Genomic DNA, 72,089 nt, shown 5'->3' with positions numbered 1-72,089 from the left:
CCGCCTCGGTGAATGTAAGTGCAAACATGTGGCACCAATACGGAAGAGTCCAACCACTGACTCCTCCAACGGCTTCGAATCTTAACAGATGATCACTAGGATTAGTCATTCCATTATATGTTCAAACGGATGTTGGAATCTTTGCATTAATCGAGAATGGAGCTGTCGCGTTGCTTGAAATAAATTTTGATTTTTCTGCGAAAGATTCCGGGCGATATGGTTTGGAAAAATCATACTCAGCATTAGTGTGATACTCCGCATGGCAGACAGCTGGTCGCGGATAGCTAGTCCCTCCGTATAAAGGGAGGTGACTATCTCCGTTGTAGTAACTACCTTCCGGATGATAAGTTGAGTCATATCCGTCCAATTCATCCTCATAAGATGGTACCCGCATATCTATGCGAGGACGAGGACGTAACCTCCGGATCTCACCTACGTTCTGTTCCGGTGGTTGACTGTATTCGATGTGGCTTCCCCTTATGGGAGGAGAGATAGGTCTCCTGGGAGGCTGATCGTACGTCAGGGTACGGCCATGGAAACGCTCATTCCGGACTCGACGCTCGTATTATGCTTTCAAACTGTCTTGTTGAACACGAAGCCATTCGTCCGGAGACAAAAGTCCTTCGGTTCTGAAGATATGACGATCAGCACTTCTTTGATTAGAATCACCAGAATCTTCTTCCAAACCTAACTCCGACTGAGTTCGGTGGATTTCTCTTGTAACTCGTTCTATATTCCTCAAGGTAGAACCTCCTGGGGCTGTGACATGCCCCAGGTTAGTAGTTGGTGTAACAACATTCCCAGCATCTACAGGAGTAGTATCTGCTAATGGAGTGAAATGTCCCCGAGCCGCTAAACCACATATGGTAAAACCTCCAGGGTTCACGACATCAGTTCATGGAGTAGAGTTTGTGATTCTAGCAAAAATGGATGTTGCTCCTTCACGTGATTCAATATTGAGATCTCGTGGAGGTTGCGATTGATTCTCCGTCGGCCCTTTAGGTAATTGATTCATATCGTAAAGAGGATGGAAAATTTTTTTTGTTGTTCTAACAAAGACACGGATGGCACCAATGAAGAAATACGGATCTACTCCCCACTAATGGGTCCTAGATCCAATGAGTCAACAGGGTCGGATACGGTTAACTGCCGTTACGATATGAACACAATTGCCCAAAGTCCAAGGACGTGAACCTGCAAAACAAACATCGTGAGCTCGTTACGGGAAAGACAAGAGGGGGGATCTTCCCGTAACCACCCTCCGGCGTGAGAATAAGTACAGTTCTTACGAGAGTAAAGTACTTAAGTAAATTGAGAGAGTACAGTGGGAGTGAATGAATACCTCATGATGATTGAGAAGGTATTTATAGCCGAAGGGTGTAGGGAAGCGATTGGGCCAGCTGTCCCTTTAGAAGTGTAGGTTCCCAGCCGGATCTTCACAGGAGTATCTCGTAATACGTAGGTGCGGAATCCCTACGTAACACGATACGAGCGTAAGATGTATAATACGTTAAAACCAAACACGAACACACGTTACAATACTAATAAGACACGTTGTATTGCAACACTTCAACACGTGATATTCAATCACAAAAACACGTTCTGGAATCCTTTTTCAACACAAGCCGTAAGTTGAGGTTAAATACACCTCGACAACTTCGCCTAACATGTTAGGCGAAGTTTTCCTAACTTCGCTTGTCCAAAAGTTCGCCTACATCCCAGGCGAACTTGTGTGACACAATATCTAAAACCAAATCAAACAATCTAACTCGATTACAGACACATACAAAACACTAGATACTGAACTACTGACATCATGCACCAACAGACTCCCCCTTGGCAGTAGCTTCATATCTCTATCTTCATTCACGTGTCTAGTAATCCCAAAATCTCGTGTCACCAGTCTTCAAGCATGAACGCCTTCTCTAACACAAACAGAAACCACTCTCTGATATTTCTTGGCCTCATCTTTCCATGCAGGAATATAGAATATCTTTTTCTCGTTTAGCACCTGCAGGTCAGCTTGAGACAAATTCACCAAGTGCATCGGATCATAGACTCTCAGGACTTTTTGTTCATCTTCATCTTCCATAACCGCTTCAGCTGTTTTGCTATCAACATACCACCACTTTAGATTCTTTAAAACATCCTTGGGCATTGTCTTCATCGGCACTTCTTTCAAGCACCGGATCGGCTTATATTTCATTACCATCCAAGGTTTGCCATCAGCTCGCATTCCTCTCTCCTTATCTTCAACAAGCTTCCCTTTCTGCGGCTTTAACAACTCAAACTTTTTCTCTTTTATACTTTCTTTCCACACAATCTTCCCAATAATTCTGGACATATTATCATCACTTCTATTAATCAACCCCAATTTAGCCAAATCATTCACCTCACACTCAGGCAAGGTATTCAAAGATCTCAACAATCTCTTAAAGTACTGAATCCCATCAAAACGTTTAATCACAAATAATCTCAACTGCTCATCATACAACCAGCAAATAATACCCTTCTTCGATTCAGCATACCCTTTGATATTATAACTCTTCTTGAACATGGTTGGAACCGCTGGCTTCTTTGTCTTTACAAACCACTGAGCGTAGCCTTCTTTCCATCTCGGCTGCTTTTCCCTGTTCAGACTCATCACTTTCCATATCTTGACTCACATTTGCCTTATCAACGTCTGGGATATCGTGTTCAACACTGTCATCAACAATCTCTCCCTCTTCAATCTCCCTATCAATCACAATCTCAGCTCCTATCTTTTCAATCTCCTCAACTGGTAACACATCGTCATCACCCACAACATCATCATCCACCATTTCCTCATCATCCACTACCACAACATCTTCACCCCCTTGGCCACCTGCTGTACCAGTTGACTCCCCCTAAGATGTGGAAGTCCCAAGAGTTTGTTCAGTTCTTGGCAACTCACCACCTGCACCTTTCGATGCATTGGGATCATCGTCTCTATCATGACTTTTCTTCGTTCTCAACTCATCGCCATTGCAGCTCGTCTCCCCCTGAGATGCTAAGAACTGTTTTAAAGCATCAAAAAGTTTATCGTGCTCAACCAGGAGGGACGATTGGATCTGATTTTCTGCAACGAGGCGCTGGATAGCTTGAGTCTGGATAAGATTGATTCTTGACTGTTCTGCCACCACCCTCACAAGAGCTGCTATCATTTCAGAATCAGATAATGTAGCATCAAAATCAAACCTCATATGAGAAACGTCTTGAGCATAAGGTGGAGTGATTTCCAAACTAGCCGGAATATCAGAAGCAGGCTGAAAAGTAACCGCGGGTGGTAGTGTGACAGATAACCCCGCAGTAGCCACTAATGTCGACTCAACAAATCTTGCAACAACCTCCGATGGAGTAAGAGTAGGAGGTGGCAAGGAGACTATCTCTGGAGCCGAAAACTGAAATGTGGTAGGTGGAATGTCAAATGATGAGGATGTAGTTATCACAGGAGCACTTGAGATGATTGGTCCTGTCACAGTCTTTGACGTAGGAACCATAGTCATACCAGATAGAGCGGGTGGGGAGAAACGAACCACCCTTGAGCTTTCACCAGCTCCCGAACCTTCACCAGTTCTAACCCTTTTCGAACGACGTATCAACCGGTCTAACTCCTCCTCAAAATCAGATTCACTGTCATCCGAGTCTTTCTTTCGTTTTCCATGTATTCTTTCCTGGCTGACCAGAATCTGTTGTGCTTCAGCAATATCATCATCGGAGGAGTCAGAGTCGGTTCTCTCAGAATCAGCTACAGTCGTAGCTACCATCGACACATTTACACCAGAAACCTCTGCTACTGAGACTTGAATCTCTGCAGCAGGATCAACTCGCTCCATATCAAAGAACCCTTGGCCACCGAAAGCATCTTCAAGATCTACCTGTTCCTCCGGTGCCACAACATGATCAGCAGGCAATGCTTGCTGTACCACAGGTGGTGGTTGAGGAACATCAGCCTGTTGTGGTGCCGGGTCCCGAAATTCATCTCCAAGAGGAGCAACATAAGCAGGGTTTATCAAGTAACCAAATAATGGAGTATGCCTTGGACGAAGCTCTGGCTTACTACGAGCACTCGACGACCTGCGTTGCGCAAATATCCTCTTGCTTACACTCTCTACATATCGAATGGGACGGCGTTGAGGTAGCGTAGGAGCTACATGATTCAAGATCATCTGTAAGAAACTGGGATACATCAAAAATCTTTCACGAGCGACCGCGCCTCTCTGACGATCGATTTCATAGAACACCATCTGACCGAAGCTGTAGGGCTTGTTGTAAGTCAGTGCTGTCATTGCTGATTGCATCGTTGCACCCATACCGTCAGTACCAGCTTTACGACCCGACATGCACACAATCATCACGTGCATCAGAAAACGCCATTGATCCAATAAAAATCCCTTTCGCCTCTGAGTATCACCCAATGGACCCGAATAGCCCATTCGTAAAAATGCACCATCTCTGAATGGAGCCGGAAAGTCGGTTGGATCATCTGTGGTTTCAGCCCCGAACTGCAAGGCAACTCTGATCTGATTTGCTGAGAATTGCACCGCCTGATTGTTCACTGTGGCGCGCATAACCGGAGGCTCAACTCTACAATCATATTCTACCGTTCGCAAGAAATCTTCAATGTTCGGTAGAGAAATGGGTAGAGTTGTAGTAATAGCGTGGAAAATACGTGAGCGAACTAAGAAGGAGATGATCTCGCGATAATCATCAACACCACTTGCATCCGGATCCAACGTGATGTACATGTTGTGACCCGGAAAGAACTGTCTGTTGTTGTCACCGCCTTCGTCACCACCAGCACTAGCAGCTCCCGCTACAGCAGTCATATCTGCACAACAAACGGTCTAAGTTAGAATATCGACAAAGCAGATCGTAACTTTTCCTGTTACCATGAGCGAAGTTATGATAACAACTTGTGTGCAGGCGAAGTTAGACAAAGGGCGAAGTTGAGTACAACTTCGCCTTTACTATAACTTCGCCTGATAACAGTTTAAAACCCTTAAATTAACAAGAAAAGCCCTAGGCGAAGTTAACTATAAGGCGAAGTTGAGGATAACTTCGCCTAATCCTAACTTCGCCCATGAACACTGTGAATAATTAATTAATTTAAGATTGAACAGGCGAAGTTATGCCTAAGGCGAAGTTGAGAACAACTTCGCCTAAAGATAACTTCGCGTGAATATGAAACGGCATAAAACAGAAGGCTGATCATGGTTTGAATGGTGAATTGGTGATTGATAACATAAAAGGATGTTACTATAGAGATCAGGACGATCAAATGAGTTACGAACACATTAGAAAGAGATTAGTTATCGGGTGTTTAAAGGTTTGCATGAACGAGATCACAACTCGGACCAAAACGACATCAGATTAACATCATTGACAAGAATTATAAGTTATACCGAGCCTACACACCTTTAATACGGATTGAAAACAAAAATAACAAGGTTCGATTCGTGTTTTAAGTTCGCCGAGGGTGTAAGTAGATAAGTTCGCTGGGTTTTGAAAAGTGTAAAGTGTTCGACCAGAAAGTCACTTTATATAGGGTTTAAATTACACAGGCGAAGTTAAGGTTAACTTCGCTTACCCTTAACTTCGCCCCTTAACAAGTTCGCCCCTTCACAACTTTGCTTAGTGTTAAACTTACAAAACAGGCCCTTATAAATTTGAACAAAATGCAACTGTCTTTTAACAACTTCCGTTAAAGATTTAAACGTTACGATCAAAGAACCAAGTAACCAAGTTTTAAAACATAAAAAAAAAGATGCAAAGAAAATTTTAGAAAATAAGTAAACGGGATCAAATTTCAGTCTTGACGGGGACCAGCATGTTTTAGAAAAGATCCGAACAGGAATCATACTAATTAAGTGGCTGTCACATAGATCCATGTTCAGCGGTATTATGACATAAAGAAACAGGTTGTAAGCAGGTATACAACTTAGTATGGTTTTCATCGCTTCTGTGATACGGTTTAGGTTCAATTAAGCTCAAAATTTAGATGGACATCACACCAGAGATTGTGATGCCTCCTATTTTTTCTCAAAGCGTATTTGACTTTCCCCAAGTCACCCCGAGTTGACCTTGACCTGTAGTGTCTGATTAAACAGTAAGTACATATCGATCTTTAGAGTCTTCATCCCGTTCTCTCTCTTGCCTCTTGATTGATAAGTGTAATATCATAAGCTTCAAAAGGCTTAACAACACACACATTTTTATTTTTTTTTTATTTTTAAGATTAACACAGCTTCAAACAGTAGACGACTGCAAGTCCCGAATCTGGATCACTGCAGGTGCTTGACACACTATCTTCTCGTGTATGACTGGGTAATCACTTTTCTGCCTATCATTCGGAAAGATGTATATGGAGACATGCACAACTCTGAATGAGTCTCCACTTTAAATCGAGGAGATTTAGTTAGTATCACTTCTACTTTTATGCACCATAAAAAGCTACCATAACATACAATGGCTGTTCTAGAGTCTTTTAGGCCTAATAACTTCACTAGTTAAGCACACAGAGTTAGTTTTTCTATCACTTTCCAAGGTTGGATCAATTTTATATTAAACATTGTATTGAAACTTCCTATGAAGTTATAGACTTGAAAAATTATATCACTCCCATAAAAAATTTTAAATTCTATCGCCCCGATCAAGTCAAAGTCTTCAGGTAAACGGCTATCCTGAAGATCCAATGGATTAGCTGGACCGACCACATACGAATATGTGTCCTTCTAACTAAGTATGAACGACTATTTTTCAGCGAAAGAATAAAAATCCATCAAAAACCGCCCCTGTCACTTTCAGTCATCTGGTTAATGGCTATCCTTATAATCTACTGGTAGAAGTGAGGACCAAACACATCCGAAGATATGTCCTTCAAACTGAAGCAATCGACATAATTTTAAGCGATAGTGACGTTTTTTTTTTTAAATAAAAACGAAAAACACGGTTACTCGGGATTGATCATCCCATTAAGTTCAACAAGATTTTGAAAACGAGTTCGGTCAAACGCTTCAGTAAAATGATCGGCGAAATTAACCAGTGAATCAATCTTTTCTAGCACTATTAATTTCTTCTCAGCACAATCCCATATAAAATGATGACGAATGTCAATGAGTTTAGTTTTGCTGTGTTTGACGGGATTGTTAGTTACTGAGATTGCAGCAGTGTTATCAATGCAAATAGGAGTTTGAGTGAAATTCAGACCGTAATCGCGCAATTGTTGTTGTATCCAAAGAACCTGGGAGCAGCAGTTTGATGCTGCCATGTACTCTGCGTCACAGGTGGAAATGGCTACTGAGGTCTACTTCTTACACTGCCATGACACCAATCATCCTCCCAGAAACTGACATCCACCGGTTGTCGACTTCCTGTTCTGATTGCAACCTCCATAGTCAGAATCTGTGTAAGCTACCAGATCCAGTTCTCCCCCTTTCGTGTACCACAATCCCAACTTAGACTTGCCTTTGAGATACCGCAATATTCTCTTCACTCCCTTCATGTGAGATTCCTTTGGGCTTGCCTGAAAACGAGCACAAAGACAAACTACAAACATAATATCAGGTCTAGATACAGTTAAATACATTAAAGAACCTATGACTGCTCGATATTGGGTAGGGTCCACGTCTTCATCACTGTCTGATTCAGCACCCAGTTTGTGGTTGACGCAAACTGGAGTATCAAATGGGGTGCTATCTTCCATCTTGAAGCGTTTGAGCACATCATGGACATATTTTGTTTGATGAATAAACATCCCATATTTCTTCTGATCTACCTGCAAACCCAAAAAGAAATTTAATTCGCCCATTGCGCTCATTTCAAACCTCTTTTTCATGACTTCTTCAAATTCCTGACACATGGCGACTTTTGATGCAGCAAAAATGATGTCGTCCACATAGACTTGCACTAGTAGAAAATCTCCCCCTTTTCTCTTGACAAACAGCGTGCTTTGATACCACTTGTAGGTCCCTCCGGGGCGTCGCTGATCGATACTTTCCTTATTCGAACCCATTCTCAAGCAAGTAATCAGACAAGGTTGCGTACCAGGCACGAGGGGCCTGATGTAGCCCATATAACGCTTTACTCAGTTTGTACACATGATCAGGAAAATCAGGGTCAGGGAAACCTGGAGGTTGTTCAACGTGCACCACCTCACGACTTTTCCATTAAGGAAGGAACTCTTCACATATAACTGGAATACTTTCATTTCTTTGTGTGCAGCAAATGCCAAAAATAGACGAATTGCTTCCAATCTTGCTACAGGAGCAAACACTTCGTTGTAGTCGATTCCTTCGTGCTGATTAAACCCTTTTACCACTAACCTTGCCTTGTTCCGTATGATTATCCCTTTCTCATCTCTCTTACATTTAAAAACCCACTTTGTACCAATAGCTTGTACATTCTTTGGTTTCTCAACTAATTTCCATACCTCCTTGAACAGGTTTCCATTCATGTAACAAATTATTGTTACCAGTCATGTGCCGGGAACAGCCACTGTCCACAACCCACAGATTGTTCACAGCCCTGTTCAACTGTTCCTGCACAATTAAAGCAAAAGATTAAAATCTGGGGACCCAAGACCTACTGGTCTTGGGTCGATTAAATCTGTTAAACAGCATCTCGTACTTTGGATGCCCAAAGTCAGTTTGAGGATGATTTCTGTGAGTTCTGAAAGGAAACTTTCTTGAGGATTGACTATGAGGCCATCCAAACCTTAGTGAATTAACTGAATTATAATTGTAAGTTTGGTTGTTAACTGGGAAAAACTGAGATCGATTTCTTTAAAATCTTGGATTTGTCCAATGTCTGATGTTTGGTGAGTTCGCATTCTTACCAGTATAATAATTACCATTCGTTTTATTCTCAGTTTTCGGAGGCCTCATTCCTCTAAATTTTCTCTGGTTTAGAGGTAAATCAGCAATAAGGTGTCCTACTTGATTGCATCTAAAACAACTCCTGTGTTCAACTTTCGTCTCAACTGTTGTTTCAGATGTTGAGGTTACATTACTACCCGTTTGTCTCACATACGGTGGGACGAACGGGTTTAGGGAAGAACTCTTTTCATCAGGCTTATATTCGTCCCCCCGTTTTAGTAATGCTACCTCTTCCTTTATCTCACCCGATTCGGATGACTTGTCCGAATTTGATGAGACAGAACTATGAACAGAAATCTTAACATTAGGAATTGACTTAGTCGTTTCGCTTTTACTAACTTCAGGTTCTTTAGTCGAAATTTTGACTGGAACTGTCTGATTAATCTCAACATCAGCAGATTTCTGATTACTAGGATTATAAGTATAGTTATGGTTATACGGTGGTGGAACTTCAGAAAATCCAATTCCCCCTTTGTTAACTGGGGAACGTTGAACACTTACAATGTAATCAAGCATTGCTGAGGAATTTCTAAATTGTTCAATTTTTCTGTTTAGTTCCACCACTTTTACCTGGTAATCAGCAATCTGTTTATCTCTTTCAGCAATTAGTTTGGTTTTCTCTTCTAACACTTCATAACTAAGATCAATTACTTGTATTTTTTCGGCTAGACTGGCCTTAAGACTTCTGATGTCCTTTTCACTAGCTTTTATTTTTACCGAGTGACTATTTTCTCTAGTTTTAGTATAGTGATGATCTTCTTTTAACGTTTTAAATTGTGCGTCCAAACTAACAAACTGATCAGTTATTGTTTTTCAATTGTTCAGACAGATTTTCACATTGTATGCAATGAAGTTCAGAGCTTACCTCAGAGAGCTGATCGTTGACTTCTGCCATATAGGCTTGATTTTCTCCCGTCTCCCTCTCACTTCCTTCAGTTTCTATGTTTACCAAATTAGCCTGTTCGAACACTTCCTCAACTTGCAGGTTCCAGTTGTATCCACCATTCTGTCTAGATACCATAGCCCTGTTCTCACTACCTCCCCCATTCTGTTGTGCAGATCTGTTCTGACTACGTTCGACTCTCTCATTTGTACATTCCTTGGCAAAGTGACCATTTTGTTGACAGTTGTAACATCTAACTTTTAATTTGTCAAACCCTGGTCTTTCTCCAACAAACTTTCTACCTGTTTTCCTCATGAATCTTTTAACCCTTCTTACAATCATAGCCATCTGCCACTGCAGATCCATCTCTTCTAAATCATCAGCATCGATCTGATCATAGTCTTCATCCAAAGTTGCAGAGTCGACTATTTTACCTTTGATATAGTTCTCATAAGATGCAATGAAGGATGCATAGAGAGCAAACTGCTGTTCAGCTGATTTAACACTCATGGGCATCTGTGAGTAGTTGTTGGTTGGAACATTTGATGAGAAATTACCAGTTGTTGCTTGAGGTTTTGAAGAACTACTACCTCCAGCTACAAAACATACGTCGCCATCCATATTAAGAATCACATGACCATCTCGAGTTGAGTTGTAGTTTGATTCTCCCTTTGAGTAATAGGCAGACGATTCTGATTTTGAACTTGAACTTGAAGAGACTTTCGCACCATACATTCCCAGATCCTGAACCTGATCAGTTGGTGTCTCCTTTCGAACCATGTTGAGCTCAAAATTTCGTAACTTATTGACTGCTATTTCAAGATCAATATTGGCAAATTCTTTATCTTCTCTCATCAAAACCGTATACATTTCCCATTTCGGTGGAAGAGCATCAAGAAGTTTCTCTACTATCTCCTATTCTTTGTATACAATGGAGTAATTGCTGAGTTCGGTCATCAAGTGATAATATCTGGTGATGATATCGTCAAGTGATTCATTTTTCAGATACTTGAATACAAAGAATTGGGTTTTTAGTAGTTTTGTTTTGGAAGCACGTATCCCCACATTACCTTCATATCGATTTTCAAGTGCTTCTCATAGCTCCCTAGCAGTTTTGTACTTCTTGAATGTATGAAGAATCTCTTGTGGAAGAGCCATTGTGATTGCTGCATGAGCTTTACTTTCTGCCTCATACATCTTTTTTTCTTCCTCTTCCATCTTATTGTACTTCTTAATTTGTTCACGATTCTCAAACAAGGCTGTTGGTGGAATGTATCCATCTTGTATGCACACTCACATCTTAGCATCTTGATATTTCACATACTGTTTAAATCGAACTTTCCAAGCAACGAAATCGGTACCCTTAAGCATTTTTGGAGCTTTAGTTGCTGAACCGGCTTCTACCTCCATTTTTACCAGTTCCGTAAAGTTTATTGAAGTCATCGTTGAAAGAAACACGACTCGAAATACGAAGAATAAGTATTAAATTTTAAACAGAAATCAGAAGGCGAAGTTGAGCTTAACTTCGCTTGAGCTTAACTTCGCTTGATTCCTAACTTCGCCTGCTTCCTTAACTTCGCTTGATTGATAACTTCGCTTGATTGATAACTTCGCCTGCTTCCTAACTTCGCTTGATTGATAACTTTGCTTGATTGATAACTTCGCTTAACCTTATAAGTTCGCTTAAACCCTACGAACAGTGACGGCAACTTCGCCTGATAAACACAAGGTTTTTGCAGGTTTTAATTTGACGTATTGCGAGGTATGCGAAGGTGTAATGGGTTATATTTGATGGTGGGAGATGGGTAAAACACAAAAACTAGGTATTTCAACGTAAACTCATTCCGCGAATAGTCGAACGGAACGATCTTTACACTCGTGTGATAATCCCGAACCACACAATCACGAGCAAAAGCTCTGATACCAATTGTAGGTTCCCAGCCGGATCTTCACAGGAATATCTCGTAATACGTAGGTGCGGATTCCCTACGTAACACGATACGAGCGTAAGATGTATAATACGTTAAAACCAAACACGAACACACGTTACAATACTAATAAGACACGTTGTATTGCAACACTTCAACACGTGATATTCAATCACAAAAACACGTTCTGGAATCCTTTTTCAACACAAGCCGTAAGTTCAGGTTAAATACACCTCGACAACTTCGCCTAACATGTTAGGCGAAGTTGTCCTAACTTCGCTTGTCCACAAGTTCGCCTACATCCCAGGCGAACTTGTGTGACACAATATCTAAAACCAAATCAAACAATCTAACTAGATTACAGACACATATACAAAACACTAGATACTGAACTACTGACATCATGCACCAACAAGAAAAGATGCCTTCATAACCGTCTGGACACGTGTCCTCATATGATAGGTTCAACCTATACGTTGCATGTGCATGTATAACAACCTGGACACGTGTCTCTCTAACATTGGTTAACGGGGTAATATTGGCCATGTGCACGGTTATAACAACCTTGTCAGGTGTCATCAGTTGATTGGCCATGTGATCACGTATTGCCAAGAAAGCATCTTGGATAATCTTCTAGAAGGTAATTAGTTATTGACAGCTGTCCAAGGGCATTACCTCGTGGTCATTTACGCGGGAGAGTATTCTTTCTTGAGGATGACTTTTGACGGTGCCAGGATGCTTCCGCATGTGTCATGAGGGTGTTTCTTCCTCAGACGATCTATGCGGGTGGTTCATATGTCCCGCGGGTGACTTGTGACGTGCTTTTGGTTGACCCGCGGGTGTTACTTAAGGGTATTTGGGTCTTTTTAGTACCCTACCTCTATAGATAAAGTTAAAATTACAACAAAAAAGAGAAGGGTGAAAAGAAACTAAATCCATTTTGGATGATGGAGATAAATTTAAAAAATAAAAATTGATGAAAAAGGAAAGAATGTAATAACCCACTTATGATGATTTTCTCTCTTCACATGCAATGCACATATCAATTCCTCCATCATTTTAAAACGTCTATAACTTTTTCATACGACATTTTTTTAGAATTTTTTTTACCATAATAACAAACGTTTTTTTATCTTTAATATGAATATCATATTGTTATATAAAAATTAAAAAAAAAGTTAATGGTTTTTTGTATATTGTGTTATTTGATTGTTCTTTGTGTTTTTTAATTGAGTTTTTCTATGAATTGTGTTATAAATTTTGGTCATTGTGTTTTTCAATTGGTACTCATATTAAAGATAAAAATTAAAACAAAGATTACATCATTGTGTCTTTATGCTCAACATTTGTCTTTCTACTTATCATTGTGTTTTAGTCATTGTGATCAACATTCACTTAAGTTGAGACGAATAGTATTATGTTCATTGTGTATTACGTTCAAGTCATTGTGTAATATGTAGATTTCATTGTGTTTTACGTTTCAGGTCATTGTGTAATATGTATTTACCATTGTGTTTTACGTTTTATGCCATTGTGTTATATGTATTCATTATTGTGTTTTACGTTTTCAGGTTATCGTGTAATATGTATTCCACATTGTATTTTATGTATTACATAATTCGTTGATATTTTTTATTATATTTACATATTATTACACAATGGTGTTATTAGTATTTAAAAAAACACAATGGTCAGTTGAAAGACACAATGACGAAAAAAACACATTAACAAATTGAAAGACACAATGACGAAAAAAATAAATAATTACGTAATTTTTTTATTTTTGTATAACAAAATCCTACTCATATTAAAGATAAAAAAAATGCTTGTTATTATGATGAATTTTAATTTAAAAAAAATATCATATGAAAAAGTTATGAGCGTTTAAAAATGATGAGAGGGATTAACTTGTGAATTGCATGAGACGAGAGAAAATGTGTACAATTACTTTTATAATCTTTTTCCTTTGGTCCATACTTGACACATGTTAATTAGTTATGTCTTCTCACACTTCTCATTTTTGTTACAATTTTTAAAATAACTCAACCCATATATATATATATATATATATATATATAGAGGATGAGTTATTATACAATAATAGCTTATCGTACATTTCGTGTGTGACCTTCTAGAGCGTTAGATAACAAAACTCGCGGTGACAATTTCGTAAATAACTTAAACTAGTTTGTGATCAAATTCATTGATAACAAATTGATTCTGATCCAAATTCTGAACTCCTCGCTCTATCTCATCCAATTTCTAAACCATAATCAGAGCTTAAAGTATGAAATCTCAAAAATCAAAATAGAACGTCGTTGAACATCAAGCATCTTCAAATTAATCAAAAATTAATTATTTAATCAATCGTGTTTATGTGTAGGAGACTCTAAAATCATCAATCAGCTATAAAATTGCAGAATAATACACTCAGTTGGGCTCTGATTAGGGTTTAAAATATTATGTTTAAACGTTCTGAACAAAACTGACATGTTCGGTTCAAAACTTAAAACGCTCTGAACAAAAAGCTAAGAAGTCAGTACAAAAATTTAAGAAGTTTAAAAAAAAAAAAGTTTAGAAGAAAAGCTAAAAAATTCAAAACAAAATTAGTTTAAGAAGTTTAGAACAAAAAAATGTTCATAAGAAAAAGCTTAAAAATTCAGATCAAAAGTCTAAGAAGACCATGCTTAAATCCTATACATTCAAGGTTAACCTAAAATGTTCAGGCTTAGAACCTAAAACGTTTAGGCTTAATCTTGATACATTCAAGGTTAAAATTCATCACTCAAAACTCAAAATTGATCTATTGAAGCTTCAAATGGATGATTAATTAGATCAATTTCAAGGTTAATTGATCAATTAGGTTCATTTATTTCAATTTCAATTCCTATCTAAAGATAAATAAACCTGTGAATAACAATAGGAGGCGATGTATAGAGACTGTGGATGGTGGTTTCGACGGTGGACGAAATCGTTGTACGATGACGGATTGTTGAACGATGACGATAAAGGTTGATGGAATTGATGGGAGTAGAAGTGGACGAAGACCGACTTGCGTGGTTATTGAAAATCAATGTTCCAAAATGCCACGTACTTATTGTACGATAAAGGATTAATGTATCGGATTCTTTATATATGTGTGTGTGTGTGTGCGCGCGCGCGCGCGCGCGCACACACACACACACATATATAAAGAATCCGATACAGTTTTGAGAATCTTGGGGGTAAAATAGTCCTACTATGAATTGTTTTTAAATGTAATATATTAAGCGGTGAGATATTATTTATATATATATATAAATAATTAAAAAAATTATTTTTTAAAAACTAACTTTTCAGCCCTCTCGCATAGTTTTAATTAATACACGAAGATATGGTTGATAATTCTATTTTCAGATACGGACATATATGATATTTAGAAGTTGGAGCAATTTCATATATATCCCTGCAAAATTAAGAAATATCAGATTTATCATTAAAAAAAATTTAAAGTATTATATACTAGCTTTAGAACATGTGTGATACATGGAATTCTTAATTAAAAAATACTATATTTTATCAAATTAAATGGTTTTAAAAGTTCATACTTCATATTAGAGTTTTATAATAAAATATTCATACAAATACGTGACGCATTCTCACACAATTTTTTCATAATCATGAAAAAGATATACCTACTGATTTTATAAGTTGTAATTATTTTTTTGATAGAATAAAAAATTCTAACACAAGACTCTAAGATATATCAATATGAATGACATAAAAAAATAGCAATCATATATAAAACCAGTATGAAGAAAACATGTTTTGTATTACATTATTGAAACAAATGGATGAAAGCTCTATAGATCCATGAAGGTTGAATGAATATGTGAGAATACGATTGTTGTTCATTAATAATTTATTTTTTTATCATCTTAGACCTATAAATATCATTTATTGAATTTTATCACATTTTTCTCTTACACTCAAAAGTGTATATGAATTGATTTACAGATCTGATTTCCTAAACACATAAATATTTTGATTATATTGACATAAATGCTCTCACATTTTTAATCCCTACAATTTAGTTAATTAGTTATTCGATTTAAGGAATGATTGATATGTTTTGGTTTCATTGACATAAATATGTTTCCATTAAAAATAGAAGAATAGTTTGAGCGATAAATTTATGTTATTAATAAATCTCAAAGTGACATGTATACATAGTTATATATTCTAATTAGAATATGTAGATGTAGATGTAGATGTAGATGTAGATGTAGATGTAGATGTGTAAGGCCCCAATCCCGGTGTCCTACTTTGACGTTGGATTTACTCATAAACGCAGTTCTAAATATCAGAGTTAATTAAAAAATTTCGCGGAATAATAAACATCAAACATATATTACAGAATCGTTCAAATCTTTTCAAATTAAACATCTTTTGTATTTCTAATTAACACATAACCCATAATAACATCATAACATTTTCCTCAAGATTCTAGTATCTTCAGTCCAACGCCATGTTTCTTCAATCAAACGAGGTGCCTTAGTCTATTTACCTGCGTGCATACTAAAAGTCAACTGCGCTGAGTGAGTTCTAGTTAATCAAGCAACATACAATACATACACATACCTACTTTTAAATACGTATCCGAAGATACATATCACATTTTTAACATGTTACCTTTCTTTATACATACTTTCATTCTTTCTTTCATACATAACTAACTATTCGTTTTAAAGAGCATTTCGCCCAATAACCTTCGCAGATATTATTAGGGTCTGCAACACTTTAACGTTCGTAGATATTATTAGGGACTGCAACCCTTTAACTTTCGCATGTATTATTAGGGTCTGCAACCCTTTAACCTTCACATATATTATTAGGGTCTGCAACCCTTTAACTATACATTCCATTCATCCTTTAATCATGCATACCTTTTTCCTTATATAACATACTTTTGTATATACTCATTTCATTACTTACCTTCATACATACATATTTCATACTAGACTTACTACACATTACTTTCCCTGACGATACGTGCAATATCCGAAGATCGTTCACGCACCGACAAGCATTCATTCATAACATTCATATAAATTATCACATCAATCATCATAGCATACGCTTACCATTTAAGGTAAGTGTATTATCATTCATATCGTCTATGCACACAGCCCCGAAAACATAACAAGGAAATGTGGCTAGAAACTCACTTGGGTTCTGTTTCTTTCTGAATTTATAGTAATTCATTTCTTTAATTGGGCTCTGTTAATTGTATAACAATTTTAAGTATCAATTAACTATCCCTATCCATATCATATCTCTAGTTACATAGACCCTCAACGAACGAAGGTCCGGGGGCAGCGCCCTTGGCAGCGAGGTGTAGGGGCGGCAGCCCCTAGCAGGGTTCAAGCGGCAGAGCCCCTGGCTGGGGTCGAGCTGCCAGGTCAGCTTGGAAAAATTTTATTTTCATTAACTACCTTAACACAATTTTCATTAGAATTCTTAAATTATTATTTTATTTGCTATCCTATTCGTTATGACGAACGGCTTCTGGTTATGCACCATTCGCTATCTCATTCGCAATGAAAACTTCATTATGGTTAAGTATCATTAGCTATACCATTCGCTATGACAAATGGTCCCATTCGTTACGACGAATGGCCTAATCTGAGTATAAAGAATGACTAAGGCCATTCATGATTTCATTGAGAGACGCATGTAAGGCTCATTCGCTACAGGAGAACGCGAAGGTACCTATAACAAATGGCTTCATTCGTTGTCTCCTTTTAGCGAATGAATGGATGAAGAATGAATTAAGTCATTCGCGACTTCTGTAGAAAGAATGAGGGCTCATTCGTTACACATGCATTCTCATTCGTTATGATTGCCTAACGAAAGTCCAACGATTCATTCAATCATGACGAATGAGCGTCAGTCTTATCCAAATCTTTGACTCAAGGGTCAAAGTCAAAATCGATAAGAACACCAAACAGTCAACCATTATTAGTTTTGCAATTGACCTTCAAATCTTGATGAAACACGAATTTGGTATCAATCTACTCGTATACCTAACGCCTACAATCCCTAATCCACGCATCGTCCAAACATCATGTTTAAAAGGTGTTTTTGATTGATATATACGTGCGGTTTAACATACAGTGAATTAACCCACCAGATGTTAACAAAGTTCAACGATAATCGTTGCGTTTGATTTGTTTTTACCATATTCATATAGATCTAGGATTACTAAACGAACCGAGCATCAACTAACAAGTTTCCATCATAAACGTACCTTTAAACGAATCGGTTTAACCGCGCGATCTAGCCTTGATATCGGTCTTGGCTCGTTACGATGCTCTAACGCTATCAAGCTCGGGTTCTCACCTTCGGATCTTGGTTCGGGATATATGAGGGTGTTTGTGTGTGTTTTTGAAGGTGTACGCTATGGTGTAGATTTGGATAAAAATGGAAAGGATTAGGGTTTAAAGAGTATTTATACTCCCTTAAGCCTGTGGACCTAAGGCCCATTACCATCTCTTATTTCATCTTTTAATGTCCAAGCCCACCCTCCTAAGTTTATTTATCTAAACTGATACACGACACGCTATTGAATAAACGAAATTTCTTTTATTATTATGATCGAAAGTAGGATGCTACAAGATGTCTCTCTCTACTATTGAAGTGGCAGCCCCTAGCAGGGTCCAAGGGGCAGAGCCACTGACTGGGGTTAAGCTGTCAGGTCAGCTTGAAAAAATTTTATTTTCCTTAATAAGTATTTACCAAAAACCTCATCAGAAAAACCAAAGTTCAATTATTTAATTAAATCGAATCTTCATTTTAAATGTTACATTTCATTATTATTTATTTACTTATTCTTATCTAAACCATCATATAAGTCCATATCTATCGTTTACATACGTATACGCCATTTATCTTTCATTTTATTTGGAAAATCATTTGGGCCCGTATAAGTTTTAGGGGCGTATATGTTCCCCCAGCACATAACTTATGCGTCGCATAAGTTATACGTCTGTATATGTCACTCTTAGTCATCAGCCGGCGTATAAGTTACACAACGTATAACTTATACGCCGTATAAGTTATACGCTCGTATAAGGTACACGCCGTATAACTTATACTCTCGTATAAGTCATGAGTTGCATAACTTATACGTGCATACTTTTGCGCCCAAACATATGCGCTCGTAAAACATATACGGCGCATATGTTAAGTGCAGATCTTCTTCTTCGCGTTTTTAGGGTTTTCCCCCAATTCCGGCGTTGTTAGCCGTCGTTAACCACCATGGTTGGTCGGAGTTTGATCGTTTATGACCTAGGTAGCTTCGGGGTGTCCAGATATGAGCTAAGGTGGCCCTTAAGCTTATTTTTGGTTGATTAAACAGCCGAATAAAGCTAGATCTAGATTCGAACGGCTCATTCGACATCCCCGGGTTGCGGTGTCGGGTTCTAAATTGTTGGGTCAGCAGAGAAAAATGATTTCTAACCTTCGGTTGGTCTTGGATCTTTGAATAGAATAGAGTATACAGTGTTTGGCATAAGTGTGTGTTTTTTGTGGTGTAGGCTAAGGTGTAGAATGGCGGAGATGAAAATTATTAGGGTTTTAGGGGTATTTATACTCCCTAAGCCCATGAAGCTTAGGTCCATCTTCATCTTAAGTTCATAATTAATTCCATTTATTTTAGCCCACCATCTTTATCTTTATTATTATATTATTATTATAATTATTATACTAACTTAAATTAATTCTTCCGACATAAATAATATATTAAATATATTCATAGAAATTTTGGGATGCTACATTTTGAAGTAACCCATTAAAAATAATCTGGAGAAATTGTGGGTAAATCAAAAATTTATCATTCTCCCTTCTCAATGAATTAATAACCAAGCCTTCAAAAATCATCCTCGAAAAGTTAAAAGGTTGATTGTAAACAATAGCCACTCTTGTAGTAGTTATCTCTCTAGTCAAAAGTGTCCACGTCCCTATTCTCAATGACAAGCTTTGAATCACACGGCGGATGAGAAATCTGTATATTAATGGAAACATGCTTTTCTAAAATTGGTTTTCATTTATGTTCCCTTGATAACCCATTGTTTCCTGAAAGATTCTCAATAATCTTTGTTTAAAATATGACAATTGTTAACAAATTCATCATTCAGCTGTAATCTCCTAAGTAGCGCGTGAACGGGTACGGGACCAGGAAACGGGGACGTTACGGGTAAGTGAAACGACAAAAATAAAAAATCCAAGATATGGGTACGGAAAGGGTACGACCCAAGAAAATATAAAAAAAATTAAAAATATATTTAAAGAAAGTCCAAAAAATATTAAAAAAATACAGTATGGAGATCTGCTCACGATTTTGAGATTATGGAGTATGATAATATATATCATATAATATGGACGGTTTGTTTGCTTTTTTTTCTGCCGCTAAACTAAAGTCAAACGTCTCCTATTATAATTAATTTATAAACCTATTTTAGGAATTTTAAAAATTAATCAAAAAGCCCTAAAATTTCCAGAAAACGTTTCAGAAACTTCTTCGACGCCGTACCCAAGCCCGGAAACTTATGACATCCCGTCCCCGATTTTCAGAAGCGGCCGAGAAACGTTTCGGCGGCGTTTCTCCGGCGTACCCGTCCCCAGGACGAGGACTCCACTTTGTTTCGAGTTTCCGTGCTTCCAAGGTAACCTCGTTCGGATTGTCTGCTCAGTTATTTCAATTTCTTGTCCAAGAACTGTGGCCTCAATCCGTTTCCTGTTTTCATCATCAGCGTATTGAGCAGAACCCCAAAAATCAGTATGATGATTTTTGTAAAGAATGGGGTTTTCTGTGAGGGCAAATATGAGATTTGGCCGAATCAACCAATTTATCATAAACTCCAATGGTTAATTCTCCTCCATCACTTGAAGGAAAGCACACATATTATGCTTTAGCTGAAATTTATATGCCATTTTTCTGCACAATCACAAAAAGACACATTCAAAATAAAGATTAGTCATTTGAATAGATATTTGAACACGTATATAACAATAATCGAAGAAGAAAAGTAGAAAAAGACAGTATTTATAAAACTGTTCGTCGACAATAGTAAACCTACACATAAAGCAAGACGTTAGTAAAACTGCAAATTAAAGTCCTTAACCCAGTTAGTGAGTGTCGGAAATCATTAAGATAAATCTTACCAAGTCGACAATTGCATAGGAAGATAATAATTAGATCGATTGCTAGAGCAACGGTTCAATGTCTAGGGCACGAGTAAAGTGAATAAAATAGTGAAAAGTGGGAAAAGTGATTGTAAATTTTTTAAGTCTCCCATTATATACTATTCCCTTTGGGTTTTAAAATGCATTTAGTCATTTTGTGAAAATATACTACCAAAAACCTTTTCAAATTTCAAACCCAAAGTCTTCTCGAGCAAGCTATTGAACCAGGTTTGCTCGCTGCAAGTATACTCGAGAAAAAAGTGTACTCGTAACACTTGTGGAGGAAGAAGGAGGGGAAGTTGAATGTGGGTTCGAGGGACATTTCATGGACTCTTTAGACCATTATTCGGCCATGTACTGTCACACCCCGATCAAAAGCGGCGGAACATGTTGTGGCGTAACGTATTGATTGGACAATAGCTCAAAAGACACTAATTAAAGTGACAATAATTATTTAATTTCATGAACTTTAAGCAAGTATCAAATTCAATAATAAGAAACATATGTATCATGTTTTTGTGTATTTTGAATAATATCCTAAGGTAAAACTAATTTTTTTGATCTTGAACAATGTCAGTTACTTGTACCTGTAGCATGTATAAAAATCGAGTTTGTCAACACGAATGTTGGTGAGAATACACAAGTTTTAGTTTTATATATATAAATAGGTAAATCACAATTCATATGTAAATGGTGAGCATTACAAATCTTATGAAAATCTAAACAACTAAATAGATGTGGACTCATTCCTATTGATACAAAATCAATGTACTTGGGTGAATGTATGATCATGCTAGATGAGAATAGATCAGGATGAGATACCAAAAATTAAACATAAAAATAAACACTTGAGCACATAGAGCATAGTCGTAGATCATGCAATCATCACACATAACATAACTTGAATTGTGTTTGAATAAATACAGACAAAACATAAGTAGTATAAATAAGGTATACATGTTACTCCCAAAATATAAAAGATGAAAAAGGGGGTATGTAAACTCACATTGAATTTGGTGGGTTGAAAGATTAAGATCTTGGTTAAGCGTGTGAATATCCTTTCATGTAAGCCCAAAATAAAAGTAATAAGGCTAGTTTCAGCTTGTGTTTTAGGAATAATTAACTAAGGATTATAATGGTATGCTGATATAATAACAGGCATTTGAAAAAGGAAACGAAAGATAAAAACAGAATTCGGAATATATTAAAAAAATATGAAACAATTCCCATAAATTATAAAAAACTCCGGTAAACTAAAAAAATATGTTAGGAACAACATTCATTTAGAAAGTTTGGTCAGATTCAGACCCGAGATTGGCTAAAACATGCATTCTTCTAAAAGGGTAAAGATCTGCGTACTAATTTTAATTTGACCATTATGGGGTCATAAAAATGAATTAAAATGCAAATAAAACGTTATTTGAACCACTTTAGTAATAGGCTTTGGTCTCGCACCATTTCAATTTGAATGATAAAGTTATGGCTCAACCTTTGTTGGTCAAGCATTATGTCAATTCTGAATCATTACAATTTGTAATGTCCTTTACATTTTGAAATGGTTTTGATGGAAATAAATTATAAGCCATTTATGGGGATATGAATACATCATATAAAGTATATGTATTATCAAACCCTTATGGTTATAATATCAAAGAAAATCAAATTAAACATAAAATTACAAGGAATGTAAGAACTTTGTTAAGGTGTGACCATTGAAAATCATCTTCCAACCTTTAGTTCTTTGTCTCCTCCATAACACACACCATGGTGTATAGATTATGTGAGATCATTGTCATTATAATGTATATTGGCTTTGCAACCATGTAAAAAAAGAAGATGAACAAGAATAAAAGAAACCTTAACGATAGTACAACTAGTGTTACACAACAACTTTATTACCTTATTTTTTTTGACAAAATGGTAACAATTAGAAAATATAAGAAGATGGAGATGAGAAAGGGAGAAAGGAGAAGATAAAGTTTTTTTTTTGAATTTCAAATAAAAATAATAATTTTATAAAATAAAAAGAGCGGATGATTGTCTCATATAAATAACAAGATTTGAAGGGGCTAACTTAGGAAAGTTTGCTTTTGTAAAAGTTGTAAAACTTGGAGAAGGGGGATGGGGTGAACGGTTTTGGGGGTGTTTTGGGTTGTATTATATTGTATTTTCAATATATGAGAAGGAACATTTACTACAATAATTAATTAGATATAGTACTTAAGCTAGTTACATGTATAAAGGTCCATTTAATTTATTGTGTAATAAAATTAAAGAAACACACTTATGAGTTATAACTTATTATGTGCCGGCGAAATACATATATTTAATTTATTAGGGACTCTAGATATCAAGTTAGGTTATAGGCGTTCCGAACTCTTTAAATACGTAACATAGTATAAGTAACGATGTGAGGTAACGATTTTCGATTCATCAAGACTTACGAATATGTTAGCATAGTAAGTATGATATAACTTTAGTATCAATGACCAATAACATGATTAAAACATAGACATATAACATTTCATTGATTATAAATTTTTAAAATCACATTGAAAACTAAAATCGGGTCAGGTTTCGGGTTTGAAAACTAACGAGCGTTACATGTATGACTCGTTGGAAGTCGCGTTTACGATGTAGAGTCAGACTTGAGAGTTGGTGGAACGGGTGTTCTTGGTGTTGTTACACTTGGGTCCACAAATTGTGGGTTCAGTGGCCCAAGTGTTTAAAGAAGAGGGTGCATGTGGTTCGTGGTTAAGTGGTTGAAGTCTGAATCAGGGTTCCAATCAGTCAACATAAGCTTCTCGAATCATTGTCAGGCCAAACTGTTGTATTTAGTTATCTTTAGCTACAATGATAAATAAAAACTAGCTGCAGTACAACTAAGTTGATATAAGTTTGTTAGAGTATAAGTAGCATGATGGAAGATTATAACATGATTTTTCTTCAGTGTTGATGAAAGTTTTCTATTGCAATATTCAATGACATAAATAATCTCATTCTAGGTTAATCAACTTATAAATGTTAAATTTTATGATCTAAACAAAATAAACAACTAACAGATTATCCTAATGGTAATTTGATTATGAGATTACGTTTGAAAAGATTTAGCTGTATAATTGGAATGCAGACTTGGTTTGAAACATTTGTAACCATAGCAAATAGACTAAAAATAATGATATAAGCCATGCCAAACTGTCGTATTTAGTGTTGATAAAAGTTTTCTATTGCAATATTAAATGACATAAATAACCTCATTTTAGGCTAATTAGCTTATAAATGTTAAATTGTATGATTTAAACAAAATAAAAAAACAATAGATATATCATAAATTTATTAGAGTATAAGTAAAATGATGGAAGATTATAACATGATTTTTCTGCAGTGTTGATGAAAGTTTTGGACTGCAATATTAAATGACATAAATAACATCATTCTAGGTTAATTAACTTATAAATGTTAAATTGTATGATTTAAACAAAATAAATAACTAACAAATTATCCTAATGATAATTTGATTATGAGATTATGTTTGAAAACATTTAGCTGAATAATTGGAATGCAGACTTGGTTTGAAACATTTATAACTATAACAAAGAAACTAAAAACATGATGATATAAATTCCCAATTTTTTATACAAAAGTGTGTAAATCAATAACTATGTTTAGACCATAAAAAAATCGATGAAATACACACAAAAAAAAACAGTGTAAAATATTATAGAGTCAATTAACGAAATTATCAAATATGGAGATTTCAGCAGTCCATATAATCGATTTAAGAGCCTGCAATCGATGAATGAAATTCAAAAACAAATATAAGCGTTTTGAGAATTCGCGGTCTTCCTCTCCGTTATCAAATAGATTAGTAATTGTAGAGTTAGGGTTTGAGGGTGAAGGGAAGAAGACTTTGGGCAGATGAGCGGAGTTGTGAAAGAGAGATTATAATCCTGATTATAACCCATTTTCTTGAAACGGTACCCAGACCCATGGATGGTACCCATGACGCTCGAAATTACAAGGATGGATTGAATGAGAAGCCATAATTCACGAATGGAGTAATCTGGTGGCACGAGAGGGTGGGGGAGTGGCGTGAGGCCTAAAAATGTAGGCATATATATATATATATATATATATATATATATATATATATATATATATATATATATATATATATATATATATATATATGTGTGTGTGTGTGTGTGTGTGTGTGTGTGTGTGTGTGTGTGTGTGTGTGTGTGTGTGTGTTTAATTATTATAAAATGATACATTTAATATACCCCTAGACCCCGCTTTCACGGGCGCTGCCCCCCCCCCCCTCCCATGGAACCCCGTTAGCTAAGGGTTTCATTAACCTAGAAATATGATATAATTAGGAGTAGTTAAGTGATGCTTGTTAATTGTTACACAGTTAGCCGTGCACAGCTCAAGAAGGGCATTACCGTAAATTCAGAAAGGAATCGTTTACAGGTGAGTTTCTAGCCCTATTTTCTTGTTATGTTTTAGGGACTGTGTGAATACTCGATGTGATTAGTTAATACACTTACCCTAAGTGATAAGTGAATGTTATGTGAATGTTTTATAAAGTATGTATGAATGATATAGAAGGGTATGTATGAAATTGTATGAATGATAGTATGAGGAAGTATATGTATGAAGGTATGAGTAAATGGAAAGGAGGGACCAAACCCTTAAAATATCTGAGAGGATAGGAACCAGACCCTCATAATATCTGAGAGGTTATAGGGCGAAAGGCTCTTTAAAACGTATAATTATATATGTAAAGTAAGATAAAATATGAAATTAAAGTATGAAAAAAGGAAAGTAAGAAGGTAAGAATGAAGATATATGTACTTATGTATGTATAAAAGAAGGTAAAGCCTGAATGTTTGAAGTATGTGAATGTAATGTATGTTATCTGAATAACTACAACTCACTCAGCGTAGCTGACTTTTAGTATGCACGTAGGTAAATAGATTAAAGCAGCTGGCTTGAGGGAGACACATGACATGATCTGAAGAGGTTGACATCTGAAGAAGAATTGTTATGATGTTTTAATATTATGTTTTATGTTATATTTAAAGACAAGATTTGAATGTTTTGTATTAAATGGTTGACTTTTATTATTATTTCGCGAAAAGTTTTTAATTAACTATGATATTTAGAACTGTTTTTATGAGTAAATCCAACGTCAAAGTAGGGCACCAAGATCGGGGCCTTAAACAAAATTTACCAACTACTGATGTCACTCATTTTCTACAAGACTCAAATGTCTATAAAAGAATCAGTAGGTTGGCTTCCATAAGTCAATTTAATCAGGAAGTTGAATTTGATGTGTTTCCTTGGTTGTTGAATAACAATGTTGAAATCATGGAGGTTCCTGCTTCACCAGAACTAGAGGTGAGCAGTGATGATGAAAGCAGTGATGAGAATAGTGAGGATTATGATTCAGATGAAGAACATGATGATGATAACAATGATGATGATGCACCTATTGATGAAATAAATGTGAATGAAAATGTGGCTGATGTGCAAGCACATTTGAATGAAGAGGTAGCTCATGATGAAGTGATTGAACAAGTAATCCAACAAATGAATGATATTACACCACCAAACTCCCCTGATCATATACATCTACATTAACCATATATTCATTCACCACCACACTCACCATTACATGACCAAATCCATGAACCTTACATATTTGAGCCATTCATTGATGCACTTTCTAAACCTACAAATGATGAACCTTACATTCCTGAATATCTTGTAGCCTCCTAAGTCAACCAACCAGAATCTCCCATACAATCCCTATCCAACTCACAATACTTTGAACAAACTGATCATTTCTCAACTCCATCATCCCCAAACAAGAGCCAAACCCAAACCTTACTAATCCAAACCCAAAACCCATTACCACACCAACACTCTCCAATTATCCAAAGCACTGACCATTAATCCAATCCCAACTTCCCCAAACTTTGAGCCTAAACCATTCAACTTTTCACCATCCTCATCTCCTCGCCTTTCTCTTTTAACTAGAAACTTTGATCTTTCAATGGAAAACTCACATTTGAAGACTAGAAACAAAGAACTAGAAGAAGCACTACCTAAGGCATTACAAGAAATACAAACCCTAAAATCACAAGTCTATGAGGTTGAGAAGACCTTAGATGCACCAAAACAGTGGGAGAATATTCCTGGTACTACAGAAGATGAGACAAAAAATTCATTGAAGATGATGAAAAATCAAATACTTTAAATTTAATTGGAAATCAATATGGCAATTCTGATGAAGAGTTTGTGATTGAGAATGATGTTTTGGAGAATATTAAAGAAGTTATGGAGGATGATGTGATTATGGAATAAATTGAGATACAAAACCAGTTGAGATAGGAGGGTGTAAAGGAGGTTGATCAAGAAACACTTGAAACTCTATTAAAACTGAAGAATGATGAAGAAGTAGAAAAATCCCTTGTAATAGTTGTTCAAACATTTCAAGAAAGGGAGCAGACTGATGAAGAGACTATTGATACAACAACTGAACCAGCAAACAATATAAATGATACAGAAAAATAACTTGTTCCTGATCTTGATGGAAAGAGAATTCAAGAAGAAAAAACTAAAATGGTCTGTGAAGATGTAATTTCAAATTTGGTCGAAAGAATTGGAAAAGAAGAACGAGAATTGCCTGTTGAACTTGTAAAATATGCCAGAAAGAGGAAGAGGTATGGTAATATATTTTTGATGATAAAAAATCTAAATAGCAAAAAACAAATGAATGAGGTGATAAAGAAAATAAAGATGAAGAGCTTATACATTTTGTACCATTGAGAATGATCAACCTGAAGATGTTGAATAAGAAGACTTCCAAACAGAGTTTGTGTAAAGTGATAAAATGGACCAATATGAACCAAAAATTGGTGCCTTGGAAGACTTGTCTGAACAAGAGGAAGATGATGACGGAGAACCAGAAAAAGAACTAGAGGTTGAACACAATTCACCTCAAATACATATGACCCATCAACATTTAAAAAAAATAGAGGCCAAAATGGAGGAACTGAAAGGATAAGATCCAAGAATCATTGCTTTATTGAATTATGGTATGGAAATTCAAGTGATCAATGAGTTGAATGATGAAGGTCTTGCATCTATTGAGTAAGAAGAGTGAAATAGAAAAGAAAAAGAAAGAAGAAAAGAAAAGAATATTGAAGATGAACATTGATTAACTTAAGGGATGTAACTAAAGTCAACGCCATCTCAGTAAAATGTCCTATGAAAATATCATGAAACTCAACAAAGGTCTGAAAACTAAATATGATGAGGAAGTAAAAAAGAAAAGATGAACTAAGAGCAAAGAAGGAATTATAAAGGAAAAACAAATTTGAAGAGATTTGGTGGAAAGACTGGATTCTTGGTAGAGAGTGGATTTCTATTTTGAGAAAGTAGAAAGAATGAGCAAAAAAGAAGTTGAAGCTAAATTCAACTTATTATCTAAAAGAGCAGTTGAAGAAAAGAGGGTAACTGCTAAACAGAAGAAAGAGAGGGCTGGGAAATAAAAGGCTATCTTGATTGCTGAACAATAAAATCTATTAGAAAGATTGATGATAGCCAGAGGTGCTCATGAAAACCTCAAAAAACATTCTAAAACTCAGAAGAAAGATTTATATGAGTTACAACTGAAGAAATACAAGGAGGATTTGAAACAACAAGAGAAAATTGATAAAAAGGCAACATCCTCCTCTACTCCTCAAGCTGACAAATAAAAAAGAAAACAAGTGATATGACATCTTAGGCAAATCCCACATCGATCGTGGATAAGAGAGCTCATTGGTTCATAGTAAATGTCTTGCCTATTAAATCACCAACGCGTTTTGGGCTTAATGGTAGTGGCGGAGAGGAAAGCTCCACAGTTTAGCGTCCTCAGCTGGAAGTAGTAGCAGGATGGGTGACCCCTGGGAAGTCTCCACCTGGGCAACCAAAAACAAATCCGTGAGCTATTCGTGGGCAAAGCAGACTATATTGGTGGTGTGAGGGGTCGGATGTTACACACTCTTGTTCCGTTCGGGATGGTGGGGAAAACGTCATCAGAGACGGTGAGTCCCCGGGGGTGTCGTGAGGTACACCTTAGGCAAATCCCACATCCTGGATGGGATGGTGGGGCAAACCTCATCGAGGACGATGAGTCAAAGAGGGAGTGTTTGTAACATCCTAGGTGAATCCCACATCAGCCATGGACAAGAGAGATCCTTGGTTTATAAGTAAATGCCCGCCTCTTAAATCACCAACGCGTTTTGGGCTTAGCGGTAGTGGACGAGAAGAGAGCTCCACAGTTAAGCGTGCTCAGCTGGAAGTAGTAGCAGGATGGGTGACCTCCTGGGAAGTCTCCACCTGGGCAACCAAAAGCAAATCCGTGAACTCTTCGTGGGCAAAGCAGACAATATTGGTGGTGCAAGGGGCCGGATGTTACAAGTGTCCAAATGGTGTGTGTTTGTAACATCCTAGGCAAATCCTACATCGGCCGTGGACAAGAGAGATCCTTGGTTCATAAGTAAATGCCCCACCTCTTAAATCACCAACGCGTTTTGGGCTTAACGGTAGTGGACGAGAGGAGAGCTCCACAGTTAAACGTGCTCAGCTGGAAGTAGTAGCAGGATGGGTGACCTCTCGGGAAGTCTCCACTTGGGCAACCAAAAACAAATCCGTGAGCTCTTCGTGGGCAGAGCGGACAATATTGGTGGTGCGAGGAGCCGGATGTTACAAGTGGTATCAGGGCCACTCTTGTGTTGTTCGGGATGGTGGGGAAAACCTCATCAGAGACGGTGAGTCCCCGGGGGTGTCGTGAGGTACACCTTAGGCAAATTCCACATCCTGGATGTGATGGTGGGGCAAACTTCATCGAGGACGATAAGTCCAAAGGGGGGTGTTTTTAACATCCTAGGAAAATTCTACATCGGCTGTGGATAAAAGAGATCCTTGGTTCATAAGTAAATGTCTCGCCTCTTAAATCACCAACGCATTTTGGGCTTAACGGTAGTGGACGAGAGGAGTGCTCCATAGTTAAGCGTGCTCAGCAAGAAGTAGTAGCAGGATGGGTGACCTCCCGGGAAGTCTCCACCTGGAAAACCAAAAACAAATATGTGAGCTCTTCGTGGGAAGAGCGGACAATATTGGTGGTGCGAGGGGTCGGATGTTACAAGTGAAGATGAAGAAACTTCTTTCAATGACTGTGTAAAAACTTCATTCATCAGAACAAACTGAAGATGTAGGAACTCAGGATTCTGAGAAAGGAATCAATATTTTGAGAGATATTATGATGACAAAGGGAATGTCCAGAGGTGTATTTGATAATTTGGGAAAGAGTCAACTGAGAGAAATATTTGAAACGGAATAAAAACTTTATCATGAAGAACTAGAAAGAGGCAGATTAAATACTCCCAATCTAACCCTGCTGAAAATGTGCTATATGAGCCTCAACAGGATGAAGAAGAGCTTGATAAACAAACAATGGATATGATTTAAATTTTGTCAAGAGAGGGAGAAGATTATTTCACCTTGTTGATGAAAAGCAAACAAGAGATTCATAAGATCTATGAGGAAAAATGGCATATCAGAAAGTCACATTCATCAAGATCCTTCACTTCAAGAGTATCTACTTCCAGAATGCTAATCCCAATAGCATGGTCTATGTTACAAAGAGAAAAACATCCAGCTATCGATATGGACTTACCAAAAGAATTGTTCTATGATTTTAGAACAAAGACTTTGAAGGTGACCATGAGAAGTGGTGCTTTTAAGGCAATTATTTTCATAGATGATTTCGAGAATTCAACAAATAGCAGCTTTCAGAAATGGTAGAATTGCATCTATATGATTATAAGGAAAGAAACAAACTTTTCAGTGCACAAAGAAATGATCTATTAAAGTATCTAAAAGATCAATACATAACTGGATTTTCTCTGTTGAACAAGGAGAGTAAGTTTGAATATTCAGAAGCTGAGAAGAATAAAAGGTAGAAAAGACTTAGTGAAATAGCATTGTCCAATATTTCTTTTGATAAAACAAAGAAATTTGGGAATCCATATGCCATAATGAAAGAATGTATTAGTATGAAGAGGACAATGCAAAGACCAAATTCAGAATTGCAGAGAAATGAAATAATTACAAAGATCTTTTATGAAAAGAAGACTGGCAACATGATCTTAAGAAAATCTTAAGGGTTGACTTTGGGTGTGATTGAAAATGACTCTGAGTTGGAATATCTACATGTGGAAGATCTGAATGACATGAGACAATGGGATCTAAAGAAAACCATTGTTCCCATGTAGAGATTTCAATGTTCCAACAAAGAGCTACTGCTTTGAGACTGGAGAAAATATATGAAGAAGGAAGGAGATAGAGAAGGTGAAGGTACGGGTGATCATGCCAAACATAATATTTTGTATGTACTTTCAATTTAATGTGTAATGCCCATGAGACAGAATTTTGAATATGTAATTAAATTCCTTTTTAGTAATGTAATATATTGTTTCCAAGGATTTGATGTGTATTTTGAACCAAGTGTATGTAATCTGGATGTGTTTTGATGCATCTGTGTTCGTTCCAATCTATGGGGAGATTGTTGGCCCTATAGGAAGATCAATGAATATTGGAATCTTCTCAACCTCCTCAGAAAACTTTGTATGAATTAGGATCAATACGAATTGTAGCTACTCTTTAACATAGTGTGAGGAAAACAATACGAGATGAGAATCACAAGAATATCTTTAAAATTTAAGCTCTTATATATCATTCATTTTACATGTTTAACCTATTTTCCAATTTGATTTACATACAAAATACAATAACAACCACCCCCCACCCCCTTTGGATATTGCTAGGTCTTGATAATCTTGATCTTCATTCTTTCATCCCAAACACCCTTTAGAACTTTTATAGTTCCTAATCCACTTCAAAAAGTTTGATCTGATAATCTTCAGATTTTTGATCTATCAAATTACCCATGTAGGCTTGGCAGAACCTCAACTATCTGAAGATTCTGTCTGTTGACCTTGATCAAAGCTAATATTGAGATGATTAATAAAACTTTGGAAAAATCACCATCATAGCATCCGATTATATACAATATAATATGACAGATTGCATTATAGACACGAGTATACAATCATCAGGGGATTATATACAAGACATAGTCTTATGATTTTCCTTTTCGTCCTTTCCTAGTAAATCCGTGCATACCCATCTTTCCATCTCCATCCTCTTTCAAATCATCCTCTTCCATATTATAAACCATCATCATCTGAAATGTTTAAACAAAAAATCAATAAGAATATAAGTTTTCACTTATACTCGTTGAAACAATTTGAATTTTTATTTCATACAAGTAATATACTGTGAAAAGCAACCTTATCAATCAATTTTGACTTTGCAAATATTTAACTTTAATTACCAATTTCCATCAACAACTTATATTGAAATCTTTGACAGATTATTTGATTTTTCAGGAGATTATTTATCAGATCATTGAAAAAGCCGATTATCTATAACCAATAGAAATAATTTTCAATGAATATCTGTAATCCATCTATGTTCAGCATCATACTGAAATCAAACTAATCACATATACATACCTGGATTTTATACATACCTGGATTTGAAGATCACTCAGTTACACCCAAATTATCTGATTTTGAAAGAACCCGATGAGTAATATGTGACCTAGTGAATATAATGTTTACAGATATATCATAAAAACACAACGATTTTTTTACTGCAACAACCCTTTTGTCAGCCAACCTCGGTAAACATGTCTACAGTAACTCCACTAGAGTCTTCTGAGTATATTTTAATCAACATGAGATATACGGATGGATAAGAGTGTATGTATAATGATACATATATGCTCATGTATGATTAATAAACATATGCGTCGTATATGTTGAAAAACATATACGCCGTATATGTTTATACAATTTTCAAAATCTTGTAAAATACACACTCTCGAGTTTTTCCAAGTCCAAATTAATGACCTTTACTAAACGTTTTTAACTTGAATAAACTCAATTTTGAAAAACTTTTTCAAAATAAGTCCAACTTAATGACCTTGTTTAAACAATGAACATTTTTAGCCCCTTTTTGAAATGAATTTTGAAACATGAGCTCAGTTATCATTCACGGTATATCATCTTAGCAAATAGTAAATCATTCATCCAAAGTCGAAAAATAACTCATAAAAATTTTTTGGTTTATGAAATAATGTAAGGAACTTCGAGCAAGGTTTTTGCTTATTCGAGAAAGGTAGCTTTTTCGAGTAAAGTTAACTTAAGCTTCGAGCAAGCTACACTTCGTAAAGCAAAGTTGTTCTTCAGACGAGCAAAGTTTTTGTTAGAACAAACACTTGACATATCCTAGCTTAAACCATGTTTACAAGTGATTTGGTGGGTCGAGAAATAATACAATAAGAAGATATCAAGCATACTTGTAAGAAGTTAAATGATTTATTATAAGGACTTCTACGAGCATAGTTCAATCTCGAGCAAACTATTGTACTTGAGTATATTATGTTTGCTGGAATAAGTCTTTATAAGCCCATTAAAAACATAATATTATTAACACAATTTTAGTATTTAAAATATAACAACATTAACATATATTTTTAATAATAAAAAAAACTTCAAGTAACTCACGTAACACGTGGGTTAAAAGCTAGTGTCATATATAGCCCTACTTAAATCATGTCATTAAAAACAATTCATAATATGACTCTTTTACTCATAAGTTTTACAAAAATAAACCCCTCAAAACCTAAACCCCCTACCACACCACCCTCGGTCAACCAAAAAACCTACACCCAACCACCCCTAGAAAACCTAAACCCCACCCCATCTCCCCCTACTATCCACCTCCGCCCAAAATACTTAAACCCCCCACCCAAGAAACCCAACCCCTCTATTCCACAGCTCGAGTGCGGCGATCCAAAAAAAATTAACCCCCCCCCCCTTCCACCACCTGCCAAAAAAACTAAACCCACACACCCCAAAAGCTTAAACGGTTATCTATTTTTCTATTTTTTTAAATTGGGTCGAGTTACAAACCGCCCTACTACTATTCAGTGACGAGGAACCAAGCGGATTAGAAAACAATCTCTTGTTAATTTCGAAACATGTCCATAGAGTGAGAGGTGCGCCTATCACGAGATTATTTCCCTGCATATATATTATTTTTCTTCTAACATTTTCGTCTTTATTTTCTCTCCCTATCTTGCTATTTCTGTTGACTAGCCTTGTTGGTTATACGACTCAACTAAGTTTAGACCGCTACTCATACAATGAACCTCCATTGACGTACCTTTTGGAGGTTAGTCTTTTCACGTCATTCTTCATCAATCTTCTAAATTACATGTTTTGTGAATATTCATTAACAATAAATCAATACGGCATCATACGGAGAAAACCGACAATTGGGTGTCGTACATGAATCAAAACAACAAAGTATCATGCATGAATCTATGATTCATTAATTATTAATCCCCTATGCAATTAATTAATCAAACCAAGACAAATATATGACGGGATGTTTCTAGCACCTTTTTACATAAAACATCAAACATATGACATAATACTTCGTACATGCCATTTTTGGCCAAATAGATTTGATAATGGATTGATCGTGTCGAATTGACACTTTTTATATCAGATATTCCATATTGCTTTAAAGTCTCACTACCAATAGTGGAAGGACTATTATTAAGTGCCAAGGGTAATAAAAGTGTTAGGGGAATACTAATATACTAGGCTCTTTCTTTTTTTTCCTTCTTTTACTTACTTCTTTATTCTAATTTAATCAGTCTGTTGTCTATTTACTTTTATTACTTATCAGACTTCTATTATTTTGTATTCAGTCATTGTACAATATATTTTTTTAAAATACTAAAAAGTAAAAAGAAAACCGTAAATCAAAGTAAAAAAGAAAACCGTAAATCATAGATAATGGTGTTTTTTTTCGTGTGTGTGATTGAAAAGTAATAAGCACATATTACTCAAACAAAAATCTATTAGCCATTTTTTAAAATAGTAAAAAATAAAATGAAAACCGCAAATAATAGATAATGGTTTTTTTTCTTTTTTTTCTTTTGGGGGGGGGGGGGGTGGGTTTGGGGGTGTTTGGCACATATTGCTCAAACAAAAAAAAAACAAATAAAACATGACAAGAAATAAATATTGGTTTTATTATTTAAACTAGGTCCAACATCCTATGTCTTGCACACGAGCCATCAAACATTAGCACCTGAAGTAGGTTTCGACACCCCAAAAATGTATAAAAGATTGTACATTTCAACATGCATATCATAGGTGGTGTAAAGCTATAAATATCAATATAGAGGGTAAATAAGGGTGCACAATCAAACCTAAATGTTGACATGTAAAATGTCGGTAAACATATACAAGAGCTACCCTCGAAGGATCAATCAAACGAGGTGGAGTTGTCAACACAAATAGATCTATCTACATTTACCATATACTTATACAGAGTTAATGATTGCACAAAGTTACCACGTGTAGTTTAAACCAAGATGTAATAAATACGCATAATACACACGTAATGATGGTAAAATATCGTATATGTTCCACCCCAAAGTATAAAGCGAAACGTAAAAGAAGGCTATGTAATTCACCTTGATAGCATGGCTAGATGTTTCACAAAAGTCCATAACTAGTATTAAGTGTTGTCTTACACGAACGCAGCAACACATGCATCACAAATATAAGGACTATTTTAAGTTGAAGGATAAGCAAGGTGTTAAGTTGTGATGTTTTTATAATTATTTGAATACCAAATTATGTGTCTACAAGTTAAGTTCTGTAATATATGACCAATTTAAGTTAATAGCGGTATAATAGGGTTTACACATGAATTACATGCTAACTAGAGCTTAATTAGTTAAGGAAAATGCAAAGTTATTAGGATAAAAAAATTTGTTTAATTTTACTATCGAAACACGATTTCTTTTTATGGGCATTGCCCCGTATTTTTCTAGTTTCCAAAAGTATTTTTATATTATTATTTATGTATACATAATTTATTAAAAATCGTTCACCATTGTAGGGTAGCTACATCATTTTTAGTGTGCAACAAAAAGTATTTGGTTGCCCCGGGTTCAAAACCAAACCAAATCAAGTGAGACTAACGTGGTTTTTCTCTAAACACATAAACTTAACTTTAAAAGAAAAGAGAATTCAATTTGTACTTGTTTCGTGAAAGTTGTAGCTTCAGTATTAGAGGCCTATGAATCTGTCCCGGAGACACTTCGACATCCGATCATATAATTAACCAGATGGACTTTTACCCAACGACACGTTATGAAACTTAATTTTCAGAAAACTAGACCCTTAATACTATAGTCTCAAGAATAAACCAAAATAGATTATTTATCATCAAGTTATGGTTTCATTATAATCGGGTTTTCAATCTGATTAGAAATTGTATTCACAGTTCTCGGGGTAAACGAGTTCTAAGGTAAATAACGCGAATGCAATCAACATGTAACCACCAGATATCACCAAGATCATGTTATATGTAACATCACGGGAATTTTGGACCAAAAATGACAAGTTTCCAAAGTATAGGGATCAATTCTGCCAACTTCCAAACTCCAAGGGCTAAAATGAAAAATCTGATTTCTTGTCCTATCGCGCTACGCGACGGGACAAAGGACAAGCCCATCGCGTACCGCGATGGGGCTTAGTCAAAGATTCTAGAAGAGGTCAACGGCGATACGCGATCGCCGTTGAGCCAACGTCATCGCGTACCGCGATGACGTGGCCTGACACGTCTGGCACCTTTTCACCACGTGTCCACACGTGGCACACCGGTCGCCACGTATCCCGACACGTGGCAACACGTGGCACGACGCCCGCCACGTGGCACACCGTCTGCCACGTGGCAGACCTACTGTCTACGTCAGTGGACCTACGTCGCGGTACGCGACGGGTCTCCAAGGACTGGGCGCGGTACGCGATGGGACCCAACTTTTTGCCTATGAATAGCAGCCTCCGGGATTTCATTTCATCACACCAAAATTCAGTTTATATCCATCTCTCTACTCTCTCACTAAACCTCGAAATTCGTGCCAACGATCCACCTTGAAAACCGTGCCCCAACTCCTTGAAAAACGTGTTATACCTGGATATTCATACCACTCCCCGACGATGTTCCGAGCAAGAAGTTGGTGTTGTTTGTACGTCCCGACGATCACCTCGAAGTGTGTGCTGTGAAGCGTTGGTGTCTCGAGTTGCATGCCGAAGTGAAGTGGCGATCAAGACGAGGGTTGAAAAGGCTAAGCGGCGTAGAAATGCTGCTCGAGTATCTAGGGAATTATAAGCCGAGGAAAGGTAATGCTTAATACCCGATTAAAATAATAATATAATATTAAAGGCTTAAACCCTAAGTCAAAAGTATATATACCTCGAGAATAAATAACAAATAAAAGAATAAAGAAAGAAATGTGTATATATATATGTGTGTGTGTTATAATTATTATTATTATTTAAGTATGATGTGTATTCTTAAATAATAAAGAAAATAATATGTTTATTAAAGAAGAAGAAACGTCGGGCTTTTATAATAAACTAAAGTTTTATAAATATTGCTTTTAAAACTAAAGGTTTTAAAGTAAAAGATTATTGAACTAAAGGTTCATCGAGGTAATAAGACTAAAGGTCTTAAGCCGAATTGTATATCCGGCTAATAAAAGTTATACTCGTACCATAGGTGTGAGATAGCAAGAAAGAGTACGCAAGGACGGTGTTGGAAACCGATCCCGATCAAAGGTGAATACGCCCCACTTTTACAAACTTATTTTCAAACAAATAAATGTGTTATGTGTAAAAACTTTACATGAGATCAAGTGTCTCTAAAAACATTATGAATAAGAGTAAAAGCCTAGCCCTCAGGCTGTAGTATACGTTTGTCTGGATCCTTACATATGTGGTTAAATGCGGTGGGCACATCGCACCAAGCCTGTCACGACCTCTAGCCACGATGGGCCGAACCAAAGTATGTTCGAGTGAGAATGACCTTGTGTATATTTATGGTACCTAAATATGTCGGGACGCTACGGTGTCTTGCTGGGGTGACCTAGGTAGAGGCTCGAGTTTATAATGATGTTGTTTTAACTTTGTTATTCCTAAGCCAAGATGGGCTGAGGCACGCGTAACCCTCGAGGAGTAACAAAGTAAAAGAAAATATTTTCGCGTCAGCATATTCACCATCAAACTTTGCTGACGTATTTTAATAACATTTTGCAGGTAACCAAAAATAGAGCTAAAGGACGAAGGCTCAAGAATCCGATGGCTCGGATAACTTTTGTTAAATATTAATATAACTAAATGGTGGTTTTGTAAACGTAAAAACAAGTAAACGTTAATGGAACTTCCATCTTTTGTATTGTAAATATTCTACAACTTAAATCCTTATGTTTTATTAAAGACTTCCGCATTAACCCCAACTCTGATTTATTTACAAATGTGGTACCAACTATCGAGTCGCACTTCTAGGCCTAAGATGGGGGTGTGACAGGTTGGTATCAGAGCCATCGATCTTAGCGAATTGCGTATCATAAAACAATACCCAAGCTTCGATCCAAGCATAGGAAAATAGTTTACTTGTTTATTTGAATAGGGATAAGATTGGCTGGTAACCCTTTCTTTCCCTCTTTACATTCTAAACCACCCTTTAATTATGTCGCATGAAAAGTTAATGGGGTATTATGATCGTGAAGCAAGAAGTGCAAGGAAATACTACAAATTCCCAAAAGACGTCATGGATGAAGATTACTTTGAGTCCTTCTTTAGCCGAGACCAGTATGTTGAAAGTCCTAAGCCGGTATACTTCCCCGGGACTGATCAATGCCCAATTAAACTACCCGATAGTCCGCCACAACTAAGAATTGAACCCTCAAGACACTCGAGTTATCATCCACCCACAATGCCTATATACCATCCATCCGAAATACCGATGTATCACCCATCGAAGATCCCTACCTACCAATCATCCCAAGAGCCGCAATATTTTCCCACCGGATATTTCCCAAACGCACACCCATCCTATACCTTCCTTTCAAACCGACCCATTAAGGAAGAACAGAAGTCCCCATCCTCCGATTGGATGCAATGCCACTCCGACCAACGAAGGTGGCATGCTGGAAGCTCTACAGATCTTGAAGTCAACTCACAACCCACCAATGGCGAAGGATCATCCCGCAAACCAAGAATGAGGGTGACGATGCCCTACGAGAGTTTCAAGATGCCCGCAATGATCAACGAAACCACCCAGTATATGGAAGAGGAGGAAGAACCTATGGAGGAAGAAGAGGGGGATCCCGAAGAGGAGGATCCTGAGGAAGAGTCCGAACTGGAAGAAGAGCATCCTAATAATCCGAATGAGATATCAACATCCATTGATGGATCACTCACTTCCTACAACCCAAGTTACGGTTCCGTCGATCCATATGTTCAATATCTTGAGAAGATCAGGAACCAAGCTTCATCAAGCTTCCCGCCATTTCAAGGGACGATTCCTTCAATTCAAGAACAAGCCAATGAGATTCGCGAGAAAAATCAAGCTGCCAAGACTTACCTCTACCTTGCATCTGACCAGACTTACGTCCCGTATCCTGAACCGAGAAACCATTACGAGATGGTTACGCTGGGTTACCGTGACCCACCGCCATAGTACGGATACCCCGATGTTATCCCACATTCATATGAAGAACACCTGGATCGCGCCTTACACGAAACCGATGATGTGAAGAAAAAGATGGCTGAGAAAGGGAAAAAGAAATAGAAGATGGGAGAGAAACTTCTCCACAAATGCAACAAACTGACGAGGGTTGTTAAGAAGTTTTTGAATGACTGAGATGGTGATGGTGATGGCGTGTTTCAAGAAAAGAAGTGTGTGTGTACTCCAGTTTATGTGTATAATCTAGTTTATGTGTAATGTGATAAATAATGTATGGATAAGAATATATATACATCAAATGTGAATGTATATATATATATATGTGTGTGTATGTTGTAATAATCCTTGTATATGCCTTGTATGGTATATACAAATGATGAAATAAAAATGTGTGTTAATAAAGAGCATTCATTAAATTTCAGATAAAAAGAATATAAAGAAAAAGATATAATGTCTCAACAAAGTAATAACTTTAAGGCTTCCCGAAAGGAAGCCGAGAATCGAAAAGAAAAAGGAAAGGGACCCGAAAACGAACAAGAAGATCCAATTCCCGAAAAGTTTATGGATCGAATTCAAAAGATGATAAAAGATGCCGTTAGGGAAGAATCAATGGCTAGGTCCCAATCTCGTCAAACAAAACATTCCCATTCTGTAAATCCTTCCCGAAAATCTGTTTCCAAACCCCGCTCTAGACCCTCTCGTATGGAAGAGAGTGTACATGAATCGAACACCGATGGTGGAGTCCTCCAAGAATTTAAAAAGCTCAAGATTGGGGGATGTTCGTTCAAAGACTTTAAATACTATGGGCCAAAGGAATTCCACGGCGATAAGGGAGCCATCTCGACCGTAAGGTGGCTTGAAGAGATGGAGACGATTGTAATTACTAGCAAGTGTTCGGAAGAGGAAAAGATTCAGTACTCCACCCTGATGTTCAAAGGCGAAGTGCTAGAGTGGTGGAACACGCTAATCATGAGTAGAGGAAGGGAAGTAATGTATGGGTTGTCATGGAGTGAGTTTAAGGAACTGTTAATGTCGAAATTCTGTCCGATGCATGAAACGGACCAAATCCAAACCAAGTTCCTATCTCACAAGGTTGTTGGAACAAACCTTCGTGAGTATAATACCAAATTCCACGAATACTGTTGATTGGTGCCCCAGCTGGTTACCCCGGAATCCAGCAAAGTCACATGCTACATTTGGGGATTGCCACGAGAGATTCGTGATATGGTGAGGTCGCACTTGCCTCAAACTGCTGACTCCGCGATGGAGTTGGCTGGGTACTTAATGGGCGGAATGATCCGCAACAAAGAAGAAGATAAGAGGATCATGTCGACGCAAGATTCGAAGAAGGAAGGAAATACCCGTTTCAAGGGTAAGGGAGTCGACCAACGAAGGTCTGGCTTCAACTCCGGCATCCCACAATGTAAAACTTGCAAGAAGTATCATAGGGGTCGTTTCCATCTAACTCCCCGCCCTTGTGAGTCATGTCACAAACTCGTCCACGCCACGGCCGATTGCAGGAAGAAGAAAATGACTTGCTACAATTGCAAGGAGATGGGACACCTTAGCTTTGAATGCCCCAAGAATAAACCCGCGGGTGGTAGCGGTCAGAAGATTGAGCCCAAGAAGGGCAATGCAAGAGTGTTCGTCCTTGATACGAAGAAAGCGGCCGACACACCGGAAACCATAACCGGTACGTTCCTTGTTAACAATGCCTATGCTAGAGTCTTGTTTGATTCAGGAGCCAATTTAAGTTTTATAGATTATAAGTTTTGTAGTCTATTAAACGAACCTCTAATCAAACTTAATAAAACTCTAAGCATCGAAACCGCTAATGGCGAAATTATTAAAATCTCCGAAGCGCTAGAAAACGGAAAAATCTTATTAGCCGGTTATACTTTGCTTATTCAATTGCTACCTATGACTCTTGCTGGTTTTGATGTTGTATTGGGTATGGATTGGTTATCCGACAACCATGCACATATCCTTTGCAATAGCAAGACCGTTGAACTTCGAGCCCCTGACAAACGTACCATACGAATCGAAGGGGATAAAGACGCTGGCCAAGTTAGCCTAATATCAATGACAAGGGAAAACGAATGTTTAAATCAAGGATGCTTAGCATTCATGGCCTACGTCACCAAAGAATCTAAACCTAAGGAAATCAAAGACGTTCCTGTTGTTTCCGATTATGCCGATGTTTTTCCCTACGAACTCCCCGGCATTCCTCCCGATCGTGAAGTAGAATTTAGAATCAATCTCATTCCCGGCACTGCTCCGATCGCCAAAGCTCCATATCGCCTCGCACCCACCGAGATGAAAGAATTGAAGAAACAACTTGACGAGCTTCTCGAGAAAGTATTTATATGACCAAGTTCATCGCCATGAGGAGCGCCGATACTTTTTGTCAAGAAAAAGGATGGATCTATGCGAATGTGCATCGACTACCGAGCTCTCAAAAAAGTTACGATCAAGAACCGATATCCACTTCCTCGAATCGACGATTTGTTTGACCAACTTCAAGGTACTAGCTTCTTCTGAAAGATCAATCTTCGTTCCGGCTATTACCAACTCAAGGTTCAATCTGAAGACATTCCAAAAACCGCGTTTCGAACAAGGTACGGCCATTATGAGTTCACTGTTATGCCAATTGGACTTACTAATGCGCCGGCTGCGTTCATGGATATGAAGAATCGTATCTGTAAGCCTTACTTAGATAAGTTTGTGATCGTATTCATCGACGACATATTAATTTATTATAAGACTAAGGCCGATCACGAAAACCACCTTCGAACGTTACTTGAAATTCTTAGAACCGAGAAATTGTACGCCAAGTTCTCGAAATGCGAGTTCTGATTGCACGAGGTGCAATTTCTTGGCCACATCATCAACGTTAACGGAATTCAAGAAGACCCCGCTAAGATTGAAGCCATCTCTAAGTTGGAGATACCAAAATCGCCAACCGAGATTCGAAACTTCTTGGGATTGGCCGGTTATTATCGAAGGTTCATTGAGAACTTTTCTCGAATCGCTGTCCCCCTCTCCTCCTTGACTCGAAAGAACATCAAATACGAATGGGGAACAAAGCAACAAGAGGCGTTCGATATACTTAAACAAAAGCTTACCCAAGCTCCTATATTGGCCTTGCCAGAAGGTATTGAAGATTTCGTTGTCTTTTGCGATGCATCTCATTCCGGCTTGGGATGTGTACTGATGCAATGAAAGAAAGTAATCGCTTACGCCTCTCGCCAATTGAAATTACACGAGAAGAACTACACGACTCACGATCAAGAGTTAGGCGCCATAATTTTTGCACATAAGATATGGAGGCACTATCTCTATGGAGTAAAATTTATCGTGTACACTGATCATAAGAGCTTAAAGCACATCTTTGATCAAAAAGAGCTCAACATGCGCCAACGACGCTGGATGGAGACTCTCAACGACTATGACTGCGAAATAGTTTATCATGAAGGTAAGGCCAACGTTGTGGCTGATGCCTTGAGTGGTAAAGAGCACGAAAAGCCAAAAAGAGTCCGAGCGTTAAGGCTAGAACTTCAAATCGATCTTGTTGACCAAATCAAATCCGCTCAAAATCAAGCGATCAACGAGAACCAAATCTCTGATGAAAGACGTAATGGCACCATTGACTTGTTAGTCAAAGGTGATGATGGTATTCTTAGAATGGGAAACCGAATCTGGGTACCGATTGTTGGAGGATTGCGTAAGAAGATCTTAAATGAAGCCCATAAGTCGAAATACATGATGCATCCCTGGAGCGACAAAATGTACCATAACCTCAAAGAAAACTATTGGTGGAATGGGATGAAAAGGGATGTCGCTTCGCATGTGGCGAAATGTTTGACGTGTTTGAAAGTCAAGGCTATGACAAACTGAAAATTTTTCTTACTTTTTCAGACACTCATCACGACTTGACTCAAATTTTCGGGACGAAAATTCTTTAACATGGGAATGATGTGACACTCGTCAATTTCAGGTTAACTCCGTTAACTCAAACTCCGTCAATTCAAACTTAAGATCACTGGATCTATAACGCACATCTCATTACATTTAAACTAAGGCTTTAAATGACGCTTGATATTTACTACATGTGTAGTCTTTCGGGATTGCACCGAAACGCAAACGAGTTGACGCAAACCATTGGTGAATAAACGAAAAACATCAAAACAATAATTATGTGATAATTATGTGTTAGACTTACGTGTTATGTGATAACATTGTATGGAACGTTAACTCAAGATGCAAACAACTTAAATTAAGCTAGAAAAGTAACATTTAAAAGTTGAGGGACCTATGTGTAATATATTATTATTAATTAATATTAACAAACCCTAACTCTCTCTTCCCTCTCCCTCAAACCCAACGGCTCTCTCTCTCCCTCTCTTTGCGATCGGCAGCCAACACACACACACATATCACCTAGTTTTGATCTTGTTCTTCATAATCGGAGCATCCTACACTCGTTTCTAAGCACCTCTCACGTTTCCCTTGGTTATTTCTGCGTTTTTAAGGTATAAACATGAAACCCTAACTATTGAATATCATGTATTAAGTGTTTTATGATTGATTATTGCTAGAGGATGATTGATTATGTGTTAGTGATTGATATTAATGATCATATGTGGTTTTGAACGGTGAAAGATCATTGAATCATTGATTGTTTGTAAACCCTAGAGGTTGCTACTGATTTCTATGATTAATTATTTGGATTACATGTTTTGAGTTATGTCGTATGCTTAGGATGCATGTTAGATGATTGTTTATGCTTGCTGAGTTTTGACAGCAGTGATTGTTAAACTTGAACGATGTGTAACTTGTTGAATATAAAATCAAACTGAGCTAATTATGAGTCTACAAGGTATTACTCTGAGTCAAGTTTTCAGAAAGTCCAACCACGCCTAATTTGGAGGTGTTTTGGTTGGTCAAATGATTTAAATGTGATTAAAGGTCAATACTGGTACTGGACAGATTGTAAGTTATGTTTAGACAACTGTAACGAATTGTTAATGTGGAAGTTGGTTGAGGTTGTTAACACTACAGGGTGCTATGTTGATTCTAGTTTCTATAAAGTCCAATTTTGTAATTTTTTGATGAGTAAAAGTTAATCTTTATGATTTTACAAAACTGAAGTGCAAATCTAAGTTGTGAGACCTGCTGTTAAGTTGTTTTGTGATTAGCATATCTCATGAACTACAAGACCAAATGGGTTGGTTCCACTTCTGGAAGTTAACTTGTTGAGTTAAGAACCTAACCCAATTGGTCTTGCATTAATTAGATTTTTCATTTAACGGGAATAACAAATAACATTCTGTTGCGCATGAATTTGACTGTTGTGAGTTTGCTGTAATGTTTTGATCATTGTGAGAAATCTATGAAGAATAAAAATACAATAAAATATGTTCTGGAAACCTAACTCATGTATGTTTTTGTGATGATTTTTAGTGAAATAATTGAGATGCTATGATCCGTTGAATAGAGTAATATTTCAAGTAGAATTCTGTCTTGATGAAACTAGCTGCTGAACTTTGTGAAAATACATGAAACGTGTTAATTGCTAGATAATTGTTATGTTTTGACCAATTTGCCCTTGCGGGGAGTAATTGCTAGTAATGTACACTATTAATACTTGACACGTAAATAATTGTTCACAACATGTAACGTATCACAAATGTGCTTGTAAGTCACACACGAGTCACAAACGAAACACGAAACGTATCTTGTGCATAGGAATTATGTGCCGGGTCTAGAGACTCGATAATAGTTCCGACTCTTAGAAAATCTCCTTGTTGTTATAGAACGCTAGTGAGAGTTTTCTGTGACGCGCATCACTTGGGTGACTTGTTTTTGGGAATTCTTCGCAAACAGTGAGTTTCACTTTCCCCTTTTAAACTTTTTAAACGCTTTTCACTTGGGGGAGATAACATACTCAGAAACGCTTTTAGATTTTGTTATGAAATTATATATCACTTGTAAAGGCTAAGTGGAAAACGAAATAATTGAAGTCCTTCACACATCAAACCATTTAGTATTGTAAAATAGCGAGTCATTGTTGAGTAGTACTACTGGGTTTGACAAACCCCACCCAACGCTAAGCTCGACTGGAGGTCGAGTGGGTGTAATCTTGGCTAAACACATTACCATGGTCGGGATAGACCTGGTGGCAAGGCACATGATAAACAGTCAGCTTCGGTGTCGAACACTTAGTAATACTTGTTGTATAGGCTAGCTACCTATCGATATATAATTGATTTAACACTGTCTGGTAACGCAAAACGATAAACGCAAAACGCTAAACGCAAAACGCTGAACGCTTTATTTTATATAAACTTGTGAACTCACCAACCTCGTGTTGACACTTTTAGTATGTTATTCTCAGGTAGCCGAGGCGGGCGCGCGGTATAGGAACATGCATCATTGAACTCTATCGTTTTTACAAACTTATTTTTAAACTGTTATTAATTGGGTTTTAAGTCGTCCTGCGTGACGCAACATTTGGGTTATGCTTTTACGCTTTCGCACTTATTTACACTTAAATGCTTTTCGTGGTGTGAAAACTTTATTTATGGTTTGATTATAACTAATGATTCCGATCCTGTTAGTTCACACCCTTTGACGGTAAAACTCCGTTAGTGGATTTTGAGGGTGTGACAGATTGGTATCAGAGCCATTGGTTATAGCGAACTAGAAACTGCATGCATACTAGACTATAACCGCAACGACCCATTAGTTATAATTATACGCACTGTATATGTTTTGTGTAGTCTTTGTTATCTTATCTCTTTACCTCATTCACTCATACGCGCGCAAACACGGCTTACCTGTAGGGATGTCGACGCTACCATCATCATCATCCGAACAGATGACTCATGCGCATGGAAAGGAACCGCAGTTACCTACCTCGTCGCCGCCCCGAGTAGTCCCGGAACTAGAGGCCCCTGCACCGAAGAGGTATCGCTTATCCGGAGGCATGTACGAAGACGAAGTTAGCTGGGATTGGTACCCGAATATGATCAGGCGTATGGTCTATCGCGAATAAGTTACCCCACTACCTCACCCGAGTCGTCCTGCTTACCCCAACACTCTACCACCCATAACCGAACCTGTAGAGCGTGTTCTCGCAGCTGTTGTTTCTTGTTTGGAGCGTGACGTTGGTTTTATGCGCTATACGAGAGCTAACGTTTTTGGACTGTTAAAAGATGGAACCGAAACTAAGGAGGAAATTTCCCGCCTGACAGCGGCTATGAAGGAAATGCAAGATGCTAGCGATCAACAGATGAAGATTATGAGAAAAATGCAAGCCGAGATGATAGACTTGCAAGAGCAACTCCAAGTGGCAAGGACCCGAACAGAAATAGCCCTAGAGCGTTGCGATGTCTTACAAATGCAGATTGCTCAGAACGCAGCGGAACCTAAGGCAGAGCCTGAGGAGGAACCCGAGGAAGATCCCGAAGAGGAGCCTGAGGAGGATCCCGAGGAAGACCCCGAGGAGGAACCCGAAGAGGAACCGGAGGAAGAACCGGCTGAGCCAGAGGAACACTCAGAGGTGTCTTCAGACGATGACATCTAAGGATGATAACACCTAGATGGAGGGGTTGTCTCTATCCAAACTATTATTTTCAATGATTTTAAGGATTGGTTTTAAATACTTTGTAGCGAATACAATGGTTTTAATCATGAATTATTATTTGGATTAATATATGGTTGTGATGTGATGTTTGTTCCTTTTATTTCTTTCTTACCTATCTTTTTATTACATGTATGGTGTGTTGCATATGAAACCGAGAATTCATGTATGACATTTTATGCTGTGATTTTAGGAAATGGCAGGAAGAAATGCTGGACACGGTTGCGGTAATATCAACTTGACTGCAGCAGAACTCCAAACTCTGCTGAACGACCACGCGGCGGCCGCTCTAGCCGCACATGTCCAGAACCAAGCTGGAGGTCCAACTGGGACGTGTACTTTCAAGAACTACCTGGATTGCAAGCCCAGTTCGTTTAAGGGCACTGAGGGAGCTATAGGCTTCCTGCGTTGGGCTGAGAAGGCCGAATCAGATTTTGAGATGTGTAATTGTCCACCTGCCAGCAGGGTCAAATTTGCTGCTGGGACACTGGAAGATTCTGCTCTCACATGGTGGAATTTGAATGTGCAGATTCTGGGATTGGAATTGGCAAACGCTATGAACTGGGAGGAGTTCAAGAATATGATGCGGGAAGAGTATTGTCCTAGAGAGGTGATTGCAAAGTTGGAATCCGAGTTTTGGTCGTTGAAGATGGTGGGTTCCGAAATTGAAACCTACACCACTCGTTCTCACGAGTTAGCTGTGATGTGTCCACGGATGGTAGATCCGCCGAGTAAGAGGATCGAGATGTACATTGATGGGTTAGCACCGCAAATTCAGGGCATGGTGACGTCTTCCAGACCGGCTACGATTCAACAAGCGATCCGGTTAGCTCACAAACTGACGGATCAAGCAGTGACCCAAGGTGCGTTACCACCTAGAGGTTCAACCACTAAAGCCCGTGACAACCCGAGCACTGACAACAACAGCAACAACAACCCGAGTAATGGAAAGAGAAAGTTCGACAACGTCAGGTCCTCATCCTCGAACCCCCCACAGCAACAACACTACCGTAAGCCCGAACTCACTCGGAGCTTCAATAATCAGGGTCACAACAATAACAACAACGGTAGCGGGCAGGGTTCGAGCGGCTACGCTGGGAAACACCCGAAATGCAACAGGTGCAACTATCACCATGCTGGCCCGTGTGATCGCGTCAAGTGTCTGAGATGCGGAAAAATGGGTCATCAGGCCAAGGAATGTAGGGGAGACCTAGCGGCAAGGGGTGCTCCTAAACCACCTATGACGACTAAGGGTTGTTTCGAGTGCGGTCAAGAGGGTCATTTCAGGAAGGATTGCCCCAAGCTAAAGCTGAATGAGAACAATGGAGGCAGCAGTAGTGGCGGAAGCAATGGTAAGGGAAGAGCTTTCATCATTGGGTCGGGTCAAGCCCGCAACGATCCGTATGTGGTGACTGGTAAGTTTCCTGTGAACGACTGTTTTGCTTCTGTTTTGTTTGACACTGGAGCTGATAGGAGTTTTGTGTCGAAAGCTTTTAGTAAACTCTTAGACTTAACTCCAACCCCGTTAGATGCTAAGTTTCTTGTTGAATTAGCTGACGGTAAGTCTATAGAAACAACTCATGTACTTGCGGGATGTAAGTTGAAACTGTCGGGGCATACTTTCGTTATCGATCTCATACCTTTTACGCTTGGTAGTTTCGATGTCGTTGTCGGCATGGACTGGTTATCCGAGAACCGAGCGGAGATTATATGTCACGACAAGATAGTCCACATCACTACCCCTCCCGGCGAGATCATTTCGATTCAGGGCGAGAAAAACGGCATGACCACCAGCGTCATCACCCTCATGAAGGCGCAGAAGTATCTACGAAAGGGTCATCCGGCAATATTAGCGCATATTGTCGAGAAACCCGCGGGGGATAAGCGAATCGAGGATATACCGATTGTGCGAGATTTTCCGGAAGTTTTCCCGGAGGATTTTCCTGGACTCTCTTTCGATGCCTTTAAAAGGGATACACGATGTATTCCATATCTCGAATCTGCGTAAATGTTTAGCCGATGAATCTCTTTCGATGCCTTTAAAAGATGTAGAAATTAATGAGAATTTAAAATTCATTGAACGCCCAATTCAAATCGAAGATTCAAAACTAAAGAAACTCAAAAGACGAACATTAAAAATCGTGAAAGTAAAATGGGATTCCCGACGAGGACCCGAGTATACTTGGGAACTCGAGTCCGAAATGAGAAAGAAATACCCCCACTTGTTCTCGTGAAGCAATCTCGAGGACGAGATTATTTCAAGGTGGGGAGGATGTAACATCACGGGAATTTTGGACCAAAAATGACAAGTTTCAAAAGTACAGGGATCAATTCTGCCAACTTCCAAACTCCAAGGGCTAAAATGAAAAATCTGATATCTTGTCCTATCGCGCTACGCGACGAGACAAAGGACAAGCCCATCGGGTACCGCGATGGGGCTTAGTCAAAAATTCTAGAAGAGGTCAACGGCGATACGCGATCGCCGTTGAGCCAACGCGTACCGCGATGACGTGGCCTGACACGTCTGACACCTTTTCACCACGTGTCCACACGTCGCACACCGGTCGCCACGTGTCCCGACACGTGGCAACACGTGGCACGACGCCCGCCACGTGGCACATCGTCTGCCACGTGACGACACGTGGCAGACCTAATCGCGGTACGCGACGGGTCCCCAAGGACTGGGTGCGGTACGCGATGGGACCCAACTTTTTGCCTATAAACAGCAGCCTCCGGGATTTCATTTCATCACACCAAAATTCAGTTTATATCCATCTCTCTACTCTCTCACTAAACCTCGAAATTCGTGCCAACGATCCACCTCGAAAACCGTGCCCCAACTCCTTGAAAAACGTGTTATACCTGGATATTCATACCACTCCCCGACGACATTCCGAGCAAGAAGTTGGTGTTGTTTGTACGTCCCGACGATCACCTCGAAGTGCGTGCCGTGAAGCGTTGGTGTCTCGAGTTGCATGCCGAAGTGAAGTGGCGATCAAGACGAGGGTTGAAAAGGCTAAGCGGCGTAGAAGTGCTGCTCGAGTATCTAGGGAATTATAAGCCGAGGAAAGGTAAGGCTTAATACCCGATTAAAATAATAATATAATATTAAAAGCTTAAACTCTAAGTCGAAAGTATATATACCTCGAGAATAAATAACAAAGAAAAGAAATAAAGAAAGAAATGTGTGTATATATATATGTTATATACTCTTTGTTATTATTATTATTATTTAAGTATGATGTGTATTCTTAAATAATAAAGAAAAGAATACGTTTCTTAAAGAAGAAGAAACGTCGGGCTTTTATAATAAACTAAAGGTTTATAAATATTGCTTTTAAAACTAAAGGTTTTAAAGTAAAAGATTATTGAACTAAAGGTTCATCGACGTAATAAGACTAAACTCAGATAAGCGCAAGTAAGGTCCTTTCCAGTTGGGATTGTGCACCAACGTACTCGGATAATGAGGCCCTTTTCCACTCATAACAACAAATGTATTGAGCGCAAAGGGGGGCGTATGATCATACTATATTGAAGTAATCCATGTGCAAGTAATTTTGAGCAAAAGTAAACACACAAGTCCATGTAACGAATTGTAGTTTGTAAATAATAAACAAACGAAATTGTAATGTTGATAGGATATATATGTTACCCCCAAAATATGTAAAAGCGTTAAAAAGGGGGTGTGAGAAACTCACCTTGAAGTTGAAGACAAGCTTGCAATAAAACCGAAAGTGCGTAAATGAAACAGAAGCAACTGAGCTTCTCATACTAGAATTTAAAAGTACAAAATCAATATTAACTAACGACTTATAACAAGTAGATAAATCGGTTTGTCGAGAAATTAGAATTGTTTGATGTATATTTTATCATTTTTATGGAGTTTTGATAATATAATATTATTGTTAAGCTTTAACGAATTTTAACGAATTGTTAATTTATTATTACCTTAAATTACGAGATTAATATTAGGTTTGAATATTATAGCGTTTACAAAGTTTGGATGTTAATGGTATATTCTATTTTGAACAATGACATGTTAATGAATTTTTAAAGTTTAACGAATGAAATATGTATACACACACACATATATATATATATATATATATATATATATATATATATATATATATATAGGTTAAACTAGTTTTAAACGAATTTGACGGTTTAAGATCTATAACGTTTATGCATTATGGATCTTCATAAAATTTAGCTTTAAAAATAATTATATTCGCGTGATATAAAGTTTTAACGAAATAATATATATTAATTTAATATTAATCGAAATTTTAACGAAAACTTACGGAAACGAAAGTCGGGTTTATAGATGAAAATGATAAATATGATTTATAATTAATTTTACTCAACTTAAAATAATTTGTATATGATTTATATAATTTTTACATTACTTCTCATTTACACTTATTCATGGAATTGTATGATTTTTTTATGTACGTATATCAAAACTTGTGTGAACTCACCAACTATTCATTTAGTTGACTTTATTTTATATATATGTTACAGGTACAATTATTAAAGGATGAAACGAAGAAGACACTAGAACTTAGGTTATACTAATAAATGGACAAGTTGTTAATTGTTCTTATATTTCCCCTTTTATTTCTTGTTACAAACTTGTGTACTTGATGTTTAAATTAATTAATGATAATATTGCCACTTAATAGTGTCACATGTGTTTTGGGCAATCTGTAGGTCACACTCGGGCGTATTCCGCTTTAGCCGGGGTGTTACAGCATAGGGTTTTTCATCCAAACGCTTCCTGAATCCTTCTAACACATCCCGAGATTCCAAAGCATACTCCAATCTTCCCGATATTTCATTCCATTCTCGCGCAAGTCTTCAACTTAGCATCTTTAACGATCATTGACTTGAAATCGAAAAACATGTATGAAGTATCATAGTTCACATAATAAACTAATTAAAACTAATAAAATAATATAACAAAAGATAAACTTATACCCGACCATCAATATTTGAGTTTTTTTAAAACATTTCCATCCTTTACACAAACTATATAATTTTTTTTTTTTTTTTTTTTTTTTTTAAGTATGAGGATATCTAAAGTTTAAATTATCTTACACAAAAAGTACTTATGCAAATTAGTCACACCATTTAATAATTTGGAGGCCATGTGTGTCATTTTTCTAAAATAACACATAAATAATAGTGAGATAAATATTGAAACAGATATCGTTACAAAATTTAAATGTAAAGATAAAAAAATCAATCATTCTTACTTTGATGGGCCAATTACAAATTTTACATAAGGTTCTTTTAACAGCTTTTTTTTTTTTTTAACGTTACAAGTTTGAAAATCATGAGTCATGTGTCATATTTTTGAGTTTAAACCTCAGTAAATCACCAAAAAATGAATTAGCATTGCGAAATCAGATCCCCCTTTTAGAGTTTTGTAGGAGGTTTATCAGGTTCATCGTTAAAAAAGGCGGTTTAAATGTTAAAGAAAGAAAAGACCAAAATAATAATATAATATTTTATTATATTTACCTTTTGAAATCATTAGATTTATGAAATAGTAAACATAAAATTCATTAAAAAAAGAAAAAAAGAATTAAATTATTCAAACATATATACACACACAATGCGTATGTATCTGCATGTACCTCTGTTTCTCTCTCTCTCTCTGATCTGGTGACAGATGAAAATGGACTTTCTTCTCTTCTCTTGTAATCATAATCAATCTTAACTCCACCAAGCTCTTGTTGATCCATCCATCCATCCATCCATCCATGGTGGTTTTGGTTTTGTTTTTGTTTTCTTTTCTTAAAATGACACTTTTGCCACTAACTCATCCCCTCTGTATCCATATATATTTATAATAATAATAATAATAATATTATATGACGCACAACCCCAACCCTTTTCACTCCCCAATTATTTTCTCTCTCTAAAATCCTCTCTCACCTTATTTTCCAATGTCTGGTGTATAGTTTGTTGTTGGTGGTTTGGTTGATACTTACTTGTTCAATGTGCCATTCCAGCTGACTAATTTTCTGATTTACATTTACAAATCACGAAATGCGAGTGAAGGAGATGTATCCTTTGTGTTGCATATCGCTTGAGGATTCGGGAGACGGAAACTTAAGCTTACCGAACACGACCTCGCTATCGCTGCTGTCGAGGTCGTGTTCGGTAACCGATATGAGATCCGACCTCAATGCGGTCGGGTTTCCGTCTTCCGGATCTGATTCCGGTAGTTTTGCCGGTGTCTTATGTAAGTGGACTAATTACGGTAAAGGCTGGAGATCTAGATGGTTCGTTTTACGAAACGGTGTCGTTTCTTATTCCAAGATCCTTTGCCCTGAAAGCCTCACCGGTGGCGATGATGTTAGGTTCATCGGGGATGTGAGTTTTGGTAGACTCAAACGACTTAATAGCTCGGGTAATAAGCCGCAGAAAACAGTCGGGGTTGTTCACCTAAAGGTAATTAATAATAGTCAGTTTAATCGAATTCATAATTCAAAATTCACAAGGGAATGCAATCTTCAGCTGAAAATGAAATTAATGTATAAATAATTTGAATCATCAGCATTATATTACAAGATGTGTAAATGAAAGAAAATGAAAATGAAGTGGATCTAGGGGTCATGTCAAAAGGGCCTGTATCCAATCCAATGGGTAGTATAGGTTCTGTGTAGGCAGGCCTACCCCTTTTATATCAAATAGTGTGACAGTAGCACCACATTTTGTGTTTATTTGATCAAATTCTGGACTCATTTTTAGCTCATACCCTCGTTTCATTTGGATCTTGTCTTTTGGTGCTACCTGTCTCTTTCATTTGACCCATTTTGCACTTTGACTTCTTATTTTTTCTAAATTTATTATCCAAATCTTTTATAAACCATATAAGTCTATAACTATCATCTTGCATTATTTCACTTTCCTTTTACCTGCTTAATCTTGTATTTGTTTTGAGTTTAATTAACTACAGATAGAAGATAAATAATTCACACATAAGAAAAGTTGATCAAATTCTGAATGGAATAAACGAGGTTTGCCAAAATTTTGAAATTACAAATCAACTGCTGAATAGTAAACTGAAAACATTTAGGAAGAAGGTGATTTATGCTAATCAGTGAAAAAACACGTGAGGCTAAGTAAGGAAATGCTCAAATATTGCCCGTTTACCTGTCATTCTATTATAATCGTTTGAGTTTAGCAATGAAATATCGTTATTATAAAAAAAAAGATTGTGAAAATTGAAGAAAATATCTTTATTGGCAAAAACAGAGTCCCAAATGGTGGAAATTTTGGTCTGAGAGCTAGGCCCACATGATCCGGCTTGTTGAGACGTTTCTGTCGACTGATAATTGGCCCCGTAATTCCACTCGTCGCCCAATATGCCTTTTTAAAATTTGAGCCTTTTTTGCACTGCTAATTGTTGAATCAACTCCTCATCATGAATGACTTTAAAGTTGATTTAATTAAGTGCTTGAATTGGTGGTTGAACATAATTAAAGATCATAACTTTTTATTAAATAGTTGAGTTGACTACACTCAAAGGGTCAGTCTTGACACTTTTCTTGATTGAACCTATGTTAATCATTGTTTTGACCATTAATTTATATTTTATTATTAATGTAGATTTCATCATTTCGCGAGAGCCGATCGGATAGTAGACGGTTTTACATATTTACTGCTACGAAAACACTTCACTTAAGAACATGTTTGAAGGAAGAAAGAGCTGCTTGGATAGAAGCTCTGGCCTCTGCAAGAAACCTGTTTTCTTTAAGAAGAATTAATGATAAATCACCAATTATACATTATGATATATCACTGTCAACTGAAAGATTAAAGCAACGGTTAATCGATGAAGGCACGAGTGAAGTGCTAGTTAAGGATTGTGAGCAGATTATGCTGTCAGAATTCTCAGAAATTCAAGGGCAAGTTAGACTTCTTTGTGAAGAACGCTCTAATTTACTTGACACGTTGAGACAGTTAGAGGTACGTTTAAGTTTCTTCCAGTTTCGGGGGTAAAATGGTAATTTGATTTGTGTTAAGTTACTATTGTATGGATTTATCAGGCTGCTAATATTGAAAATATAGCATCTGGAGTTCCTGACGGCGAGTATCAATTGGCACAACACGAACGTTCAAAATATACGGTAAAAATACTAAAACGAGATTTGTTTTTTATGTTATTACTTACTTTTTTGAATTATAAACATAAGTTGATTAATAATCAAAATGGAGTACAACTGAATCATCTGATGATGTGGAGAAGCAAGAGCTTGAAGACCCTTCCGAAGACGAAGAAACATACTTTTTTGACACAAAAGATCATTTTCCTGGTGTAGTAAACAAATCTGATATTATGGATGAAATAAACACCAAGAAATTGCAATTTGAAAGAAGAAAAAAGCTCTCAGATCCCATTGAAAAGGAAAAAGGTGTTAGTTTATGGTCAATGATTAAAGATAATGTTGGTAAAGACCTGACACGAGTTTGCCTACCTGTTTATTTTAACGAGCCGATCTCATCTTTGCAAAAATGTTTTGAAGATCTCGAGTATTCTTACCTGTTGGATCGCGCATATCAGCATGGAAAAGAGGTATATCCTGTTTATAGTTATTTTTGTAAGTTATTGGATATCAATCATATAATCGCATGCTTATTCTTTTGTGATGTGTTGTTGTCCTAGGGCAACAGTATCCAAAGAATATTAAACGTTGCAGCGTTTGCGGTTTCTGGGTATGCTTCGTCTGAAGGAAGGCATTGTAAACCGTTTAATCCGTTATTAGGGGAAACTTATGAAGCTGAATATCCTGAAAAAGGAATCCGTTTCTTTTCCGAGAAGGTTTGTTGTCCTAAGTTAATCTTGTATTTTTATTAATGTTAACGCGTATTTGGATGTGGATTTTAGTATGATTATCTGATCTTGGTTTTATAAAGCTCGGGTTGGGAAGATGTTTTTGTAAAATGTGATGTAAATAAGTATTTTATGCAAAACTGATTATTTGACCCCAAATCCATTTTTTTTGTTGCTATAATTTATTAATATTTATAATCATGACAGGTTAGTCATCATCCCACCTTGATAGCTTGCCATTGTGAAGGTAAAGGATGGAAATTTTATGGAGATAGTAACATAAGAACTAAGTTCTGGGGGCGATCAATTCAACTCGACCCGGTTGGAATATTGACCCTTGAATTTGATGATGGTGAGATTTTTCAATGGAGCAAGGTACAAAAATATAAAACATACTGTCTTTATCTAATTATATATTCTTTTACAACTTTCTTATTAAACTTAATATATTTGTTTATGTAATCTTGTTAGGTGACCACAGGGATATATAATCTCATTTTAGGAAAGGTGTATTGTGATCATCATGGATTGATGCATATTCGTGGTAACCGGGACTTATCTTGCAAGCTCAGGTTTAAGGAACAGTCTATTCTTGAAAGAAATCCTCACCAGGTAATTAAAATTTAAATATAAGAGATGATCACTCTAGTGGTCTCTGTGGCTTGCACAATTATAGGTTTGGTCCTTAAGTTTGAAAATTTACATGTATGCTTGCTCCCGACTTTTTTAAAACTAACACGGATGCTCCTTGGACTGGATAGTCGCTAGTTTTTCTAGTTAAGTGCATTTGAATATACAAAAATAACCTCTATTATTATAAAAATCAAACGCACTTCCATTTCAAGACTAAAATGTAATTTTCAAACTTAAGGACCAAACTTACAACTTGGGTAAACTACGGAGACAATCCGAGTAATTAACTCTTGAATGTGATAACAATATGTGTAATTTTTTGTTCTTGACTTAAAATGTTGGTTATTTTTGAATAGGTACATGGGTTTGTTGAAGACAATAATGGTAAAAAGCACGCGACATTATTTGGGAAATGGGATGATAGCATGTATTATATTAATGGAGAGGGAACTAGCAAGACAAAGGATATGGTTGATGAAAATTTGTTGTGGAAAAGGACTTTGCCGCCTGTTAATCTCACGCGATATAATTTAACTTCGTTTGCTATCACCTTAAACGAGCTAACACCAGGATTGAAGGTAGATATAACAGATTTTATGTGTTTTAACTTTTATTAAATAAGTCTCTGTTTGGTTGAGTTGTGACTGATTTTGGGTGTTTGGTAACGGTTAAGGAGAAACTTCCTCCCACTGATTCAAGACTTCGACCCGATCAAAGGCATCTGGAGAACGGTGAATATGACATGGCAAATGCTGAGAAATTAAGACTGGAAACAAGACAGAGAATGGTATGTATCTTACATATGGCTCCTTCAGTTTTCTTATGATGACGAGGCAGCGCGAACTTAATCTTTTTGCCGCCCCTTATTAATCCAAGCTTTTGAATTATTTTTTTATAAAAAAGGCTCTTAACTTCCAAAAGTTTTAATATAGTCTGATCTGGTTATCAGGCCAAATGATGACTTGGCAGGTCAAACTGATGACATGGCAGCTCAAACTTAATTTATTTTTTATGCAACCATTATTAATCCAAGCTTTCAACCTCTTTATGAAAAAGGCTCTAACTCTCAAAAAGTTTTAATATAGGAAAATCTGATATGGTTAACAGGCCAACTGATGACATGGCAGCTGACATGTCATGACTTTGACCATATTGACTCTTTTCTTTTCTAACGAGTTGCTTCACAATGCAATAAAATCTTGCAGTCAAGAAAATTACAAGAAAACGGATGGAAACCAAGATGGTTTGCAAAAGACAGCGAAAATGGAACTTATAAATATACAGGTGGATATTGGGAAAAAAGAGACACACAAAACTGGGAGGACTGCCCGAATATTTTTGGCGAATTTAGTGAAGACATTGTTAGTAAACCGGCAGTCGGAGCCTGAATTCGTCAGGTAACAAATCTTTTCTTTGGTCATATGATAGTCAAACAGTTTTATTAAAAATATAATATCGAACAGTTTATTTTGATTTTGCAGAGTGGTCACACGATGAAAGCTTAGGCTAGTTATTTGAGATTCTTATTATGATATCAAGATTTTCAATCGTCGGGTTTGCAAATGGAGACGCTCTGCGGTGTCTTTGTATTTTCATATATAGTGTAGCTGACATATTAGCAAATTAGTTTAGATGAGTCTACTCTTGTATTGATTTGGATGATAGAAATAAATTTTCCGAAAAAAAAGAAGAAAAAAGAGTGAAATGCCTAAAATTGTCTAAAGAAGTTTGTTTAGATTGTAGGTTTGTATGAATTTGTTAAGAGAAGAATGTATTCAGGAACATTGCCAAAACAAATAGTTGTATTGTTGAGTTTTGTCAATTCCAGCTTCAAGTCTGCCAATTTTTATTAAGTGTTGCACTTTTTTCTCACCTTATTTTCTTTCTTCAAGAAACATATTGATTCAATTCGGTTTTGGATGATGATTCCTAACACATTAGCTTTTTGGTTGTAATTTCTTATGCCTATGTTAATAGGTTTGGGAGGTTATTATTGTTTCAAGTCTTAAGCCCCCTTAACCAACTGAGCTACACGGCGGGAACTGGGAGGTTATTATAATATAGTTTTGTAAGGTCAACTTATTTAACTCGTTTACAACTTGATTGCAACCTATTTATAAGTCATTTGACTCATTTAGAGTTAGGATTAATACGTAAGTCATATTTGGCTTCATCAATTCAACGCAACCTAGTTAAAAAACAATCAACACAACAAGATTGATGCCGTAATGGCAATTAATGATTCACATGGATGATATCCAGAGATATATTGTTGGTTCGATCATGGTTTATAGCCTTTAAGTTGATCTGTACTCAGGACTCGATTCAAACGAACATGTTGGAATAACCTATCGTGTGCCATGTGGTCCAAACACCAAATAGTTCAACAATTAACATCTTATGATCAAATTGTTTTTTTTAATCTAGTCATTGGTTTGGTCTTTGATTAGTTTTAGTTCAAATTACTTGATTGGACTAACTAATTACTCTCCCATGAGATTGGCATTATTCTTTGAAATCTTACTAGACAAATATTGGCCAACTACCACAACTCAAATTTCAAATGCCATGATAGAGACTGACTTTTATCTTGACTAACTCATCTTGTGATTTGATATTCAAGTCCATCTGGATTTTTTTCCTTTGTAGTCACAATCTTCCAAGTTGTTCTTCTAAGCCCTTCACTTTTGTAGCACATTCAACCTGATTCAAAAAATGCCCATCAAAATGACCATTTAACATAATCACTACCTCTGATCTGGTCTAGTAGCATAGTGTTTGCTCTTTTAAAATAACTACAACCATTAAGTGAGATTCTAACTTCTATTTGAAGATGATCAAACTTACATCAAAGCTTGTTATACAATGGCACTTGTTATCTTTATCTTATTATGTTTTCATAGTCAAGTCGTGTACGTTTTATTTATCTTTTATAAACAAACTAAACATCAAAACTAATTTAAAAAGTGTATACAACCATCTATATATATTGTCATAATCTCTTCGGGAACAACACGTTTGTACTAATAAACACATATTTAGACAAATAAATCCGTAATCTTTCGAAATTCTGAACACAAGTCGATTATGTATGGATGTAGCAACTACATATTGTCAATTGAGTAAACATTATTTTTGATCTTTCCTCATTCATAAAAGAGAGGACTGAGGACTAAAGTTGTATAGTTCTAGTATTACCTCATAATTGATTGGATATGGGAGTATGTCACAATATTACCTTTTTTTGTTGTTGAACTAAAGAGTGAGGGGTGATTGAATTATTAAGTATTACTAGACAAGCAGGTGTGTATACATGAATGAAACATTGAAAACAATATGAAATGTCCATCCATGCTCCTTTAGGTAACTGATATCTAAGACCAACACATCACATGATAGTCTTTAATTGTGTCCTTTTCATATTATGATAATAATCTGGGTGTCTACTATTTAAAAAGAACCCTCTAAATTTAGGGGACAAATTTATTTTTGGGATTAGAGTTTGGCCCCGCGTGGTAGTGAGATTTGAGTCCACTTATTTGATGGTTCACATAACACAACTTTAAATGATTGTTGAATGACTTCAAAAAGATGATATAGCGAACGGAAACATGTTTATTTAAAGACTACAAAGAAGAATGACATTAAATTAATGATTATTATTTATATTTTGACTGCTCATTATATTACTCTACTCTCTTCTCTTCAAGTACAGGTGTTCATAGACCGGTTAGTAACAGTTTTTGATTATTGAAAACCAAAATCAAATCATTAACATTTAAAACTGAACCAAACGATTTGGTTCTGGTTTATTTCACTGTTTGGAATCTTTTATATTTTATGCTGCATGCCCCTATATGAAATGCATAAGAGATAATCCAAAAGTTATTACATAAAACAAACATAAAGAGTTGACATGATCCTAGTTGGCACATTCTATTAAACGTTATTACAATTTAAAAATAGTAGGTTGATAAACCACCGGTAATATCTGGGAAGTAAAAAAGGCCCAATAATGAAAGGCCTAGGAATGAATAACTACAGATTATATGAAAACAATATTACAAAATACAAAATGCTAGTTGCTCTCAAACTTATACATACCTAATCTGTTAATGAATTCAATTGTTTAAATGGCTTTTTCTTTGTTCTGAGTAACAAGATACTATCCATAATAATAGTTTTTACAATCAACTTTTAGGCCAGAATAATATAAAATAGTAACAAATTCAGCGTTGACTAAATCAAAATTTAGCGACATTTCAAGTAGTTGCTAATTAGTAATTATGCCTATCTAGTTTTGTGCTTGAGTTTTGCTAATTTAGCGTCTACAATCAACCTTAGGTTGTTTTGTGCTTGAATGTTGAAGCATACGTGCAACCCATCTAGTCAAAACTCTTTTTTCATCGTTGTCAGATAGCCGGAATATGTTTCACCAAAGTTACCGATCCAAAATCTGCGAAAGCCGTTTACGAGAACAAAAAAACTTGAATAGAATCTGTTTTCAACAAAAATTATATTGCATTGGGCTTGATCTTCCAATGTCCCCATCATTAAGCGTTGGGCTTGATCACTGTCATCATTTGGGCTTAGTAATAGTATCCTCTAAGAACCTAAACTTATGACCATTCTTGCAACCCACATTTGCATACAAGCTTGACACTTCGTTTGGGAATTTAGTTCCATTACTTCCGTAGTTGGAGTATAACTAAAACATCAAATATTTTGAAACGTGGAGTCTTGGTTAAACGAAACTTTTTTTTCAGGCCTTCTCTTATTTTTCTTACATACAGCCTAATGGTATTTATGTGTGTGAAAGGTGTTTTCAAGTGGTTAATGGTTATAGTCTCGTAGTGTAGATTTAGAAGTGGTTTTAAAAGGGTGTGTGAGTTAGCTGGCCTGTCAGGAAGAAAAAAAAAGAAAGAAAACTAGATCTAGCGATACGTACAAGATCTTTGAGAGCTGTGAGAGCGGATACAGAAAGCTCTAGGTTTAGTGGTCAGATTATAGTTTGGATCCATTTGGTAGCTTCCAAACAGTTTCAAGACTACCATGTGTATGTGCGTATGTTAATGTTGGTTCCATTCCAACATGTTCTTTTATGGCATGGTTTTTTTGTATACTATGCACACTGCAAAATGGGTGATTTTTAGATAAACGGATGTGTCGGAAATTCTTGGGTGATATTATTTCCTTCGGGAAAGATGGCAACCTCTAAAAAAAGCTCGAAATACAAAGAACATATTTGTGCTTGCAATTTACAATGAAAATGTTAAGTTGTTAGTTATTAAGAGAATACACGTGCTGGAGAAAGTTAAAAAAAAGAAAAAAGAAAAAAGTTACAAGGTTCTTCCATAGTTATGCTTGATCGAACCCGTGGTGTGCCAATATGATTTCTTCACACTACCTTAACCACCCACAGTCACAGGGTATGAGTGCGTGTGATACCCTCTAGGGACTAATGCACTAGTAAGTCTCACTTGCATAAGGTTTTTTCATCTACCTATGTATAGCAAGTTTTATCCATTAACAAAAGATTATATACAAAAGATGGTAGAAAAAGCAAACCAAACATCAAAAAGACAAAGTTACATGAAAATGAATGGGTTTTGAATCCAGTATGTCCAAAAGAGTTAAATTATTTTATTTCTAGTAACAATCAATACATAAAAACGAAAACTGTAGGATGGAATTATAAATTAACTCTGAGTTCAAATCATTGGCTTTAAATATGGCTTTATTCCAAGTAGGCTAGGGATGAGAAAACGGTACCACTAAATGACCAGAACCGAAAACTAGCACTTCAGTATTGGTACCAAGTTTTAATCTGCAAGTTTTTTTCATTGAATTCATATCTAATTTGTTTGATCACAAATTCGTTTTAATATGCAAGTTTGTTGAGATTGATTCAACTCTAATTAAATATTGAAGGCAAGACTGTTAGAGATCGTGGAGTCTGTTGAGGATAAGTAGCTGGTGACCTAGTTTTTTGCTATTTCTTATTTGCACGTTTCAGTTTCCTTAATGTTAGGATAATTTGGTTATGTTTGATTAAGTCGTATGTTTACGTTGTAATCTGTTGCCTATTTAAGGCTTTTCATTATTGAATAATACTTATCCAGAATTCATTTGATAAATCACTTTTCTATCGGTCTGTTACTTCAGATTGGTACCAGAGCTAGGGTTTATCAAGCTCGCATAAGTCTGTAATCTTCCAGCAACGAATCTCTTGATTTGTGTGTGTCTATTTGTCTCCCTCATGGCTGCAAACAACTTCGGTGGTATTCCATCCACTCCCTTTCCGATCTTCAAAGGGGATGGATATGAATTTTGGAAAATTCGTATAAAGACTATTATGATCTCACAAGATTTGTGGGATTTTATGGGGACCGGGTTCAATGAGGCTGATGGTGATCGGGTAAGGTTACGTGACAATAAGAAGAAAGATGCAAGGGCCCTCTCCTTGATCCAAGAAGCTGTGCACGATGAAATCTTCTCTCGAATTGCAGGAACCACAACGTCCAAGCAGGCTTGGACACTCCTACAAAACGAGTACCAAGGGGATTCAAAGGTGCAAATGGTGAAGTTATAAGGACTCTGAAGGGAGTTTGAGACAATACAAATGAAGGAAGGAGAACCAGTTGCAGACTTCTTATCAAAGGTTATGAAAATTGTGAACCAAAAGCGAGCATATGGTGAATGTGTAACAGATCAAACGGTGGTTGAGAAGGTGCTTCGTAGTCTACCAGCTAGGTGGGACCATGTGGTGGCTGCCATAGAAGAATCAAAAGACCTAAGCAGATTGTCATACGATCAGTTAATGGGATCGTTACAAAGTCATGAAGCTAGGGTGAATAGAGGGGTTCAAGCACCAGTGGAGGAACATGTCCTTCAAGCGAGAGAAGAAGAGAATACAGGATTGCTTACACGTGGTAGAGGTCGGGCTCCATTCAGGGGCCGTGGAAGAGGTCGTGGCAGAAGTCATGGACGTGGCAGAGGTAACGTTCAGTGTTACAATTGTAATCGTACGGGTCATATTTGTAGAGACTGTTGGAGTGAGCCTCAAGCGGGTGTAGCAGTAGAGGGAGATGGTGATGAAGAAGAAGGTCAAGTGCATATGGCCATTGAATGTAATGATGATGAATATGAAGATGACAAAGCTTTTATGACTCAAAAAAATGGTAACATGACAGTAAAGAATATCTAGTTTCTTGATAGTGGTTGTTCAAACCACATGACCGGACAAAAGAGTGTGTTTGAAGACATTGACACAACAAAGAAGGTCAAGGTACGCATGGGAAATGGGAAGAAGATTCAAGTAGAAGGAAAGGGGGCTGTAAAACTTGATGCCATGACCGGTAAGCATAAAATTATTAGAGTTGTTCAGTATGCTCCCGAGTTGGATTATAATCTTCTAAGTGTAGGACAACTAATGACCGTGGGTCATAAGTTGTTGTTATATGATGGGGTATGCACTATTACCAACAAAAGAACAAACAAAATTGTATGCACATTCCCGATGTCAAGCAACAATACATTTCCACTTAATGTTACAAGTACAAAGGGTGTGGGGTTGTCGGCTGTGACAGATGAGACCTTGGTTTGGCATATGAGGTATGGTCATCTAAATGAAAGGAGCCTACAATATCTGAGCACAAAGAGTATGGTGTATGGCCTACCCATTGTTAAACATTGGAGTGTATGTGAAGGGTGTGTTCAAGGAAAGAAGTCCAGTGAATCTTTTCCCAAGCATGGTACTAGAACATGTCAAATTCTTGATCTAGTTCATGCTGATGTGTGTGGGCCAATGCCTACCCAATCACTAGGAGGTAACACGTATTTTCTTTTGTTCACGGATGATATTAGTAGAATGACTTGGGTATACTTTTTACATGAAAAGGTTGAAGTGTTTGGAAAGTTTAAATTGTTTAAAGTCAAAGTGGAAACAAAAACAGGTTTAAAAATCAAGGCATTAGGATCAGATAGAGGGGGAAAATTTATATCACATGAATTTATGAAGTTTTGTGAAGAAGCTAGTATAAGGAGAGATCTTACAGCTCCATACACTCCTTAGCAAAATTGAGTGTCAGAAAGAAAGAATAGAACTGTAGTTGACAGGGCTACCAGCATGTTACAAGAGAAGAATCTGAGCAAGGTGTTTTGGGGAGAACCTATAGCCACGTCAATCTACATAAGAAATATGTCTCCTACACGTGCTCTAGACGATCAGACCCCTTATGAAATATGGTACAAGTGTAAGCCCTCAGTCCATCATCTTAAAGTATTTGGCTGTGTTGCTTATGGTTTGAAACCTAAGCAACACATGAAGAAATTTGATTCTAAGACTCGAAAATGCATATTTATTGGCTACTCACCTAACCCTAAAGCATATAGATTGTATGAGCCGTTATTAGAAGTGCTGTAATAAGCCGTGATGTAACATTTGATGAGTTAGCCAAGTGGAGCTCAAAAGGTGAAGGAAAACATGAACTTGATACTGATTTGATAATTGAAGTGGGAGGTACAAGTAGGTACTGCCCAACAAACGAAGATAACGCAAGTGATGAATCTGACAAAGATGAGCAGGCAAGTCCAGGCAAACAAACAAGTGCAAATCAAGAAGAGATAAGAACACCTGCCCATGCAAATACCACTTCAAGTCAAACACCAGAGAGTAAGACACCAAATGTACGGGCTCTTACTGATTTGTATGACTATTTAGTTCCCATGGAGGATTATCAAGCTTGTCAGCTTGCTCTCTCGTCCATGGAACCATTCAATTTTGATGAAGCAGTAGAGCATAAAGACCTGGACCTTAACTGGGCTTCCTGAAGGGAAAAAGGCGACGGGGCTCAAATGGGTGTATAAAGTGAAGATGACAGCAGGTGGTGAGATTCAAAAATACAAGGCGCGACTGGTTGTGAAAGGCTACGCGCAAGAGTATGGTATAGATTATGAAGAAACCTTCTCTCCTATAGCCCGGTTTGAAACAATTCGAGTCATTATCTCTTTGGCTGCTCAACAAGGATGGGAATTATATCAATTTGATGTTAAATCGGCATTTTTGAATGGACCTCTTCAAGAAGAGGTGTATGTTGTCCAGCCACCGGGCTTTGAAGTACATGGTGAAGAACACAAGGTGTATCGCCTGCACAAAGCTTTGTATGGGCTAAAGCAGGCCCCACAGGCATGGTATGAGAGAATAGATACGTATCTTCAACAACATTCATATGTTAGAGTCAAGTGTGAACCAGCTGTCTACATTAAACGGGTTAGTATGTCTGATTTAATTATAATCTGTTTATATGTTGATGACATTATCCACACTAGTACATCACAAGAGTTGGTAAATGAATTTAAGGACAAGATGCCAAGTGAATTTGAGATGTCAGATCTAGGTAAGTTGGCTTATTTTCTTGGTTTGGAAGTAACACAAAGTAAAGATGGTGTATTTGTGTCCCAAAAGAAATATGCAAAAGATGTGTTGGAAAGATTCGGTATGAAGACTTGCAAGGCTTCTATAACTCCTATGAACACAGGAGAGAAGTTACAAATAGATGATGAAAGTCAAGTTGATGGAAGAATGTTTAGGAGCTTGATTGGTGGGTTGCTCATACTCGTCCTGAATTGGCTTACTCGGTTGGAGTTATCTCAAGATATATGCAAAAACCCTCTGCATGTTATTATGGTGCGGCTAAAAGAATTTTAAGGTATGTTGCTGGGACCGCTGGGTATGGAATATGGTATAGTAGGGGAAGAAATGTGTGTTTGAAGGGTTACACTGATAGTGACTGGGCTAGTTCTATCGATGATCGTAAGAGTGTATCAGCAAATGTATTTTCTATTGGTGGTGGTGTGGTGACTTGGAGTTCAAAGAAACAGCCTATTGTTGCTTTGTCATCAACCGAAGCAGAGTACGCTGCAGCTACTAGCACCGCATATCAAGCGGTGTGGTTAAGGCAACTACTGAATGAGCTGGGGTATAAGCAAGAAGAAGCTACTAGTATATATTGTGACAATGTATCAGCTGTGTTTTTGTACAAAAATCGAGCATTACACAGTAGAAGCAAACACATTGATATTCAGTACCATTATATCAAAAGTCTAGTAGAAGATGGTCAAATTGAATTGAAGCCGTGTCACACTGAAGAACAACTTGCAGATTTGCTAACAAAGGTGTTGGGAGCTGATCAATTCTGTTATCTAAGAGAAAGATTGGGAGTAAGAAAGTTTGAATCACGGGAGGATGTTGAGATTGATTCAACTCTAATTAAATATTGAAGACAAGACCATTAGAGATCGTGGAGTCTGTTGAGGATAAGTAGCTGGTGACCTAGTTTTTTGCTATTTCTTATTTGCACGTTTCAGTTTCCTTATTGTTAGGATAATTTGGTTATGTTTGATTTATTCGTATGTTTACGTTGTAATCTGTTGCCTATTTAAGGCTTTTCATTATTGAATAATACTTATCCAGAAATCATTTGATAAATCACTTTTCTATCGGCCTCTTACTTCAAAGTTCCCATTTCCACGAATCAGTCTTCTTTGACCAAGAATGTTGATCGAGCATATTTAACCGGTTTAAAAGGGATAAAAGTTGAGCCTCATTTACCTTACCTCCACGAAGGCATCTCCAATCCGACATCCAAGTTTTCTCATGTTTCCTATCTTTTATAAGACAGTGTATTTTATTGCTTTATAGAGCAAACAATCTCGAAGAGATTGCATGTAAGGTTTCATTTCTAATCGAATGATCAAGATAGACATGAGCTGAGTCTCCCATGACCATTGCCGAGATAGAGACCGATTTTAGTCATTTTGACAAGTCGATTCCAAGGGTCGTCTCCGATAATTTAAATACCTCGGCCGAGAAAAAATAAAAAGGACCGTGTGCCTTAACAAAAAAATTTTATTTGCTAGCGTATATGGATAATACTTTTATCGAACGGTTTATTATAAGCAGAAATCATTCTGAGCATTTACTTATCTCATACACCATCGCAAATAACCTTATTTTTAACACAAAAAAAACATATATATGTAATGTGTATAAAAAAGTTTGTGCCCCTGAACTTTATGTGCCCCGGCCGATGGTGCGGCTCGCACACCCTCCGAGCCTCCCCTGTCGATTCCACACGCTATATCCTTTTGCTGTCTCTTCTTTATCGAAAACTTAAAAATTGTTGTCATTGATACTATGGATGGAATCAATGATCTTTACCAAAAAAGTGTTTTTTTTAACAATGAAATCACCATTTCTAGTTAAGAAGTAAGCCAAATTTAATGCATAAAGGCTACCAAAACTCAAACTAACTTCTTTGAGTATCGATATTGATCTCATATAAATAACTCCGTCTTGTACGTACACACTTTAGCTCGGTGTGAAGTTTTCATAATGGAAAACGTAAATCCGAAAATAATCAAGTATATAACACATATATACAAGCATTTGGGTACAAAGTTAGTGAAAATTTACATTTTCAATACAATATGAAATGCATAAGAGATTATCCAAATGTTATTACATAAAACAAACATAAAGGCTGATATGATGCTAGTTAGCACATTCTATTAAACGTTATTGCAATTTACAAATAGCAGGTTGATAAACCACCAGTAATACTGGGAAGTAAGAAAGGCCCAAGAATGAATAACTGCAGATTATATGAAAACAATATTACAAAATAAAAAATGCTAGTTGCTTTCAAACATATACATACCTAATCAGTTAAGGAATTCAATTGTTTAAATGGTTTTTTCTTTGTCCTGAGTAACAAACAATCAACTTCTAGGCCAAAATAATAACAGTCACAAATTCAGCGTTGAGTAAATAAAAATTTAACGACATTTCAAGTAGTTACTAATTACGCCACTGGATTACACAAACCTTTAGATTGTTTGCGCTTATAATGTTGAAGTATACGTGCAACCCATCTAGTCAAAACTCTTTTTTCATCGCTATCAGGTAGTTAGAGTGCGTAAATATGTTTCACTGAAGTTACCGATCCAAAAGGTGCGAAAGCCGTTTCCAAGAACCAAAAAAACTTTCTCAAATAAAAATTATAATGCATTGGGCTTGATCTTCCAATGTCCCCATCATTAAGCGTTGGGCTTGATGGTTGTCATCACTTGGGCTTAGTATCCTCTAAGAATCTGAACTTATGACCGTTCTTGCAACCCATTCACGTTTGCATACAAGCTCGTGACACTTCATTTGGGAATTTGGTTTCGTTACTTCCGTAGTTGGAGGAGTATAACTAACACATCAATTATTTTGAAACGTGGTGTCATGGTTAAACGAAACTCTTTTTAAGGCCATCTCTTATTTTTCTTACATACAGCCTAACGATATTTATGCGTGTGAAAGGTGTTTTCAAGTGGTTAAGTGTTATAGTCTCGTAGTGTAGATTTAGAAGTAGGTTTAAAAGGGTGTGTGAGTTAGCCGTGTTGGAATATGTGGTCGGTTCGGGTCAAGTCAACGTGAACCAACACGAATATGACCCGGTATGAGTTACACCAAGTGTAACGGACCTTAAGCTCACTTAATCATTAACTAGGCCCGACACAATCAATTAGAAAGATAGGATGGTGGATTAGGCTGTAGATTGGTAATTGGGCTCAAGCCCAATGGATTTAATTTGATTAAACCCTAATTATCTTTCTATATATAGTATAATATATTGTTAATAAGATATAGAACTTACAAACTACAAACCCTAATAACCACCACTAATTCCGGTGCCATTATCAGGCAATCGGTTTTCCGGCAGCCACTTCCGGCCACCGGAATTTCGTGCCAATCATCTTCTCCGGTTCCTAGACATAGCATATCACCACCATAGCCCCTATAGGTTACCCGTACTGCTCACTGCCCTTGTCGGTCCGTCTGCGGCTCTTTTCCGGTGAGCTGTTTTCCGGCCACCGAATAACCACCTCAGCCAGTCACAGCCTCCGCTGGCCATCTGCTCATACTTAGTTGCTGTTGCAGCTGTGTTTCTGGAGTCGTTGAGCCGCCGCAACCGTTGGTCACCGGAACCGCCATCTCTGCCGTCACCATCACTTGCTGCCTCCGTCGCCGGAGTTTATTGGCTTGTTGATTGTGTCAATTCCTAGCTCGGTTCATTATATCTCGGTGTTCTTCCCGATTTTCATAACCGAGGTATAAAATTATAAACAATTATCTATGGTTGTTTGATTCGTTTAATCGTACTACTATTAGTTGTAACCGGTTACTAGTTTTGGGTTTCGGGTTCATTTTTACTCGTTTTATCCGCCGCGTTTATTTGGTTCGTTTTATACAAATTAGTTGATTAGTATTTACTTAAACAAACGAATATGTTAAAACGGGATAGATTTATTATTAACCGTTTTCTCCGAACCACCGTTGAAACCCAACAGTGGTATCAGAGCCGCGGTTACAACGTACGAGTTGGTATCGGTTCGTTTAAACCGGATCTACATCACAAACTTTAAATCGTTTAAAGTTTCTTGATCTAGATTTTATTTCAGGTAATTTTGGATTCGGTCAAAGTTTTGTTTATTTTATTTGACCAAGTCAAAACGACCTGAATATTATTTACTTTGAGTATGTAAATCCGGCCCCGACCTATGTTTGTTTGGTTGTGTTTGGTTGTTGATCTTGTTGTTTGGCCATATGGATGGTTCAAAGTTGTAAACGGTTATTATTTTAATTTTTGGTTTTCTTTTGGCCATATGGATGGTTCAAAATTGTAATAGGGATTTTTGTTAGTATTATAAATTTTGTATATTAAGAAGACCCGAAGATAACCGAGGACGAGCTCAAGGATTTCTTGGAGTTAGTGGGAGTTCGGACAAGATGACGGGATGCACCATGACGTCCATCCTTGTGGTTGTTTTGTGTTGTGAACCCCTTGACCCGATCGGTCTTACTAATTGGCTCTAGCGAGACTGATCACCTTTTTGGCCATAAGGATTTACATATTATTTTTTTGCTATTGTGGTTGCTTGGATGTCTATAATAGGATTATAATATCACCAACCTAATACCAAATAAATTTGAAAATAAACAATTTTATTAACCGATTATGTTTTGCAAATTAAAAGCGTTTTGATTTCCAAAACTAATGACTTAATAGTTTTTCTATTAACTTATAATTGGTTAGCCGTATCGCGACAAACTTAGTTTTTAATAGGTTATTTAAAGCTAAGTATCCTAAGAGATGAAAGGATTCATCAATTTGTCCCGATAATAAATATAGTAAAATTTGACTTTTACTCTATTTGGTAATTGTAAAATTAATCTCAATTTAAAACCAATAGTTTATGCCAATCCTACTACAAGTCACACTTGAGGCATACTGCGAAATTTCAAGTGTTTGGAGCTACAACACCGCACTTGTTTTCTAGCCTATCCCATCAAGGTGAAAGCGTTTCGTTGACACATCCAGCCCTTTCACACGTCACTGTACTAGGACAACTATTACTTTACTCTCCTGTTACGTGCTACAGCTGTCTAGAGACTTAAATTGGGCAAAGATGAGGCTAAACGTATCTATTTAGACAATCGTTGTCTCAATAGGCCTCATAACCGAGAGTTGTGCACTATTCACAATTGGCAATCGTTGTCAGTCTACCTAACCACTTATTAATGTTGTGTGCTACAGCTGCCTTTAATAATTGGAAGCCAGATTCTCATGCTCCTATTTTATTAATGTTATTGGGTCATTAATAATAGGATTACAACGTCGAAAATACTAATTAAATTTACTTTTGCTTAATTAACTAGATGTCGTCAAATGAAAACTCACCCTACGCCCTTAAGTCTATCCTTGAGAAGGGTAAACTGAACGGTACCAATTTCATCGAATGTCACCGCAACTTGAGACTTGTTCTCACCATGGCAAAGCGCCTGTATGTTCTCGATGGACCTGTTCCAACCAAGCCTAAAACAACACAGCCGCTGCTCGAAAAGTTCTTGAGAAGCATAAGGATGACTCGGCTGATGTCTCCTGCATTATGCTAGCCACCATAACTTCTGAGCTTGCTAAAGGCTTGGAAGATTTTGGGGCCTATGAGATGCTTGAGCAACTCAAGGTCATGTTCCAGAAACAAGCTCGTCTAGAACGTTTCGACACCATGAAACAACTCATTAGTTGCAAGATGGCAGAAGTGTCTCCTGTCAGTGTTCATGTTCTTAATATGAAGGGGCACATCGATCAGCTCAAGAAACTTGATTATCCCCTGCACGATGAGATAGTAGCTGATTTCATCCTCAACTCTCTCCCCAGCTCTTACGACCAGTTCGTAA

General features: G+C 37.1%; 2 protein-coding genes across 2 annotated transcripts in view; one reads left to right on the top strand and one right to left on the bottom strand.

Moving 5' to 3' along the window:
• LOC143573301 (uncharacterized) overlaps positions 1 to 109 on the bottom strand; it is a 963-nt gene extending 854 nt beyond the window's left edge. The window contains exon 1 of the mRNA XM_077058218.1: positions 1 to 109. This exon is cut by the window's left edge and continues 854 nt beyond it. Coding sequence (XP_076914333.1) covers positions 1 to 109 — 109 coding nt within the window.
• A 53,267-nt stretch (positions 110 to 53,376) lies between these two features.
• On the top strand, positions 53,377 to 58,188 carry LOC143573300 (oxysterol-binding protein-related protein 2A-like). The gene is made up of 10 exons (XM_077058217.1): positions 53,377 to 53,781; positions 54,943 to 55,302; positions 55,383 to 55,464; positions 55,545 to 55,909; positions 56,000 to 56,155; positions 56,375 to 56,542; positions 56,639 to 56,779; positions 57,157 to 57,378; positions 57,474 to 57,587; positions 58,006 to 58,188. Exons 1-10 carry the CDS (start codon positions 53,377 to 53,379, stop codon positions 58,186 to 58,188), a joined length of 2,196 nt encoding a protein of 731 aa, XP_076914332.1.
• The last annotated feature ends 13,901 nt before the right edge of the window (positions 58,189 to 72,089 follow it).

The sequence above is a fragment of the Bidens hawaiensis genome, unplaced genomic scaffold, assembly GCF_021521415.1.
Source record: "Bidens hawaiensis isolate Kalapana, Puna unplaced genomic scaffold, B.hawaiensis_p1.1 tig00026366_1, whole genome shotgun sequence".
Classification (NCBI taxonomy): domain Eukaryota; kingdom Viridiplantae; phylum Streptophyta; class Magnoliopsida; order Asterales; family Asteraceae; genus Bidens; species Bidens hawaiensis.
This window is presented reverse-complemented; position numbering and strand designations above follow the sequence as displayed.

Excerpts from the sequence above, each read along its gene's own strand:
- LOC143573300 (XM_077058217.1), top strand. The coding sequence starts at position 53,377 with ATGCGAGTGAAGGAGATGTATCCTTTGTGTTGCATATCGCTTGAGGAT. Across the intron at positions 53,782-54,942 it reads TCGGGGTTGTTCACCTAAAG|ATTTCATCATTTCGCGAGAG; the intron begins GTAATTAATAAT and ends TTATTAATGTAG. Across the intron at positions 55,910-55,999 it reads CATATCAGCATGGAAAAGAG|GGCAACAGTATCCAAAGAAT; the intron begins GTATATCCTGTT and ends TTGTTGTCCTAG.